Source organism: Salmo salar, chromosome 22 (genome assembly GCF_965601325.2).
Source record: "Salmo salar chromosome 22, fSalSal1, whole genome shotgun sequence".
In the NCBI taxonomy this organism is placed as follows: domain Eukaryota; kingdom Metazoa; phylum Chordata; class Actinopteri; order Salmoniformes; family Salmonidae; genus Salmo; species Salmo salar.
This window is the reverse complement of record NC_138312.1, coordinates 27,254,933-27,327,021: the sequence shown is the minus strand read 5'-3', so window position 1 is coordinate 27,327,021 and position 72,089 is coordinate 27,254,933. Positions and strand designations below refer to the sequence as shown.

At 43.7% G+C, this 72,089-nt stretch overlaps 1 protein-coding gene across 2 annotated transcripts; it reads right to left on the bottom strand.

The window, feature by feature from the left end:
* Window positions 1-15,378: 15,378 nt before the first annotated feature.
* On the bottom strand, window positions 15,379-55,957 carry mdfi (MyoD family inhibitor). 2 transcript variants are annotated; one of them, XM_014166829.3, is made up of 4 exons: window positions 55,341-55,957; window positions 53,822-53,999; window positions 20,465-20,845; window positions 15,379-20,320 (listed from the first exon to the last, which is right to left on the bottom strand). In XM_014166829.3, the coding sequence occupies exons 2-4, from the start codon at window positions 53,964-53,966 to the stop codon at window positions 20,064-20,066; spliced, it is 783 nt and encodes a 260-aa protein (XP_014022304.1). In that variant the 5' UTR covers window positions 53,967-53,999; window positions 55,341-55,957; the 3' UTR covers window positions 15,379-20,063. The 2 variants fall into 2 exon arrangements, with proteins under 2 accessions (XP_014022304.1, XP_014022305.1); XM_014166830.3 differs by having other exon boundaries at window positions 55,407-55,957.
* Between the last annotated feature and the right edge of the window lie 16,132 nt (window positions 55,958-72,089).

The following is a 72,089-nucleotide window of genomic DNA, read 5'->3' as shown; positions in this document are numbered from 1 at the left end:
ATAGCTAAGGAGATAGAGAAAACACCTGTCTCCGGATTACATCTTCAAATTAAAGTCAACCTTAGCATCCGTGACAGGGAGAAATGTCCAAACATGCTGTACACAGGTAAGATAGTCTAGCTAGCTACAGTTTCAGATATTACACGTTTCTAATTTTGACAGAAAGTAATTTTCATCTCAAGTTAAAGTGTACTGTTAGCAAGCTAGCTAACGTTAGCTGGCTGGCTTACTAGCTAACATTATGTGTATGATCTTATTATTCGTTTCTCATAGCCATCTGCTTGGCTAGATGTAACCTAATGTTGGCTAGCTAACATTGAACCTGGTTGGTTAGCTACCTGCAGATTCATGCAGGGTAGTAATGTCATGAGTTGGGATTATGGTTAATTGTTTACCTAGCTAGCTAGCTTCATGTCTTAACAAAAGACTCCACTATGCAAGTAACCATTTCGGGTGCGTTTGTAAATTCAGTCTGGCCATCTACTCCGATTTCAGAGCATTCTCGTCTGAGTGTGCCAGAGTGCAGTCTAACTGATGAATTTATGAACGCTCAACATCCGTTTGAATATGGCCGGTGTCAGTAAACTTCAGCAAAAAAGCCAGCATCACAGTTATAGTCACCAATGCTCTGGATAACATGAAAACAGCCTAACCAGCTCTGCTAGGGTGAGTAAAATAGTCAGGGGTTGTAGAGTGAGCTAGGACTGAGATGTAAGCAGTGAGTATGGGGTGAGTTGGTTGGAGTTTGGGGGTATGGTGTGAGACTTGTTGGAAGGCGTTGGAGGTGTGAGCATCCCCCTCTCCCCTCGGAACCACATTGTCAAGGTTACGAGTGGCCGGAGGGGCCTGGCAGAGATCCAGATGTTCTGTAAAGACGCCTATAAACCAGTGGGTGCAGTGTATCTGTTTCCCCCCCTCTCTCTGTCTCCCTGTTTCTCTCTCTCCCCTCTCAATTCAATTCAATTCAAGGGCTTTATTGGCATGGGAAACATGTTTACATTGACAAAGCAAGTGAAATAGATGATAAACAAAAGGGAAATAAACAATCAAAAATGAACAGTAAACATTACACTCACAAGTTTCAAAGGAAAATACACATTTCAAATGTCTGTCTCTCTCTCTCTCTCTCTCTCTCTCTCTATGAGCCTTAATGACAGAGTCACATCAGTAGCTAAACAGGAGGAAAGACGTTGAGACAACATCCCAAAAACGTTTAGCGAACGTTAGTCTTCCGGGGTCTCCCACCCAGCTAGATCAAAGTTTAGCCCTCTGCTCCTCCCCTGTTTGCAACAGGATTTCTGAGCAAGAGAGGGAGGCCTGAGTACCAACCATTTTTAATTTAACTAGGCAAGTCAGTTAAGAACAAATTATTATTTACAATGACGGCCTACACCGGTCAAACCCAGACGACACTGGGCCAATTGTGCGCCGCCCTATGGGACTTCCAATCACAACCGGTTGTGATACAAACTGGATTTGAACCAGAATGTCTGTAGTGACACCTCTAACACTGAGATACAGTGCCTTAGACCGCTGTGCCACTCGGGAGCCCATTTGTCACATGCCTCGAATACCGTGAAATGCTTACTTACTAAATGGTGTGTGTGTGCGTGTGAGCGTACGCGTGCGCGTGCTGAATGTAAGCATGGCAATTTCATTACCATAAATAAGGACTGGGTTATCTCTTCCATCCAATTTTTCATCTTTTAATTATTTTCTCTCCATCATGTTTGATGAAGTAAAAGCAGATGGGATGGATAGGGCATTTAATTACCCTGCACTGATACTGCCTCACAACCAACAGACAGGCGAGGACCCCCCTTCTCACACTCACAGACACACGCACACACAAACAATATAGAGTAAGAGTTGAGGTTCGGTTGTGTGGTAGAATTGTCTAATATGGTGATGGCTCATGCAGCGCCTCTTCTCCCTCGCGAGACTGAAACGATTTGACATGGCTCCTCAGATCCTCAGGAACTTTTACAGCTACACCATCAAGAGCATTCTGACTGGTTGCAGCACCGTCTGTTATGACAACTGTCCCGCCCTCGTCCAGAAGGCAGTATATATACAGTATATAGGGTGGTACGGACGGCCAAGCGCATCACTAGGGTTGAACTCCCAGCCATCCAGGAAGTACATGCCAGGCGATGTCTGAGAAAGGCCCGAATAATTGCCAAAGACTCCAACCTCGCGAGACATGGACTGTTCTCCATGCTCCCATCCGGCAGACGTAACCGGTACGTCAATGCTCAGACCAACATGCTCATAAACATCTTCAAATTAAATCAAATCAAATGTATTTGTCACACCGTGAAATGCTTACTTACTAAATGGCTAACAACCCATGCTTTCCTTCTCCCACAGACTATCCACACTGACTCTATGCCCATCCATAGGGCTCACATAGACACACACACACCTTCACTGTCACTCTTACTCACACGCACACACACATACTTACATACGCACACTCACATGCACCCTCACACACACTCATTACTGATGCCACACATTTACACCCACACTCACACACCCCCTCACACCTACTGATTAGATGTATTACTCCATTACGCTGCTGTTCATTGATTATTGATTACCATTAGTATCTATTTATGCATCCTGCTACTGGTCATGATTACTCCTGTTTACATGTACACTGAATGTACAAAACATTAGGAAACACATTAGGAACACCTGCTATTCCCATGACAGGTGAATCCAGGTGAATCCAGGTGAATCCAGGTGAATCCAGGTGAATCCAGGTGAATCTAGGTGAATCCAGGTGAATCCAGGTGAATCCAGGTGAATCTAGGTGAATCCAGGTGAATCCAGGTGAACGTGTGTGTCAAGAATGGTCCACCACCCAAAGGACATCTAGCCAACTTGACACAAATGTGAGAAGCATTAGAGTCAACATTGGCCAGCATCCCTGTGGAACGCTTTCGACAACCTTGTAGAGTCTATGCCCCGACGAATTGAGGCTGTTCTGAGGGCAAAAGGGGTGCAATTTAATAGTAGGAAGGTGTTCCTAATGTTTTGTACACTCAGTATATATATATTACCATTAGTAATGTTTATATAGTCCTGCTACCAGTCACTTTTCAGCCCTGTTTACATGTATAGCCATCCTTGCGCACACACACACACACACAAACACACTCACAGTAACACCCACACACATACACACACTAACCACCAGTGGAAGAAATACCCAATTGTCATAATTGAGTAAAAGTAAAGATACCTTAATAGAAAATGACTCAAGTACAAGTGAAAGTCACCCAGTAAAATACTACTTGAGTAAAAGTCTAAAAGTATTTGGTTTTAAATATACTTAAGCATCAAAAGTAAATGTAATTGCTCAAATATACTTAAGTACAAAACTTAAAGGATAAAACATTTAAAATTCCTTATGTTAAGCAAACCAGCAAACCATTTTTTTGTTTGTTTTATAGATAGCTAGGGGCACGCTCCAACACTCAGACATTATTTAGATACGAAGCGTGTGTTTAGTGAGTCCTCCAGATCAGAGGCACTAGGGATGACCAGGGATGTACTCTTGATGAGTGCGTAAATTGGACCATTTTCCTGTCCTGCTAAGCATTCAAAATGTAAGGAGTACTTTTGGGTGTCAGGGAAAATGTATGGAGTAAAAAGTACATCATTTTCTTTAGGAATGTTGTAAAGTAAAAGTAAAAGTTGTCAAAAATATAAATTGTAAAGTACAGATACCTCAAAAAACTTTTTATCATATTCCTCTGCAGATACATGTTTGTTGCAGCTGTCTGACTGATATTATGTTTTCATTCATTCATTCATTCATTCATTCATTAAACAGTGATACCCTACTCTAACATACCATCTCCCCCTCTTTTACACTGCTGCTACTCTCTGTTGTTATCATCTACGCATAGTCACTTTAATAACTCTACCTACATTACCTCAACTTTACTTCTTATTTTTATCCGTATCTTTTTAAACTGCATTGTTGGTTATGGGCTCGTAAGTAAGCATTTCACTGTAAGGTGTATTAGTCAAATGCTCCGACGACCTGTTGTCGTCGGAGCATTTGACTAATACAATTTGATTTGATAACACTAGCTTCATGTCCACACCCCCCGCTCCACCCTAACCCTAGCTGCATGTCCACAACCTTAATCTTGGCTCGTTGATCTCAAAGCCCTAATTCAACCCCTGGGGATATCCCATATTCAAGTGCAAGATGGCAGTGATTTGAGGTTTGAGTTTTTTGATGCCATTTGTTTATTTGTTTAATTTCCAAGTCATTGAAAATGCCACCAACAGAGAAGTTTGTATCCTGTTTCCAGAAAATCTAAATATGGTTTAACCTTCTAGTGTGTCGGGCCTATTAAAATCTCTCAGATATTTTCCTTAAAGTTGCAGATATATTCTCTGTAACATTCTCATTTACCACTCACAGAATTGTAAATAATAATGTTGAAATTAATTAATAATGATGACACCTAATAAAAATGTTAAATATGTGTTTTGGTTGTTTGCCTTTGACTTGTGTACAGAATCCATTCAACTTAAACCTATTATTTCGAATTGGGCAAACTTATTTATTTTGTTAAACTTATTATTTTACATTGGTTTAACCTGTTTGGTAAACAATTTTTTTTTCAGTCAGGCAAAATTTGGTAAAAAGCTGAGGCATGGGCCTAGAGAAATGCAACTAAGTTGAGTAAACTTTTTTTTTAAAGGTACAGTATGTAACAATTGTTATTTGAAATAGCTCTAAAAAGCCATAATAAAGTGGCAAGGATCACAGAATATAACGCGTGACAGTGAAGGTGCGTGTGTCTATGTGGGTAGAGCTCTGTGGATGGGCATAGAGTCAGTGTGGATAGTCTGTGGGAGAGCGAGAGCAGTAGTTGTTAGCCACTTAGTAAGTAAGAATTTTTATGGTAAAGTCAACACCTGTTGTATTTGGCGCATGTCATTGAAGTGGATTTAACAAGTGACATCAATAAGGGATCACCTGGATTCACGAGTCCATGTCTTGGAAAGAGCGGGTGTTCCTAATGTTTTGTATACTCAGTGTACAGTTGAAGTCGGAAGTTTACAACACCTTCGTTTTTCACATTTAATCCTAGTAAAAGTTCCCGGTCTTAGGTCAGTTAGGATCACCACTTTATCTTAAGAATGTGAAATATCAGAATAATAGTAGAGAGAATGATTTATTTCAGCTTTTATTTCTTTCATCACACTCCCAGTGGGTCAGAAGTTTACATACACTCAATTAGTATTTGGTAGCATTGCCTTTAAATTGTTTAACTTGGGTCAAATGTTTCAGGTATCCTTCCACAAGCTTCCCACAATAAGTTGGGTGAATTTTGGCCCATTCCTCCTGACAGAGCTGGTGTAACTGAGTCAGGTTTATAGGCCTCCCCGATCGCACACACTTTTTCAGTTCTGCCCACACATTTTCTATGGGATTGAGGTCAGGGCTTTGTGATGGCCACACCAATACCTTGACTTTGTTGTCCTTAAGCCATTTTGCCATTTTGCCATATGCTTGGGGTCATTGTCCATTTGGAAGACCCATTTGCGACCAAGCTTTAACTTCCTGACTGATGTCTTGAGATGTTGCTTCAATATATCCACATAATTTTACTACCTCATGATGCCATCTATTTTGTGAAGTGCACCAGTCCCTCCTGCAGCAAAGCACCCCCACAACATGATGCTGCCACCCCCACGCTTCACAGTTGGGATGGTGTTCTTTGGCTTGCAAGCCTCCCCCTTTTTCCTCATAACATAACGATGGTCATTATGGCCAAACAGTTCTATTTTTGTTTCATCAGACCAGAGGACATTTCTCCAAAAAGTACGATCTTTGTCCCCATGTGCAGTTGCAAACCGTAGTCTGGCTTTTTTATGGCGGTTTTGGAGCAGTGGCTTCAACCTTGCTGAGCGGCCTTTCAGGTTATGTTGATATAGGACTCCTTTTACTGTGGATATAGATACTTTTGTACCTGTTTCCTCCAGCATCTTCACAAGGTCCTTTGCTGTTGTTCTGGGATGGATTTGCACTTTTCGCACCAAAGTACATTCTTCCTAAGAGACAACACGTCTCCTTCATGAGCGGTATGATGGCTGCGTGGTCCCATGGTGTTTATACTTGCGTACTATTGTTTGTACAGATGAACGTGGTACCTTCAGGCGTTTGGAAATTGTTTCCAAGGATAAACCAGACTTGTCGAGGTCTACAACTTTTTTTCTGAAGTTTTGGTTGATTTCTTTTGATTTTCCCATGATGTCAAGCAAAGAGGCACTGAGTTTGAAGGTAGGCCTTGAAATACATCCACAGGTACACCTCCAATTGACTCAAATGATGTCAATTAGCCTATCAGAAGCTTCTAAAGCCATGACATAATTTTCTGGAATTTTCCAAGCTGTATAAAGGCACAGTCAACTTAGTGTATGTAAACTTCTGACCCACTGGAATTGTGGTACACTGAATTATAAGTGAAATAATCTGTCTGGTAACAATTGTTGGAAAAATGACCTGTGTCATGCACAAAGTAGATGTCCTAACAAACTATAGTTTGTTAACAAGAAATTTGTGGAGTGGTTGAAAAACAAGTTTTAATGACTCCAACCTAAGTGTATGTAAACTTCTGACTTCAACTGTATATGGCAAGGTAAGCATTCCCAGATAAAAATAACAAAATTACAACGAGGGAAAGACGTAGAAGGACTATCCATACTAAACTTTAAATTGTATTTCCAGGCACTAGCGCTGCGTCCCATCCTAAACTGGTTTACTTATGATTCTTCCGTCCCCTGGCTGAGTATAGAGATACATTATTTGTCTCCTATTGACCTGGAAGAGGTGGTCTTCAATGATATAACCCTTAAACAATGTAAACTAATTTACTTGAAAAGAAAGTCTACTGAAGTGAGACGTTGTCCTTATGTTTCTTGGCTATTTACATTGTTTTCTTCAAAAGCTAGTTTGTTTTCCAATATATGAGTTTCAACTGCTAGGGAAGAGAAGACAACGCTTCTACTAGTCAGACTCAATATCACAGGCACAAACATGACTCGAGTCGCGTTATGACGGTAACGTCCCGCACTTAAAGGGGCAGGTGACATTTTTTGTCTCATCTGGGATATTTTGGTTAAAAAAATGAAATTAAACAATATACCACATTACTTCATACTAGTAATACATTTATAGTTTTATAAACATTACAAAGCATGCTCATCTCTTTTTTTGTGTCTTGTTGGTGTAATTGTAGCAACAAAATGAAATAATTAGCTGCTTAAAAATCTGAGAGGGTGGTAGATTTTTAAATGTACCTGCCACAGTCGCTGGGGGACCAAAAAGCACATTTTAGGCCCTGGTCCCCTAAATCAGGTAGGCACATTCCTTTTATATGATGTGGGAGTTCCCTTCAGTCTAATGCTTCTGGGACAAAGTTACAAAATTCATTTTGAAGTGCATTAATGTAAATATTCAATGTGTTGCATCTACTATGTTACTTAACGATGATAGCTCCCTGAATATCTCAATCAATCAGAGATGATTACTGCTGGCAAGCAGCACTGCCACAAAATAATATGTTGGCTCTTTGATGGCAATCACCCCACTCTATCCCAATATGCCAGTGGATACAGTTACTTTTTAAGCAATAATACGAGAGGCCATGTGTTGTTAAAACTGTCGTAACACATGGACACGAGTGTATTATTGCTTTTATACAATGGGTTACCAGCATTAAAAATAAAGATTCTTTCCCAAACCATAAATGTTTCAACAAAACGTGATGCTGCACTCACTAACACTGGTTGTCAAGTGCAATTTTAGGCATTCTGTGGTCGTTAGTTCTATTCGTATTGACTGCCATATAAAGCAAAACTACCCACGCTTTGGTTGATAGTTCCAGAACTTTGCCAGTTGCAATGGAAAACAGAAATGGTTGCTATGGAGGCTCTTCCCCCTTGCTAGCTAGTCAACTACACATCTAACACAATCACTTCAGACTGAAGCTGGAAAGACTAGCTGCATTTCGTTTAGTTTACCTGTTTTTCTATAGATTTGTTTTTGTTGTGCATATATCCATAAAAATGACGCTGATTCATGATTTCGACTGACTGAGAAAAGCTGCCTGTCTGTCTCGTCCCGACACGTTCATTATTATGGGACACAGTGGAGATCGAATTTCAATGTTGCAAATGTTGAAGATAATGTCTAGATACTTTTTACAGTCCAGATCAAGTTTACAAGTTGCATGGCTGGGCATTGTTGTTGTTGTTGTTGTTGTTGTAGTAGTAGTAGTAGTAGTAGTAGTAGTAGTAGTAGTAGTAGGTGTAGGTGTAGTATTAGGTGTAGGTTAAGTGGTAACGGTTGGACGGCGGGTACGCAGATAGAGATATGGGGGGTATACTGACAACCAACCTTTGTTGCTAGGCGGAGTGGAAAAGGGTGGAAAACATGGTTTCTGGGTGGAAGGGCTGGGGGGATGCGGGGTTTGGACAGAGACATGTTGGGCTGGGGGGAATGGGATGGGGAGTTGGTGGTGTAGGCCCACCTCTTTCTGTTTCTTTACATACCAATTTTACTATTACAAAATAATTTTTGATCAATATGATAATTTCTCTGATATTGTATCTGTAAACCTCCCAACCCAAAAATGACAAAACAAATAAAAATGTGGTAAAAACCCCCAGAAATAAAGACATGGTTTTACAGCAAACATGATTCTACAGTAGACATGTTTCCACAGTAGACATGTTTCCACAGTAGACATGTTTCCACAGTAGACATGTTTCCACATCAGACATATTTCCACATCAGACATGTTTCCACAGTAGACATGTTTCCACATCAGACATGTTTCTACAGTAGACATGTTTCCACAGTAGACATGTTTCCACAGTAGACATGTTTCCACATCAGACATGTTTCCACAGTAGACATGTTTCCACATCAGACATGTTTCTACAGTAGACATGTTTCCACAGTAGACATGTTTCCACATCAGACATGTTTCCACATCAGACATGTTTCTACAGTAGACATGTTTCTACAGTAGACATGTTTCCACAGTAGACATGTTTCTACAGTAGACATGTTTCCACATCAGACATGTTTCCACATCAGACATGTTTCTACAGTAGACATGTTTCTAGAGTAGACATGTTTCCACAGTAGACATGTTTCCACATCAGACATGTTTCTACAGTAGACATGTTTCTAGAGTAGACATGTTTCCACAGTAGACATGTTTCCACATCAGACATGTTTCCACATCAGACATGTTTCCACATCAGACATGGCTGCTCCTCCCTTCCTATAAGCATAAACTTAAACAGGAATTACCCGTGCTAAGGACTATCGAATGCTGGTCTGACCAAATCGGAATCCACGCTTCAAGATTGTTTTGATCATGCGGACTGGGATATGTTCCGGGTAGCTTCAGAGAATAACACGTATTTACTGACACGGTGACTGAGTTCATCAAGAAGTGTATTGGAGATGTTGTACCCACTGTGACTATTAAAACTTACCCTAACCAGAAACTGTGGATAGATGGCAGCATTTGCGCGAAACTGAAAGTGCGAACCACCGCATTTAACCATGGCAAGATGACTGGGAATATGTCCGAATATAAACAGTGTAGTTATTCCCTCCGCAAGGCAATCAAACAAGCAAAACATCAGTATACAGAAAAGTAGAGTCGCAATTCAACGGCTCAGACACGAGACGTGTTTAGCAGGGTCTACAGACAATCTCAGACTACAAAAGGAAAATCTACCATGTCATGGTTACCAACGTCTTGCTTCCGGATAAGCTAAACACCTTCTTCACCCGCTTTGAGGATAACACAGTGCCACCAACTCGGCCTGCTACCGAGGACTGTGGGCTCTCCTTCTCCGTGGCCAATGTGAGTAAGATATTTAAGCGTGTTAACCCTCACAAGGCTGCCGGCCCAGACGGCATCCCTAGCCGCGTCCTTAGAGCATGCACAGACCAGCTAGCTGATGTGTTTACAGACATATTCAATCTCTCCCTATCCCAGTTTACTGTCCCACATGCTTTAGGATGGCCACCATTGTTCCTGTCCCCAAGAAAGCTAAGGTAACTGAACACAATGACTATAGCCCCGTAGCACTCACTTCTGTTATTATGAAGTGCTTTGAGAGACTAGTCAAGGATCATATCACCTCTACCTTACCTGTCACCCTAGACCCACTTCAGTTTGCTTACCGCCTCAATAGATCCACAGATGATGCAATCGCCAGCGCACTGCACACTGCCCTATCCCATCTGGATTAGAGGAATACCTATGTAAGAATGCTGTTCATTGACTACAGCTCAGCATTCAACACCATAGTACTCTCCAAGCTCATCATCAAGCTCGAGGCCCTGGGTCTGAATCCCGCCCTGTGCAACTGGGTCCTGAACTTCCTGACGGGCCGCCCCAGGTGGTGAAGGTAGGAAACAACACCTCCACTTCGCTGATCCTCAACACAGGGGCCCCGTCAGGGTGGACTTCAGGAAACAGCAGAGGGAGCACCCCCCTATTGACATCAACGGGACCGCAGTGAAGAAAGTGGAAAGCTTCAAGTTCCTCGGCGTACACATCACTGACAAACTGAAATGGTCCGCCCACACAGACAGTGTGGTGAAGAAGGCACAACAGCGCCTCTTCAACCACACGAGGCTGAAGAAATGTGGCTTATCACCTAAAACCCTCACAAACTTTTACAGATGCACAACTGAGAGCATCCTGTCGGGCTGTATCACCGCCTGGTACGGCAACTGCACCGCCCGCAACCGCAGGGCTCTCCAGAGGGTGGTGCGGTCTGCCCAACGCATCACCGGGGGCAAACTACCTGCCCTCCAGGACACCTACAGCACCCGATGTCACAGGAAGGCCAAAAAGATAATCAAGGACAACAACTACCCAAGTCACTGCTTGTTCACCCCGCTATCATCCAGAAGGCGAGGTCAGTACAGGTGCCTCAAAGCTGGGACCGAGAGACTGAAAAACAGCTTCTATCTCAAGGCCATCAGACTGTTAAATAGCCATCACTAGCACATAGAGGCTGCTGCCTATATACATAGACTTGAAATATCTGGCCACTTTAATTAACAGAACACTTTAATAATGTTTACATATCTTGCATTACTCATTTCATATGCATATACTGTATTCTATACAATTCTACTGTATCTTAGTCACTTTAATAATGTTTACACATCTTGCATTACTCATCTCATATGTATATACTGTATTCTATACTATCTACTGTATCTTAGGCTACGCCGCTCTGACATTGCTCGTCAATATATTTATAGATTCTTAAGTACATTCCTTTAGTTAGATTTGTGTGTATTGGGTATATGTTATGAAATTGTTAGATATTACTTGTTAGATATTACTGCACTGTCGGAGCTAGAAACACAACCATTTCACTACACCCGCAATAACATCTGCTAAACACGTGTATGTGACCAATAAAATGTATTTGATTTGGAGCAAACATGGTTCCACAGCAAACATGGTTCCACAGCAAACATGGTTCCACAGCAGACATTGTTCCACAGCAGACATGGTTCCACAGCAGACATGGTTCCACAGCAGACATGGTTCCACAGCAGACATTGTTCCACAGCAGACATGGTTCCACAGCAGACATGGTTCCACAGCGGACATGGTTCCACAGCAGACATGGTTCCACAGCAGACATGGTTCCACAGCAGACATGTTTCCTGTTGTTTGCATCAAACTTTCAACAACCATCTGTGCTCAGTCCACATATATACGCCAACATATACTGTACCATCTGGAATGCATTGAAGCACATAACTCTCTTTCTTGCGCTCTCCATTTCTTTCTTGCTTTGTGTGCATGTGTGAGTGTTTGTGTACATGTGCATGTGTGAGTGTTTGTGTGCGTGTGCATGTGTGAATGTTTGTGTGCATGTGAGAGTGTTTGTGTGCGTGTGCATGTTTGTGTGCGTGAGCATGTGTGTGTTCTATAATACTGGTGTGGTTTGGATACAAGGTTTAGTGGGAGAGCAGCAAGGCAACATCTCGCTGGCTCTCTCTCTCTCTCGCTTTCTCTCATGTGGCTACAAAAAAAAAATCTTTGTGGAGACAGTCTGGCACAAGTCCCACAACTCACTGACTCACCCAGCCACAGATCTGCCTGCATCGCAACAATCAGCCTGTGTGTGTGCGTGCGTGCGTGCGTGTGCGCGCGCGCGTGTGTGTGTGTGTCTTCTGCCCACAATCAATTAGTTCCACATAGTGGGGATTTTAAAGTCTCTGTGCCTCAGATAGAGAGCCAATAGTTCTAAAGAATATTTAGTTCCATATGAAAAGAACAGCAACATCTGAAAACAAATGTAAAAACAGAAAAGCACTTTAATAGATAAAATGTCAAGGCATTTCTAGAAAGGGAAATAAATAGTTTAATATTCTACCATCAGCTTTAGACAGTGTTTGAAGTGGAATGAAAAAGATACAGGGTCTACTTAGAAAAGGTGCTGACTCAAGCCGTCTCTTCCCTCTAAATTTTCGACAACTCTTCACTGTGAAGAATACAGTATGATTCGCACACACACGGATAAATCTAATCTGCTGGCTCCTATGCTCTCCACTTTCTAAGTATATACAGCAGTCAGAGAAATGCTCTTAAAAAGAGCTTTGTCAGATGAAAAGCATAGATTTCAATACATCAATCCATTCCACGACTGATGTGAACCGGATTACAATGCCTCTGTACTGAGAGCACTTCATGCTAAGCCCTCTACATGCACACGAAGCTGAAGATTATATGATGTGTTGTTTTTCAAAGCACAGCGTCACTACAGTGTTTAACCGTATTGTATGTAGAGGGCTTAGCTTGAAGTGCTCTCTGGCCATTGTTGCATTCCATTGACCTGCACATTAATAAAACACAGAGTATATCCTTTGCTCTGCATCTCCCTGACTCCTGGAGAAAAAGGTAAAGCTGAATTTACAGAAGCCAAAAAATGAGTCACTCTTCATGTCAGGAGTATTCATTTCTGATTTTCATCACAGCCTGTGACCCTGTCACCTTTGTTAGAATGCAGCCTTTGTAATTTCATGGTTAATATTCAATAGCCACTTGTCCCCTGCGCTTGCTGTGTGCATGGAAAATCTCTAGAGGGGGTGTATGTAATGTGTGTGTATGTGCGTGTCTTTGTGTGTGCGTGTGCGTGCCTGTGTACTAGGAAAGGGAAATGGGGGTCGTCACCAGAAAGGCTTCCTTCAAAACAGTTGCAGATGTCCAGAGATGTTCTCGCTCTCTCTCTCGCTCTCTCTCCTCCTCCTCACTGAGTGTCTGAGGCCGAGTTCTGAAGGGTCTCTCTGTGTGACCTGTAGGGGTGGCCTCCAGTGCTGCCTGTGGCCGGAGGCCACCTCTACATACTGTGGGATGGACAGGCTGGGGAACTGACCTCTCAGCCACACACACTGCACACTGTACACACACAGCACACTTACACACTGGCCCCGTTATCTCTGACCTCTTTTTTATTTAATTTTTATTTCACCTTTATTTAAACAGGTAGGCCAGTTGAGAACAAGTTCTCATTTACAACTGCGACCTGGCCAAGATAAAGCAAAGCAGTGTGACACAAACAACACAGAGTTACACATGGGATAAACAAACGTACAGTCAATAACGCAATAGAAAAATCTATATACAGTGTGTGCAAATGTAGTAAGATTAGGGAGGTAAGGCAATATATAGGCCATAGTAGCGAAATAATTACAATTTACCATTACACACTGTAGGATGAACAGGCTGGGGAACTGACCTCTCAGACACACATACTGTATACTGTACACACACAACACACTGGACCCGTTATCTCTGACCTCTACACACTGGCCCCGTTATCTCTGACCTCTACACACTGGCCCCGTTATCTCTGACCTCTCTACACACTGGACCCATTATCTCTGACCTCTACACACTGGCCCCGTTATCTCTGACCTCTACACACTGGCCCCGTTATCTCTGACCTCTCTACACACTGGCCCGGTTATCTCTGACCTCTACACACTGGCCCCGTTATCTCTGACCTCTACACACTGGCCCCGTTATCTCTGACCTCTACACACTGGCCCCATTATCTCTGACCTCTACACACTGGCCCCGTTATCTCTGACCTCTACACACTGGCCCCGTTATCTCTGACCTCTACACACTGGCTCCGTTATCTCTGACCTCTACACACTGGCCCCGTTATCTCTGACCTCTCTACACACTGGCCCCGTTATCTCTGACCTCTACACACTGGCCCTGTTATCTCTGACCTCTACACACTGGCCCCGTTATCTCTGACCTCTACACACTGGCCCCGTTATCTCTGACCTCTCTACACACTGGCCCCGTTATCTCTGACCTCTACACACTGGCCCTGTTATCTCTGACCTCTACACACTGGCCCCGTTATCTCTGACCTCTCTACACACTGGCCCTGTTATCTCTGACCTCTACACACTGGCCCCGTTATCTCTGACCTCTACACACTGTGGGACGGACAGGCTGGGGAACTGTGCACTGTACACACACACCACTCTTAACATCTATTCACATCTGTGATTATCTATGTGGGTATAGTATACAGAGGGGGAGAGAGTAGGTAGGAGAGAAGTATGAGAGGGGGATAGAACGAGTGGAGAAACAGAGAGAAAGCGAGGGGGGAGATCTCAAACAGAAAAAAGTCCCAGTGTTTCTACACACATTGATGCATTGGCCCAAACAGGCATTCCTGCTCAACGACTTTGGCAGACCTTTAAAAAGCATATTAAAGTGCTCTGTTCTGCATGAGGCCAGTTGTTGCTCTGTTTTCTCTACCAAGACAAGGAATGGAGGAGGTGTACAGAACTGTGCTAAGACATGGTTATGGGGAAAACAGGGAGAATGGATACGATATGAGGACATACTGTATCTGGACCATCAAAGTGCTACCCAATATTGTAGTGCATGTACAGCTATAGATACTCAACAAACTGGTACAAATCTGAAGATTTACTTGCCTATTAAAATTACTCAATACCTTTTGTCATATACAGTATATTCCTGATTGGTTTCATTATTCCTGTGTCTGTTTTAAGGAGACTTCAGTCTGTTCAGAGCAGAGCCATTTAAGCACTGAGAGCCTTCACTGCATATCAACAACATCAAAGAGTCCATCTTGGCCGTCTGCTCTGTGTACAGGAGGCACCACCTCACAATGTCAATCTGAGAAAAACAGATAAAAGTAGTCTTTGTTACTTTGGATGAGCACTTCTTGGACATAACAGTAGCTACATAGAGGGCATCCATACCTGATAAAAGGAATAGGCACCACGGGTCACTTCTTACACAGTCATTTTATTACACACAGCACTGGGTAAACACTACACACATGTATTGGACATAATGCTTGAATTGACTGCTTTCACCAGAGCAGGCTAACATTACAGTTTATATCCATGAGATGTTTGAAGGCACATTTGATAAAATGTTGTTTTTTTTTAAATAAAAAAATGAGAGATTGCACTGGAAAGGTACCTTGCACTGTTAGGGAATGCAGAAAGTAATTGTTCATCTGGACATTATCAAGTTGATTTATTTTTCAGTTGTCTCTGTACTATTTTGAGTATAAACACCACAACTTGTGTTCCTGTTTGATTCTGTCACGTCCTGACCAGTAATAGGGGTTATTTGTTATTGTAGTTTGGTCAGGACGTGGCAGGGGGTATTTGTTTTATGTGGTTCGGGGTGGTTGTGTGTTTAGTGGTGTGTTTGATTTATTATTACGGGTTTTGGGCACTGGTCTATGTTAATGTATTTCTATGTTTAGTCTAGTTCTTTGTATTTCTATGTTTAGTTAATTTGGGGACTCTCAATTGGAGGCAGGTGTTTTCTAGTTGCCTCTGATTGAGGGTCCTATATATAGGTATGTGTTGGTTTTAGTGTTTTGTGGGAGATTGTGCTGGGCATAGCTTTGTTGCCTTACTGGCCTGTTATTAGTCGTTGTGTTTTTTTTGTTGTGTTTGTTTTGGTTCACCTTCTTTGTCTGATTAATAAAAGAAGAGTGCACATTTCCCCGCTGCGTCTTGGTCCACTTTACCCTACGACAGATTCAGCATCCAAGACAACAAATATCATTATGGCTTCATCTATCTCTCAAATTCACACTTCTGATTTACATTTTTTTCCATGAAAAACCCCTACATAGTTAGGACTAGGCATATTTCCAGGACTTTACCAAACATTGATTGGATGTACAATATCACAACGCCTCTCTCTCTACATAATTCATAATCAGGGATAAAATCTTAATGCAACTATTCAATTTTACCTCAGGCACCGTGTAGAGGTACAGATAGATAGCCCTCTTATGAGAGATTGCTAGTATTCCAAGTAAGGCATATCTTTCATTAGCAGGTGCACCCAGTAAAACAAGTCTGCAAGCCCTTGGAATCAATAAAAGCAAGAGGCTAGTTTGATAAGCCAAATGATACCCTAAAACCAAGCTGAAAACCATCTACAGAATATAGGATCCATAGATAAAGATGTATCTACAACAAACCTGACGTAGCAGGAGTAAAATAAACGTCTGAAACTAGATCCCCTACATACTGGTCTTGACGAGAAGAAAAAAAGTTTATCTTCTGCACTGTTCAACCAATCCAGTAAATGTGGAGGAGGAGTTAAGATGGAAAGTCACCTTGTTAACGTCCAAAAGTGGAATAGCATCACAGGCTCTATTTCCATTTTCCCTGAAAACCAGAACATCCAGATGTTGGAGACTCGGCACAGGCTAAGCTACAAAACTATTTTCTTTGGTATGAGAGAACTCACACAGTCATGCGAGGATCCACACCGTGCCAGATCAGAGCAATCAGGATCCACACCGTGCCAGATCAGAGCAATCAGGATCCACACCGTGCCAGATCAGAGCAATCAGGATCCACACCGTGCCAGATCAGAGCAATCAGGATCCACACCGTGCCAGATCAGAGCAATCAGGATCCACAGGATGTTCAATATAAACACATGATTTAGTACAATTTGCATATGAGTTGCTGGGCAGAAAGGGGTATGTGTTGTAGTGTTTGAGTTTGCAGGACCTATTCTATTATCATAAAACTAATCTACGTACCATTTAAATTACTTAGCATAATATCCCCAGATATTTTAAGTCTGGGAATAAAATAACATTTTGAAGAACTACTGCTTTACAGGGAGCGAGGTTGGAACGGATAACATAGAAATGTAATTTTCATATTGGAAGAGAAATGCAAATATTTTTTTTTAAAAATCAACATAAAATAAGATGGATTAATATCATTTTTGTAGTGAGGAGAGACAATCCAGGCCTGGAGTAAAGTGGAGGCCTTCCGTTCAAATACAGTACAGTACAAGAGAATGACAGATATCAGGTAAAGGCATTGAGAGTTTGAATGATCTCTTCCAGTCTATCTGTTAGATCTGAAATCTGTTTACAGCACAACATGGAAATCATTCAAAATATCCAGACAATATGGTTAAGATTCAAAATAAAATCACAGAAAGAGGAAAGCCCTAAGAGAAAGAGCTCTCCTTTCACATGTTTGAGTAAGATGGAGGATGTGTCCTTTGCTAGGTCTGTCTACAACGCACCTACGGGTCATGGACAAACACTGGACTCTACTGTAGTGATCAGTGTTCTTCACTCCTGATCTTCGAGAGTCAAAGGGTGTGCAGACTTTCATTCAGCCCAGCACTAACCCACCTGATTCAAATCATCAACTAAAAATCAATATCTTGATTAGCTGAATTAGATGTGCTAATGCTGGGCTATGGAACAAAATGTCTGTAGCATTGTTGACCCATTTCCATTGGTTTGTTGCTGAGCCCTCTACTCCCAGTCCCAGCAACTCTGACAGGACAACCGCAGTAGACAGACCCTCCACATGGACTGTGCACGTTGAGAAAGAAATGGTTAGCACTAAAACTGGAAGACTTTAACCTTGCCAAGGACAAACTAGAGTGCTGCTCAGATCTGAGCGACCATTTTCCCATTACTCTGCAGTCTTATCTACAGAAACACAAAAATCCTGTTAAATGGAGCCATTTTCTCATTTGCCTTTGAGGTCATTCTCATGCATGGAGAGAGCCAGTCATTGTGCTGCTGAGCCTCTGGAGACACAGGGTGTTCTGCTGTAATAAGAGATGGCTCACTGAGGGTCCAAAGGAACAGTCCAGAGAGAGAAGCCGTCCAGAACCATCGCTGGAGCACAGCGACCATACAGTAGAAAAACTAGAGCCCAACTGATAAATCAGTTGACCGATATTAGCCTTTAACAGAAAGATTTGTATCGGTCTTTATTACACAGATAAAGCGCAGATATTATATACATAGAATAAACAAATACGTCTGCTCGTTTGTGATCATTTTTTTAATGGTTAATGTTTGCCTGAAGAGGGCGCTCTATGAGCTGCTCATTGAACATCATTCAGGCCTAGGTCACAACGTGAGAGAATAGGCATGGTGGTTAGACGGTGAGTAGCTTGCCACAGCCAGCGTATTTGAATAAGTATATAATCAAAAGTACACTTCACCAAGCAAGCCCTGTCCTCATCACATTCTCACTTAGTTAACGTAAGCTCAGCTATCTAGCCAGCAAGGTAGTTAGCTTTGCTAGCTAGCAATCTATGCTACTTATGTGCAACACTGGACTAGCGCCAAAGTGAACAATCATTCTTGATACAAAAAGAACACTGTTACTGTCTGGGCCTATTCTATTAGCTAGTGGGCTTATTTAGTTTGTTTTCCGAAATATGCAATCTGCAAAAAGCAGGCCATGTGCTTGCATTCATGATGAGATAACTCTAGCTAGCTAGCTAAATGAGAACGTGTGACTAAAACAAGTGCGGCAAGCATTTGCCTGCATAAATGTTTTTAGTCATCAGCGCATGCCATTTGCAGTTGAAATTTACAGCCAACATATTTTGTATTAAATAACAGTGATGTAGATATGGTTTCTGTAATGAACAGCTAGCTTGTGCTTGTCATATTCTACTCTCATTGCAAGGTTGCCATAAAGTGTTTGTTTACATGACCTTTGACTGTTGTAGACACTGTGGTAAATCTACTCAAGACAAACGCTGACACCTAGTGGTGACATTACGAACGGCATGTTACTGCATTTCAATGCTTATTTGTGAACAGTGCAGTTTCAGATATACTTTGAGACTAAGTTTAATTCATTCAACCTTGTGGTGGTTTAACACAAGCACTTTTGCATACTTCTTATCCACTGCCATAGATGGGTACAACTTAAAGATTTGTCTAAGAAGGGACACTAAACAAGTTTTACTGTTGTATTTATAGAGGATACAGTTACTTTTTTTGTGGATATCTTAAATAATGTTTATTTTAATATTTTGTTAAGAAATTATCATTTAGAGTATCCGTTAATCCTTTGGAGCACAATTTGTGTAAAAAAAGTATTTTTCATTCCACCTCTAAAAAAAGTGTTTTTCATTCCACCTCTAAAAACAATATATTGGCTGATATATCAGTAAATCAGTGACTTTGCCTCCCTCCTATCGTTATCAGACCCAAAAATCCCATATCGGTCGGGCTCTAAGCAAAACATCTGCATAACAATGAGAGATATCCATAGTCCTCCTTAGTAAACCGACAAGCAACACAGAGGTGAGCAGGAGAAGCCAAAGAGTCGTCCCTGTCCTTTGATTGGTCAATTCCAATGGATTGTCCATAACATTGAACAATGTCAGCCCTCTACCTTGGTCAAAGTCAATGATATGTCCTTACATTGACCAATGATCATGCCCCTTCACTGTCCTCTCTACTGAGCCAGAGAGGAAGAGGTGAAGCGATAAGCAGACCGCCTGCCTTTGGGACAATGACTCCCATTGTTAGGGTGGAGACAAGACCATCTTGTCATTATATACAGTATCCCTGACTGAGCCTGAGCTGTGTCAGTGTGTGAGAGATATATATATATATATATATTTATCGCCCTGTGCAGTTTGAAAGGCTCAGGAGGAGAAACAGAGGCCGCAGCACTCCATACAGATCTCCAGGCAGTCTGCAGACTCGCAGCACGCGTCGATGATCCCACAGTCCATGTCACACGGCAGTTCACAGTCGCCACACTCCTCAGAGGCACAGCAGCAGCAGAAACACGCCGAGTCGTCCCCCGCACACGAACCACAGGTGGCACAGTCCAACACGATGTTACACAGAGTCAGGAACTCACAGAACAGACAGGCCAGGATACAGTGAACACAACAGTCTGAGGGAGAGAAGGAGAGTTATTCATATTTATTTGACCTGGTAGTTGATTACAATGCATAGTGTTTTGAGAAGAGGGAGAGATGGAAGAGAGAGGAGAGGTGGGGTACTACAGTGAGATGGACAGAAGTAGGTAGCTCCTCACCATCCTGTGCCTCTGTAGGTATCTGGGAGCTGTTGCTCTTGGAGGAGCTCTTGCTCCTCTTGCTGCTCTGAGAGGTGATGGAGGGGTTGGACTGGAGCTTCTTAGGGTTCTTCGTCCCCGATGAGGAAGACGAGGAGGAGGAAGAGGTCGCCCTGGGTAGGGAGCCGGGGGCCAGCCGATCATGGAGCCCTCCATTCCTCACTCCATTGGGGTGAGAGGCATGTGTGTGCGGGGCATGTGTGTTGGTGGCGTGTGTGCAGTGCGGGCCTTGTGTGTGCGGGGTGTGTGTGTGGGGCTTGGCTCCGTTGCGTAGCTGGCTGGTGGGCTGAGTTAGGCAAGGCTGGGTGGGATGTATGGGGGGGGATCGAGTCTGGGGTTGACCTGAGGACAGGAACAAAGAAAAAAAAGAAAAAAAATGTAAATAGTTGCTTTCATTGTAACTGTGGGACACATGGGAAACGTAGTCATTGATACAGCATGCCCCAACGGTTCCTGGGAAGGGCCATGTGTACTGTGCTGTCTTCTGACCCTGCTCATCTAGACGCTTACACAACAACCTCCAGACACTCTACGCTCCTCCTCGCCTCTTTTTCTCCTCTCTTCTTCTCCCCTCCTCTCTCCTCCTGTCCTGTCCTCACCTCTCACTGCCAGGGCTGAAACACAAGTTGGTGGGAGAAACTTGTCTTGGACAACACATCATTTCAGATAATCCCCTTAAGAAATAGGCCTAAACTTGGGCCAACTCAATCCAGTTTGACAAACTCAAGAATCTATTAAAATAATTTACCAAGGACAATTGGTGCTTCATGGTCTACTAACGCCAGCTGCACATTGCTAGGTGCACCATACATTAATATGTAACTCGTGACTATGATGCATATCTGGTTGCTAGTTTTAAGTCTTTGATTTATGTGGACAGAGAGGCTGAAATGGCCTGGTTCTCTCTCTTCACAGTATGAAATGTAGGCTACACACATTTACGCATATATATATAGTTGGCCCAAGTTTAGGCCTATTTCTTAAGGGGATTATCTGAAATGATGTGTTGTCCAAGACAAGTTTCTCCCACCAACTTATATATATTACACACACACACACACACACACACACACACACACACACACACACACACACACACACACACACACACACACACACACACACACACACACACACACACACACACACACACACACAGACACACACAGACACACACAGACACACAGACAGCCTCAGCCCAGGCCCAGGGTGTTTACAGCCTACAAACCCTGTACTGTTCCTCCTCTAAGTCAGACCAGGGTTGATCTTGGCTGGCCAACATATTTTACTCTGAGCACCACCAAATACTAATTACACTGAGAGAAAGAACAACGTGGTGAAAAGCAGACCTCCTCTGCCAAACCAAACAGAGGCCCTAAAAAAGAGGGAGGGCTAAAATGGAACCCTGGTTTTTATATATTATGATAATATTTAATACCATCCTATCGAGGCCCTAAATATTTTCTAGACCTGAACACACAGATGGAGAGAGGTGTAACATCACAGGGTAGAATACCACTACAGGATGTCCTGAGAGAAACACTCACACACACACACACATACCGGGGGCTGAGATGCAGTGAAACAACATTAGATAATCGTTCAGAGACAGATAACCATGCTAGGACGGTTGTGATTGGCCTGGCCGGGTTCACACCACCAATCAAGTATGATTCAGCATTTTCTAACCTCACTCCAGATGTCTGGCAGTGGGGGGGGGTCAGCAGTCACAGGAAAACATATCTTTCTCTTATGAAGAATGTCAAAAGTCAATACCTGCTCGGCTGCATTGTCTCCTTTCTTACACCTTTCCCTCTCTGTTTGTCTCACCCTCTCTGTTTCCCCCGGTCTCTCACTTTAACCACTCATATTTCCACAATTACAGTACAATACAGTATAAGGGTTTGGTTTTGTCGAGAGAAGAGAGAGAACGCACACGCACAATTACAGAGCCACAATTGCAGCCACCAACCCTAATCATAGTCAGTTTTAGTGAAACCACACAGAGCGATGCCAGGCCTTTACCCCACATCTCTCTGCTACTGTAGTCATTCTCTATGTGGTACATGTCTGGTTAACAGAGCATTCCTTTGGTTGGTAAAGACAACATCAGCAGGAGCACAATATTGTTTGTTTACTGAATTCCATTGGATTTAAAAAAATATATATTGCTGGAAATGGAGAGAGGAGTAACATCAAACTGAACAGAGAGAGTGAAATGTCTTGATATTATTTAGAGTGGTATGAGAGTTCATTCACCCTTCTCCCTTTGCATGTGTGTGTCAGTCGGTTTGGAGGGTGTGTGTGTGTGTGTGTGTGTGTGTGTGTGTGTGTGTGTGTGTGTGTGTGTGTGTGTGTGTGTGTGTGTGTGTGTGTGTGTGTGTGTGTGTGTGTGTGTGTGTGTGTGTGTGTGTGTGCACAGAGAGAGAGACAGAGAGAGAGTGGGGTGTGTGTTCATGAGATAGAGATGCAGAGGAGAGTGTGTGTGAGGGAGGGTGAGAGAGATCTGCTCTACGGATATACACCCCTTAGCTTTGGCTCTTGTCTATTTTGGTTCAGGAGTGATGTAAGGGCGTGCCACATAGAAACACAATGATTCAGCAGTTCATAGTTAAAAATAAGAACAAATAAACAGCTAAATGACTGTGGGCTTAACATGATGAGACTGGCACACCACAGACTGAAGGAAAGGAGAGGGGGAGGAAGAACAGAGAGAGGGAGAAGGGGGGTGAGAGTGAGGAGAGGAGATATTTTACTGTGCAAAAGGGTTGGACCAGCCTAGGCCTGAAAGTGTAGGACCAGCCTAGGCCTGAAAGTGTAGGACCAGCCTAGGCCTGAAAGTGTAGGACCAGCCTAGGCCTGAAAGTGCAAGAATGTGTGCAAGAGAGAAAATTGGTGTGAGAGAGAGAATGACAGACAAAGAGAGTTGAGATAGAGAACTGAGAGACAGCTGAGAGCGAGAGCTGAGAGAGAGCTGAGAGACAGCTGAGAGAGAGACAGCTGAGAGTGAGCTGAGAGAGAGAGCTGAGAGAGAGCTGAGAGAGAGACAGCTGAGAGACAGCTGAGAGAGAGAGACAGCTGAGAGTGAGCTGAGAGAGAGAGCTGAGAGACAGCTGAGAGAGAGAGACAGCTGAGAGAGAGAGAGCTGAGAGACAGCTGAGAGAGAGAGAGACAGCTGAGAGAGAGAGAGAGCTGAGAGAGAGCTGAGAGAGAGAGAGCTGAGAGAGAGAGAGATGGCTGAGAGAGAGAGAGCTGAGAGACAGCTGAGAGAGAGCTGAGAGACAGCTGAGAGAGAGAGAGAACTGAGAGACAGCTGAGAGAGAGAGACAGCTGAGAGAGAGCTGAGAGAGAGAGCTGAGAGACAGCTGAGAGTGAGAGAGAGCTGAGAGACAGCTGAGAGAGAGAGCTGAGAGACAGCTGAGAGAGAGCTGAGAGACAGCTGAGAGTGAGAGAGAGCTGAGAGACAGCTGAGAGACAGCTGAGAGAGAGAGAGCTGAGAGACAGCTGAGAGTGAGAGAGAGCTGAGAGACAGCTGAGTGAGAGAGAGCTGAGAGACAGCTGAGAGTGAGAGAGAGCTGAGAGACAGCTGAGTGAGAGAGAGCTGAGAGACAGCTGAGTGAGAGAGAGCTGAGAGACAGCTGAGAGACAGCTGAGAGAGAGAGAGAGAGAGAGCTGACAGAGAGCTGAGAGAAAGAGAGAGCTGAGAGAGAGAGAGAGCTGAGAGACAGCTGAGAGAAAGAGAGAGCTGAGAGAGAGAGAGAGAGAGAGCTGAGAGACAGCTGAGAGAGAGAGAGAGCTGAGAGAGTGAAAGGCCCAGTGTAGGCCCAGCCTGTTGCCTGTAGCGATGGGAGTGTGGTATGTCTGGCTTGAGAGAGTGTGACTCACAGTCTGCTGACAGCTCACCCCCCCCACCTCTCTCCCTAAATTCCTCCATCCGCTCACCTCCCATTACCCTACAGACAGCCAACCTCTCTTCTCATCTCCTCCCCCTCTCTCTAAATCGCTCTCCTCCCACTACCTCCCTACCTCCCCTTCACCTCTCCTTCTGTCAGCCTCCTCCCAAGACACTGGCCTCTAGCGAAAGGCTATGATTACTGCTGATCACTGCACCCCTCTATCTTTCCAACCTCCCTCCTCCCCTCTTCCTCTCCTACCTCTCTCTTTCCTCCCTTCTCCTCTCCTTCCCCTCGCCCTCCCTCCCTCCCTTTGTCAGTGACTCAGCAGTCTGAGCAGTAGACAGTGAACAGAGTGCTGTTTGTGCCAGCTTAGCTGCTCAGACCAGGCCATCTGAACTAGATCAGAGCTGTGAGGGTCCTGGACCATTGTGCTTCCTTCCTACATTTAGAACAGGAACACCTGAGTGATACCTAGCACCTTGACCAGGGATCACAGCTAATAACAATGTAGGGCTTTACCTTGTCCTTCCACTGTCACCTCATTCACCTCTTTCATCACCAATGGGACTTGGGGGCTGGACGGTAACCCACCAAAAACAATGTGACCCCATAGTCCAATGTCTGATTCAGCTCATTTCAATCACAATCCATAGGGATGGGGAATCTAATCTCGGAATAGCAAAGTGTGGTATTCCTAAAGGGTGGAATTCTGAAGGAAGTGCAGCCTATTTCCCTAAGTAGAGTGTTGTGAGTGGGAAATGAAGGCTGAGGGAGGTAGGATGAACAGTGATTTAGGATAAAAGCTCTACTTAACTAGGAGATTGGGGTAAACACAGGGAATTAAGGAAGTGGGGGAGAGGAGAGAAGGAAAGGGAAACCATGAAAGTTAACACAGAGGAGAGTGGGAAGGGGAAACATGAAAGTTAACACAGAGGAGAGTGGGAAGGGGAAACATGAAAGTTAACACAGTAGGGAGTGGGAAGGGGAAACATGAAAGTTGACACAGAGGAGAGTGGGAAGGGGAAACATAACATTTAACACAGAGGAGAGTGGGAAGGGGAAACATGAACGTTAACACAGAGGAGAGTGGGAAGGGGAAACATGAAAGTTAACACAGAGGAGAGTGGGAAGGGGAAACATGAAATTTAACACAGAGGAGAGTGGGAAGGGGAAACATAACATTTAACACAGAGGAGAGTGGGAAGGGGAAACATGAACGTTAACACAGAGGAGAGTGGGAAGGGGAAACATGAAAGTTAACACAGAGGAGAGTGGGAAGGGGAAACATGAAATTTAACACAGAGGAGAGTGGGAAGGGGAAACATGAAATTTAACACAGAGGAGAGTGGGAAGGGGAAACATGAAAGTTAACACAGAGGAGAGTGGGAAGGGGAAACATGAAATTTAACACAGAGGAGAGTGGGAAGGGGAAACATTAAATTTAACACAGAGGAGAGTGGGAAGGGGAAACATGAAAGTTAACACAGAGGAGAGTGGGAAGGGGAAACATAAAATTTAACACAGAGGAGAGTGGGAAGGGGAAACATGAACGTTAACACAGAGGAGAGTGGGAAGGGGAAACATGAAATTTAACACAGAGGAGAGTGGGAAGGGGAAACATGAAAGTTAACACAGAGGAGAGTGGGAAGGGGAAACATGAAATTTAACACAGAGGAGAGTGGGAAGGGGAAACATGAAATTTAACACAGAGGAGAGTGGGAAGGGGAAACATGAAATTTAACACAGAGGAGAGTGGGAAGGGGAAACATGAAATTTAACACAGAGGAGAGTGGGAAGGGGAAACATGAAATTTAACACAGAGGAGAGTGGGAAGGGGAAAGAATGGGTCAGAGGTTAAGTTGGGGTTCACTGTCGGTGACAAATGGTATCGTGCAACAGAGATGATGTACTCTTTCCAGGCCCTTTGTGTGTGTGTGCGTGTGTGTCACCTTCAGGTCCGAGGCCTCCAGGAGAAAGAGGAGGATGAGGAAGAGGAGAGATTCATCACAGACTGGTGTGTAATTAAAGGCATTGTGTCACGATCCTGTTACATTTCACACCGGCAACACGCTAACCCAGTTCACATCCCCTTTAATGATCCCAGCATCATACGTATCTCACCAAGCTGCCTACTCAGCCTTTCCACGGCAGTGTTGTCTTTGCGTGATTGTACGCCTTACAAAGCTAAAAACAAAATAGTTCACTAAATATTGCTATTGACTGTATGGAGTTGGCAGAAGTTGTACAAATGAGTCATGAATCCCAGTGGGTCCTTAACTCTCTGTGTTTCATTGTGGTGCCAGAGAAAGTGAGTGAGAGAGTGTGACTGAGGGGTTTGACAGAGCACTGGACTCTGACTAACAGTGAGAGTGGTGGTGATGGTGATCAGTGTGACAGGGTTGTCACTAGTTACCACAGCCACAAAGTCAAAATTGTCTATATCGTAAATATTCATGAAAAAATTGTTGCTTTTAAAAAAAAAAATGTATTAGAGTTAGTCATATGGTTAGCAGTGTGGTTAAGGTTAGGGTTAAGGTTAAAATAAGATTTTAAGAAGAGAAACTGTAGAAATAGGCAGGGTTTAATACTTTGTGGCTGTGATTACTAGTGACGACCACCTGTAGGAGCAGGAGAAGAACTGAGGTTTGGATGGAAACAGAAGGCCCTCCAAGTAAAGATCAGTCAAGAGTCAGACAGCCTTTCACCCAGTTACCAACCCCCAAACACACACCCTTCCTCCATCTCTCTCTAGCATCCTTCTCTTACTCAGAACTGACAAATGACTAACAGAGCTTATTTTAAGACTCCCAGAAAAACAGGAGAGCCCAAAGGAGGATGTATCATGAGTTAGAATTGTGTAACCAACACTCACTTATTCAGAGCTTCTTACTGCCAGTCTGTATAGGACTGTGATGTCGGCTTAAGCCACTGACAGTGTCAATGACGTGTATCAACTATGAGGCCGCTTTATTGAATCAATGTGCTAGAGAAACAGAAACACACGACCCAACTACCAAACACATGTTGCACAGCACACACAACAGCACACACACACACTCTAACAGCTCTCTCTGCACATTGTTCTCAGACAGCTTGTCAGAGGCCCAGCGCCAGACACATGCTACAACCATGATGTCATCACTGCGAGACAGAGCATCTGGGCTGCAGAATGCAATCACGCTTCTGTTTTCATCTACACATGTCCTTTACATCATGACATCACCGCGCACACACAAACCATAGTCATCTAGTAGCAGCAAGAGCCACTATTTCCTATTTCATAATCAGTGTACAGGCCATATTGATGTGGTTGTAGCAGAGTGAGGGGGTCTATAAAGTTAGTCACAGTGTTCCTGTAGGGTGCTGATGATACAACTGTACGACTTCCAAATGTATGCACACACTCACACACAAACATGCACACGCAGTACGAGCCCCAGTCACACACACAAGCCATCTGCATCAACAAAGAAAACCAGACGTAACAGCGGGAGGATGGGAGGAAAGGAGGATGGGAGTGGGGAGGAAAGGAGTTAGGAAAGGAGGGAGGGAAGGATGAAGGGAGGAAAGGAGGATGAGAGGGAGGGAGGAAGGTCGAGTTGGATGAAGTTGCTTGCAGATGCTGATCTTAGGTCAGTTTTACATTGTCTCTAATGATTAAGGTTGGGATTGGGGGAGGGAACGCTATACCTACGGGCAACATTTAACTGGAGCGGGAGGAGGGTTGGAAGGAGGGAGGTATCGGGGGATGAGGGAGGTATGGGGTGGAGGGAGGTATAGGGGAATGGAAGGAGGGAGGTAGAGGGGGATGAGGGAGGTATGGGGAATGAGGGAGGTATAGGGGGATGGAGGGAGTTATAGGACGGATGGAGAGAGGTATAGGGGGATGGAGAGAGAGAGGTATAAGGTAATGGAAGGAGGGCAGTATAGGGGATGGAGGGAGGTATAGGGGGATGGAGGGAGGTATAGGGGAATGGAAGGAGGGAGGTAGAGGGGGATGAGGGAGGTATGGGGAATGAGGGAGGTATAGGGGGATGGAGGGAGTTATAGGACGGATGGAGAGAGGTATAGGGGGATGGAGAGAGAGAGGTATAAGGTAATGGAAGGAGGGCAGTATAGGGGATGGAGGGAGGTATAGGGGGATGGAGGGAGGTATAGGGGAATGGAAGGAGGGAGGTATAGGGGGATGGAGGTATAGTGGGAGGTATATGGGATGGAAGGAGAAAATATAGGGGAATGGAAGGAAGGAGGTATAGGGGAATGGAAGGAAGGAGGAATAGAGGATGGAGGGATGGAGGTATATGGGATTGAAGGAGGGAGGTATAGGGGTATGGAGGTATAGGGGATTGAAGGAGGGAGGTATAAGGGATGTAAGGAGGGCGGTATAGGGAATGGTGGGACGTATAGGGGTATGGAGGGAGGGAGGTATAGGGGAATAGAGGGAGAGAGGTATAGGGGAATAGAGGGAGGGAGGTATAGAAGAATAGAGGGAGGGAGGTATAGAGGAATGGAAGGAGGGAGTTATAGGGGATGGAGGGAGGTGCAGGGGGATGGAAGGAGGAAGGTATAGGGAGAAGGAGGGAGGTATAGGGGATTAATGGAGGGAGGTATAGAGGGATGGAGGGAGGTATAGGGAGATGGTGGGAGGTATAGGGGTATGGAGGGAGGGAGGTATAAGGGAATAGAGGGAGGGAGGTATAGAGGAATAGAGGGAGGGAGGTATAGAGGAATGGAAGGAGGGAGTTATAGGGGATGGAGGGAGGTGCAGGGGGATGGAAGGAGGGAGGTATAGGGGAAGGAGGGAGGTATAGGGGATTAATGGAGGGAGGTATAGAGGGATGGAGGGAGGTATAGAGGGATGGAGGGAGGTATAGGGGTATGGAGGGAGGTATAGGGAGATGGAGGGAGGTATAGAGGGATGGAGGGAGGTATAGGGGTATGGAGGGAGGTATAGGGAGATGGAGGGAGGTATCGGGGGAAGGAGGGAGGTATAGAGGGATGGAGGGAGGTATAGGGGGAAGGAGGGAGGTATAGAGGGATGGAGGGAGGTATAGGGAGATGGAGGGAGGTATAGAGGGATGGAGGGAGGTATAGGGAGATGGAGGGAGGTATAGAGGGATGGAGGGAGGTATAGGGAGATGGAGGGAGGTATAGAGGGATGGAGGGAGGTATAGGGAGATGGAGGGAGGTATAGAGGGATGGAGGGAGGTATAGGGAGATGGAGGGAGGTATAGGGGAAGGAGGGAGGTATAGGGGAAGGAGGGAGGTATAGGGAGATGGAGGGAGGTATAGGGGGAAGGAGGGAGGTATAGAGGGATGGAGGGAGGTATAGGGGGAAGGAGGGAGGGATGGAGGGAGGTATAGGGAGATGGAGGGAGGTATAGAGGGATGGAGGGAGGTATAGGGAGATGGAGGGAGGTATAGAGGGATGGAGGGAGGTTAGGAGGGATGGAGGGAGGTATAGGGAGATGGAGGGAGGTATAGGGGGAAGGAGGGAGGTATAGAGGGATGGAGGGAGGTATAGGGAGATGGAGGGAGGTTAGGAGGGATGGAGGGAGGTATAGGGAGATATAGGGAGATGGAGGGAGGTATAGAGGGATGGAGGGAGGTATAGGGAGATGGAGGGAGGTATAGAGGGATGGAGGGAGGTATAGGGGGAAGGAGGGAGGTATAGGGGTATGGAGGGAGGTTAGGAGGGATGGAGGGGGATATAGGGAGATGGAGGGAGGTATAGGGGTATGGAGGTATAGGGGATTGAAGGAGGGAGGTATAAGGGATGGAAGGAGGGCGTTATAGGGAAGGTATAGAGGGATGGAGGGAGGTATAGGGAGTTGGAGGGAGGTATAGGGAGATGGAGGGAGGTATAGGGGTATGGAGGGAGGTATAGGGAGATGGAGGGAGGTATAGAGGGATGGAGGGAGGTATAGAGGGATGAGGGAGGTATCAGGGAGATGGAGGGAGGTATAGGGAGATGGAGGGAGGTATAGAGGGATGGAGGGAGGTATAGAGGGATGGAGGGAGGTATAGGGAGATGGAGGGAGTTATCAGGGGATGGAGGTAGTTATAGGGAATGGAGGGAGGTATAAAGGGGATGGAGGTATAGGGATGATGGAGGGAGGTATCAGGGGATGGAGGTAGTTATAGGGAATGGAGGGAGGTATAAAGGGGATGGAGGTATAGGGATGATGGAGGGAGATGGAGGGAGGTATCAGGGGATGGAGGTAGTTATAGGGAATGGAGGGAGGTATAAAGGGGATGGAGGTATAGGGGGAAGGAGGAAGGTATAAAGGGGATGGAGGTATAGGGATGATGGAGGGAGGTGAAAGAGGGGGTCTGGAGGAGATGGGGCTTGTACATTTTGTCCGTAGTTGCATAACTCTTGTGGCAGCAGCACAGGGTATGGAGCTGGGCAGAAGCACAGGGTATGAGGCTGGGCAGCAGCACATGGTATGGAGCTGGGCAGCAGCACAGGGTATGGAGCTGGGCAGCAGCACAGGGTATGGAGCTGGGCAGCAGCACAGGGTATGGAGCTGGGCAGTATCACAGGGTATGGAACTGGGCAGCATCACAGGGTATGGAGCTGGGCAGCAGAACAGGGTATGGGGCTGGGCCGCAGCACAGGGTATGGAGCTGGGCAGCAGCACAGGGTATGGAGCTGGGCAGCAGCACAGGGTATGGAGCTGGGCAGCAGCACAGGGTATGGAGCTGGGCAGCAGCACAGGGTATGGAGCTGGGCAGCAGCACAGGGTATGGAGATGGTTTTATGGAGGACATAAAATAAAAGAGAGAATAATGTCGGATCCAGACCTACACACACACACAGAAACCTGTTTCATTAGGATTTCAATACTACCCGCCCCAACTCCCCATAACCCTAAATCCAGTCCCTCTCTTAGCATTACCCAATCTCTCTCTGACACAGCCTCTCAAACACACTATCATTACAGATTCTGTGGTTATTTTGCGGTAACTCAGAAACCAAGAGTTATTGTCAGGAAGTAGCTCAGGTTGCTTTCCCGTATGCACCTAGGTGGAGAGAGGAGAGGCCCCCCGGCCTGACTGCAGTGACCCCCAGAATCCAACACTTCTGACTATTAACTGTTAACCCAGGTAAAGGTTTAACACTATTTGTACATCAACTATGATGATAACTCAAACATCACTCATACGTGGTTCATACATCACACAGATGCCCAAGAGAGACTGCCAAAAACTATACTGCCAGACTCACCTCCCTACAGTAGTCATAGCGACTCCCGAACAATCACAGTTACCACCAAACAGACCAAAAATACTCAAATGTAGGAGAGTAGAGAGAGGTGTTTCATTTGGTTGTAGCATGTGGTGTGTTGCATGTAGACACCTGTTCTGCAGCAATTCGGAACCTAGCCCACTTAACTCCCTCTGTTGACAATTCAATTCAGAGGCGTGTGTATGTCAGTGTGTGTGCGTGTGTATGTATGTGAGTGTGTATCTGACCTATTTCTTGGGGCTGTGTGTGTTCATTCAGGGTCGAGACAGTGTGACTCACAACACCAGTGGAACCCAAACATTTAGTGTGCGTGTGCGGCGTGATGGGGTGGTTGTGTGTGTGTGTGTGTGTGTGTGTACAGATGTGCATACAATATGTGCGGACATGTGTCCCTCCCAGATAATGGTCTTGCTAGGTGTTGTCAGAGAGAGAGAGAGAGAGAGGAAGGAGACACACATTCACAAAACCCTTACGAAGATGAGGAAAAAAAAGATAGAAACTGTTATACTTGAATTCTTCTGAAGTTAATGAGTGTTTCCTCAAGTTGCTGAGAACAACTGAAACAGCAATATTTTGTCACTGACTGAAGCTGCTTTATTTGGCCTTTGGTAGAGTTGCCAATGTACAGTGCTCTTAAGCCTGGTTCATACTGGAGGCCTTAATGCTCAAATCCCTTTTGGAATATTGACTGTCCTAACAGCAAGTTACAAATGACCAAATGGGATTTGTGCATGTTTAGACATCAGTCATTAGCTGACAGGGCTACTCTAGTTGTCATAGTAACAACAGGTGTGTGCACAGTGGTGTAGTCTGATTGGTGGTGTAGCAGGCTAAGGTGACAACAATACCTGCCATGGATGAATTTACAAAATCATAGTGTGAGAACACTTTTAAAGCCTCAAAGGATAAGATGATCCAACTTTAAAAATAAGTCCTTTTTGGCTAACCACAGCAGACAACTAGATAGTTTGGTAGCCATTTTGCTTTCTAGCACATTCACTCATTTGTTTTTAAACAATTAACAAGTTATCACATGTTCTTGTCAAACTGTCAGAGTAGCTAGCAAGCAACAAGATATGCCAAATGTACATTTAAGTAATTTAGCAGAGGCTCTTACCCAGAACGACTTACAGGAGCAATTAGAGTTAAGTGCCTTGCTCAAGGGCACATTGACAGATTTTTCACCTAGTTGGCTCTGGGATTCGAACTAGTGACCTTTCGGTTACTGGCCCAACACTTTTAACTGCTAAGCCCTAACAGTCTAAAAACCACTTGAAGGCAAATAAATCAGATTTGACCGTTCAGACACAAGTCACATAACCAGGAATCAGATTGGTATCTGACTTCAAACCAGCTACGAAGATGTTTTGAAATGTTGCTTGAAATATCTGATTCCATGTGCTTTTTGGCTGTTCAGACTCCAGGATAAAGAACAGATTCGAATCAGCATTTTTGGGGGGATTTGAGTCGCTTCAAATTGCCAATGTGAACACGGCTTAAGACGACCACATATAACAAACAAACACATGGCCAACTAGGCTCCACAGCTAATTGATCGGTTCAGTGAATGCCTAAATTCAACACACCTGGTTTTCCAGGTGGGTTTAATCAAGAACATGAAGTGCCTGCGGCCCTCCAGGACCAGCGTTGCCTACGCCTGGTCTACTGATGTCTCCAAGCTATTCACAGACTGTAGAATTACTCATCTGGCTCAAACAGACTGTGAGTGAGAGCATCATTGTGTGTGTGTGTGTGTGTGTGTGTGTGTGTGTGTGTGTGTGTGCATCTGGAGACAGTAAAATCCAACCCGGTGGGACTGTTTAGGGGTCTATGCGCATGCCTGTGAAACCTGCAGTGTTTGTGTATGTGAGGACACACACACTGCATTAAATGTATGTGAGTTTACGTGTTTTATATGTCCTTACTGGAGCCAGGCGGTCTATGATGAAGCTGTAATTATGCAGGACTACATACACACACGCCTCTGAGAGGTGCAGACTCATTCCTAGGCAAATGGGAGACAGCTGGGTTTGATCTGCCATCCGAGAGACACACACACACACACACACACACACACACACACACACACACACACACACACACACACACACACACACACACACACACACACACACACACACACACACACACACACACACACACACACACGCACACACAGTGAAAGGCCTCAACCACCCCTTCCCTGCTTATTTACTCTAATCGCTGTCCTATTCTCTACCCGTCCTCTCTTTCCTTTCCTGTCTGGTCCTCACCCCTCAGTTCGGTTTCTCATTGTCTCACTCTTCTCTCCCAACTCCCTCTTCCCCCTCCTCTCTCTCCCTCAGTGCCATATCGTGGGAGGGTCAGATATATACTTTTCCTAACCAGTCAGACTCTGCCTGCTAAGTGTGACCACAGCACAGCAGCAGTTCTGACCTACTGTAGCTCTATTCATTATCCCATTCACTGCTCTAGTTCTCACATGAGCCACACAATCCACACACCCAAACTTCCATGGACCAGGTCTTGTTGCCCTCTCTCTCATCTGGACCCTAACACTCCTATTCTGATCAGAAACACACAGGAAAGGTGAATGACATTGGACTACATTAGAGTTAGACAGATGCTGTTAAAATAGCTACTTAGAGTATGTGTCTGTGGGTAGAGCGAACAGAGGGCTGTATCTTTAAACAACCTGATTCTGATTAGACTACAGTTGTTTCTCTGTGGTTTGTAAAAAAAACAAGGTGTCTTGCTAGCTGTTATTTTCAACTTTTTTAACAACATATTTAAAATCCCTCAAACTGCCGTTGAGAGTGCTTTATAAGCCATCTTTAACACTACTGTAAAGTTCCGCTTTTACAGAAAAGATGGGTGCCTTTGTCCGTAACCACAGGTTTCAGTATATATATCAAAGAAAATATCAAAGCCATCCAAACAACATACTAGGGTAAATAGGAAAAGTGGTCTTGCTCTGATGAAGAGGCTCTGTGTGTGTGTGTGTGTGTGTGTGTGTGTGTGTGTGTGTGTGTGTGTGTGTGTGTGTGTGTGTGTGTGTGTGTGTGTGTGTGTGTCAAATAAAAACATGCGCTGGTGTAGACTTTACCATGAAATACTTACTTTACGAACCCATTCCCAACAATGCAGAGTTAAAAAGTAAAATTTCCACCCAAAAAATGTGAAAATAGTAACACAATAAAATAACAATAATGAGGCTATATACAAGGAGTACCGGTACCAAGTCAATGTGCTGGGGTACGAGGTAGTGTAGTTCACATAGTTGAGGTAATATGTATATGTAGGTAGGGGTAAAGTGACAATCAGGATATATAATAAGCACAGTAGCAGAAGCATGTGTGAAAATGTGTATGTGCGTGAGTGTGTGTGTAGAGTCAATATGCATGTGTGTGTGTTTTGTGTGTGTGAGTGTATGTAGTGTGTGTGTGTATGTGTTGGAGTGTCAGTGCAGTATGTGTGAGTGTGTGGCTAGAGTCCAGTCAGTGTGCATAGAGTCAGTGTGAGTAAAAATGTAATGCAATAGTCCAGGTGGCCATTTGATGAACTGTTCAGGTGTCTTATGGCCTGGGGGTAGAAGCTGTTCAGGTGTCTTATGGCCTGGGGGTAGAAGCTGTTCAGGTGTCTTATGGCCTGGGGGTAGAAGCTGTTCAGGTGTCTTATGGCCTGGGGGTAGAAGCTGTTCAGGTGTCTTATGGCCTGGGGGTAGAAGCTGTTCAGGTGTCTTATGGCCTGGGGGTAGAAGCTGTTCAGGTGTCTTATGGCCTGGGGGTAGAAGCTGTTCAGGTGTCTTATGGCCTGGGGGTAGAAGCTGTTCAGGTGTCTTATGGCCTGGGGGTAGAAGCTGTTCAGGTGTCGATAAGAAAGGCCTGCTCGCAGAAGTGTTTTAGGGAGCGTTTGACAGTGATGAGGGGTGGTCGTTTGACCGCAGACCCATAGCGGATACAGGTGTGCCATGACCAGCCTTTCAAAGCATTTCATGGTTATAGATGTGGGTGCTATGGGACGATAGTATTTTGACAGTGATATGTGGTTGTCTCACCTAGTTATTTTAAGATTAATGCACAAAATGTAAGTTGTTCTGGATAAGAGCATCTGCTAAATGACTAAAATGTAAAAAGTAAATGTTTTACACGTGTATGATTTGTACACGTGTATGATTGTTACATTTGACTGTGTAAAACCTAGCAGTACTACTTATTTCTCTGAGAGTGAGGTGGATAAAGTGCCTTCAGAAAGTATTCACACCCCTTGATTTTTCCACATTTTGTTGTGTTACAGCCTGAATTTAAAATGGATGAAATTGAGATTTTGTGTCACTGGCATACACACAATACCACATAATGTCAAATTGGAATTATACTGTTAGATCATCAGGCTCCTCAGCCGAGTTCTGAATGGGCAGTTTTGTAGTTGTATCGACGTCTCATCAAACTTAGCACATAGGAAACGCTACAGTACTTCATCAAGGACAAAACCAGCAGCAGAGATAAATGAGGTATCTGCATTTACCCCATTGGACACAACATCCTGATTGCTGTTATTATAAATAATATGTCATTGCCCTTTTTAAGAAGATGCCATTGGCCCTTTAAGAGCTCTGTTGCGCAGCTTCGCCAAAACCATGCCTGAAACTCTTGTTGTAACTGCATTTTTAAAGTGATGCCACACACACACACAATCTACAGGAGTAGAGAAATAAGCGTGGTAACAATGGAAAGCTGGTATTCCCCTCCCTATGGCTTTATTAACTTGAATGCGCCTTGAGATGAATATTTATCTCGCACAGAACACACCACAACAAGCAGACTAGGTAAATAGGTTAACTATTCTACTATGGGGTTGTCTGATTCAGTTTTAATAACAACATTACACGGCAAAAATAGCAGCACTGAAAAGTTACATCTTGAGTGATAAAGTACAGGCTTTGAATGACTTTGCCAGTAGGCTACAGACCGTTGTTTGAGTTGAGCGCCACAGTGGTGTACATTATAGACTGTTTCCTTTCTTTAATGTGAACATCAGAGCCGTCAGCAACAATCATCCATGTCAGTTCAGTTCACACAGCGTAACAATGAAAATAGTAATTTACTTGGGAATATATTTCGTAGAACAGACATGCTTCTGTTTTAGGTTATGACCGTTTATGTGGCCACTATGCTCAGAACAGGTGTGTCGACCAAAATGTAATAGAATTCCAGAATTGTGAAGCTGGTCTGCACCCAAAAAGGAAATTCCAGGTTTCTTTATGGTATTAATTTCATTCAGGGGTAGGTAGACAGACAAACGTTTCGCCCTTCGTCAGTATTGTTAGCGTCTCCTCTGAAGGTAAGCTTCTTTATTGTGAACTCGTTAAGGGTAACGACATACAGGTGTGTTCATGTGTGCGCTCCTGGAACAGACACACATGTCAATAATGCATCCTCCAAATATACAATACATAATGTAATACCTAACAAGTCACTTTTTATAGTAATGCATTGGAAAAACATTAGGCTTTGGGACGCTCATACACCAATGTCTATAAATAGTTACAGGAAAATACTAATTAACAGTAGTAGCTAGATTCAGGCTGGTCTCAAAAACGAACTCTCCAGTATCCATATGATGGAAATCCGTCGCAGTGACAGAGAAGTTTAACCCCTGGTCAGTCTATCATTGTATCGTTCTCTCCATCTGTCTGTCTGTCTATTTTTCTATCAATTGTTTTATCTATCATTCTTTCTATTGTTCTTTCTATCTGTCCTGTAACTTGCAAACGTCTTATGGTTTCTCATAAATCTCAGACATCAGAAGGTTAAAAGTCAAACCAAAAGGATTGTGCCTCCAAGCCCTTGTCTGCCCTTAGTAAACCACCATCATTGGACCAAACAAATCTGAACCGAATATCAAACGTGGCTAAAGCCAATCCTATGCTGGCACTCATGCCAAACTCCTCAACCACCAAACTGTGGAGCGATTTTTGAGATCTGAGAATGATGAGCCTCTAATTCAAATCTGAACATAGTAATAAAGCAATGCTTGAGCAGGCTGTGTGTACACATGTGTTGGTGAGTTTGTTGGTGATGTATGTGTCCATGTATGCATGCACGCTTGTGTGTGTGTGTGTGTGTGTGTGTGTGTGTGTGTGTGTGTGTGTGTGTGTGTGTGTGTGTGTGTGTGTGTGTGTGTGTGTGTGTGTGTGTGTGGTGTGTGTGTGTGTGTGTGTGCGGCTATACTGTATCTATGTGCACTCTCCCCTAGATTGGGTAAATAAAGGAATGTCACCTTGTCAACACAGCGCTAGTGTTGGCTAATAATGATAGTAGTATAGAAACTTACATAACAGCATACAAGCTGTTTGGCCGACTATGAGAGAACCGCGATTACTCTGACAATATGAGAGATCTAGACTGATTAGGGCTGGATAGAGAGAGACTACTGTTTAGTTGTAGTTTGCATTAGCAGGGAGAGACAGGAGGGTAAAAAGGAACCTTCAGAGGCAGAAATATGGCACCCAGTTCTAAAGTCTACAGTTGGGCAAACTCTTTCACCTTGGCTGCCATCTTAGCCCTAGCCTTCCTCTCCTCACAACTCTCTCCTGTGATCTGCTGAGTGTTCTTTATTTACTGGAAGACTGTGAGAGAGCACGGCATGAAAGAGGCTGGGCCTGGAGCCTGGTATTAGTACTGGAGAGGAGGGTATGGTAGGAGAAAGAGAAAAGAGTCACGGAGGCTTTACCTGGAGTCTTTGAAACTCCCTAAACCCGCTCCGTCTCGGTCTCTGTCTATACAGCCTTCACTAATGCCCTCTCTGAAGTCACTCTACACAGAGGATATCACTGCTGTCTGCATGTGTATGTGTCTGACTGACAGTAGACAGGGGATGTGTTCCACCCCAACAGTGTCTAGAGAAGTAGAGATGTGTAAAGACACAAAGTAGTTTGTGTAAAGACAAACTTTCATCAGAGGGGCAAAACTTTCCAGCCCACTGACTGTGTAGGGCTCTACCTCAATGTCTTTGATCAGGTCTCACCTATAGACAGAAACTTAAACAGGAAGCAGCCGTAGTAAGGACTTTTCAACAATGGTTGGACCAATCGGAATCAATGCTCCAAGATTGTTTTGATCACGCGGAGTGGAAAATGTTCCAGGTCGCCTCTGAGAATAGTATCGGCGTCTACACTGACTTGGTGACGGAGTTCATCAGGAAGTGCATAGAGGATGTTGTTCACACTGTGACGATTAGAACTTATCCAAACCAAAAACCGTGGATAGACGGCAGCATTCGCTCAAAACTGAAAGCGCGAACCACCGCATTTAGCCATGGCAAGGTGACTGAGAACATGTACAAACAGACCAGCTATGACCTCTAAGGCAATCAAAGAGGCACAATCACATTGCAGAGACAATTTAATGGCTCAGACACGAGACGTACAGTGGGAAGAAAAAGTATGTGAACCCTTCAGAATTACCTGGATTTCTGCATAAATTAGTCATAAAATGTCATCTGATCTTCATCTAAATCACAACAATAGACAAACACAGTCTGTTTAAACTAATAACAGAGTCCAGGCTTTGTCGCAGCCGACCGTGACCGGGAGACCCATGGGGCGGCGCACAATTGGCCCAGCGTTGTCTGGGTTATCCCACCTGGACAAGAGACATGCCTACAATATGTAAGAATACTGTTCATTGACTACAGCTCAGACTTCAACACCATAGTGCCCTCCAAGATCATCATTAAGCTCAGGGCCCTGGGTCTGAACTCTTCCCTGTGCAACTGGGTCCTGGACTTCCTGAAGGGCCAAACCTAAGTGGTGAAGGTAGGCAACTCCTCTATTACCCTGATCCTCAACACGGGGCCCCCACAGGGGTGCTTGCTCAGCTCCCTCCTGTACTCCCTGTTCATCCATGGCTGTGTGGCCACGCACGCCTCAAAATCATCAAGTTTGCTGATGATACAACAGTGGTAGGCCTGATTACCAACAACGACAAGACAACCTACAGGCAGAAAATAACCTCTCCCTCAACTTCAACAAATCACCCCCATCGATGGAGTCGCAGTGGAGAGGGTCAAAAGCTTCAAGTTCATTGATTACAGCTCAGCCTTCACTGACGACCTGAAATGGTCCTATCACACAGACAGTGTGGTGAAGGCGGCGAAACAACCTCAGGGGGCTGAATAAATGTGGCTTGGCCCCTAAGACTCTCATGAATTTCTACAGATGCACCATTGAGAGCATCCTGTCAGGCTGTATCACCGCCTGGAAAGGCATTTCCACCGTCCGCAACTGCAGGGCTCTCCAGATGGCGGTGCGGTCGGCCCAACGCATCACCGGCTGAATACTGCCTTCCCTGCAGGACATCTACAGCATCCACTGTCACAGGAAGGCCAAGATGAGCCTCAAGGACAGCCGCCACGGCCTGTTCACCCCGCTAACATCTAGAAGGCGGAGACAGTACAGGTGCATCAAAACTGGGAAAGAGAGACTGATTAACAGCTTCTATCTCCAGGCCATCAGATTGTTAAACAGTCACCACTAGCCGGCCTTCACCTGTACCCTGCCCTGAACCTTAGTCACTGTTACTAGCCGGCTACTCTACCCTACACCTTAGAGACTGCTGCCCTATGTACATAGAGTTATTGAACACTGGGCACTTTAATAATGTTTACATACTGTTTTATCCACTGTATATGTATATACTGTATTCTAGTCATGGCTAATCCTATACACAGTCCCTCATTTGAGTTGGATCCTGCCGGAACAGGATCTGGCACCTCTCAGTTTTGGACTGTTTTGTTCCGGAACCCATTTGCCCACATCTGGTACCTCTAGTGGAATGAAAAATCCTTTTCACTGTTCGCAATGTAAAAGTTCAAATAAAAGCAATCAGAGTTAATTGAAGTTGACTCATCGTTAATTCTCCTGGCTGCCCCCTAAAAAACGTAATGTGAAAATGTGCATGATATTCTAAGAATGTATTTGTTTTGGTCCAGCCCGGATTTATAGTTTGCGCAACATTGTAGCCTATATAGACCAAAGCGTGGCCATTGCTGTGGCGTGAGAGAGAAGTACATCTGTATCTCTCACAGAACAAGAATGAGATTCACTTTCCCACTCTCTGCTCTGATAGACATGAGCCTGCAACTCTCATCTCTGCAGCATTGCACTTCATCATTTATTTCCTTATAGAATCGTAGCCCCGGAAGGGTGCTGGGGGGTGCCGCAGCACACCTGATAAATAAGTAATAGAATTACTGCTATCTGTTCAGAAAGAAATGAAATAATGCTGAATACTGCACCAGGAGTAGGCCTATCATTTTGCCACAGAGGATCTATAGGTTTTACAAGAACTGTTCGTCGGGAGCTTCATGAAATGGGTTTCCATGGCCGAGCAGCTGCACACAAGTTAAGATCACCATGCACAATGCCAAGCGTTGGCTGGAGTGGTGTAAAGCTCTCCGCCATTGGACTCTGGAACAGTGGAAATGCGTTCTCTGGAGTGATTAACCACACTTCACCATCTGGCAGTCCGACGGACGAATCCGGGTTTGGCGGACACCAGGAGAACGCTACTTGCCCCAATGCATAGTGCCAACTGTAAAGTTTGGTGGAGGAGGGATAATGGTCTGGGGCTGTTTTTCATGGTTCAGGCTAGGCCCCTTAGTTCCAGTAAAGGGAAATCTCAACACCACAGCATAAATTACATTCTAGATGATTCTGTGCTTCCAACTCAGTTTGGGAAAGGCCCTTTCCTGTTTCAGCATGATAGTACCCCCGTGCACAAAGCGATGTCTATACAGACATTGTTTGTCGAGATCAGTGTGGGAGAACTTGACTGGCCTGCACAGAGTCCTGACCTCAACCCCATCGACCACCTTTGGGGTTAATTGGAATATTGACTGCGAGCCAGGCTTAATTGCCCAATATCAGTGCCCGACCTCAGTAAAGTTCTTGTGGCTGAATGGAAGCAAGTTCCCGCAGCAATGTTCCAACATCTAGTGGAAAGCCTTCCCAGAAAAGTGGAGGCTGTTATAACAGCAAAGGTGGGACCACCTCCATATTAATGCCCATGATTTTGGAATGAGATGTTAGATACAATGTCAAATACAATCTTGGGAAAACATTGGTTGTAAAGCAAATGGATCCTGTTGAAAAGAGAAGACTAATCTGTCTATAGGCTACTAAGTTATCAACTTCCAAATAGGCCTATTGAGCGAACAGCATTGTTTACAAAGCTTTTGGCACGAGTGCATCGGCCATCGTCGGTGAGTGAGCTGAGCATCATTTGGTGAGTCAGTAAAACTGGAAATCTTTTTTAGGACTATAATTTCCTCCTCGTATTGTACATTATGTGTGTCTCCACACACCTACGCCTAGGCTATTGATGGATTCAAGACAAGATAGGTTTGCTAACTTGCTAGCTAAGTGGCTAGATGTCAAGATCAAGCTTCTTGGTTACAGCAGAGATATTCAATCTCCTCATGGATAAAGATCCCTGTTTAAAAAATAATAATAATTATTGCACCCCTTGTGTGCATTTCCAATAATACCGTATACACCGGTATGGTACAGAAACGGTATGATGGTATGAAAATCTGAATACCAACCCTACTGTAAATATTGATATTCCGGACTCTGACAATGCTTGTTCTGATATTTCTTGATTTTTTTCTTTAAATGTTTTTGATTATGTGTGTATTGTTTTGCATATCTTGGTATTACTGGGCTAGAAACACAAGAATTTCACTGCACCTGCGACAACATCTGCAAATCTGTGTACATGACCAATAAACTTTGATTTGATTTGACAGAAACATAACATCACACTGGCTAGATCTCAAAAGACACCTTGTTCTGTATACACAGTAGTGCACTAGTTTTGATCAGATCCAGAGTGGAGCCCTATCTGGTCAAAAGTAGTGCACTCGCTGGCTGTCATTTGACATATGTCCATCCATTCACTCTACAAATTCACTCTCTGAGAGTATTCTCCTGCCATCCATACCATAGACACGCAGAGATCCTTCACCCAAAAACATTTCAACTCAGTTTTTCACAATTCCTGACATTCAATCCTAGTAAAAATTCCCTGTCTTAGGTCAGTTAGGATCACCACTTTACTTTAAGAATGTGAAATGTCAGAATAATAGCAGAGAGAATGATTTACTTCAGTTTTTATTTCTTTCATCACATTCCCAGTGGGTCAGAAGTTTACATACACTCAATTAGTATTTGGTAGCATTGCCTTTAAATTGTTTAACTTGGGTCAAATGTTTCGGGTAGCCTTCCACAAGCTTCCCACAATAAGTTGGGTGAATTTTGGCCCATTCCTCCTGACAGAGCTGGTGTAACTGGTTTGTAGGCCTCCTTGCTCGCACACACTTTTTCAGTTCTGCCCACAAATGTTCTATAGGATTGAGGTCAGGGCTTTGTGATGGCCACTCCAATACCTTGACTTTGTTGTCCTTAAGCCATTTTGCCACAACTTTGGAAGTATGCTTGGGGTCATTGTCCAATTGGAAGACCCATTTGCAACCAAGCTTTAACTTCCTGACTGATGTCTTGAGATGTTGCTTCAATATTTCCACATCATTTTCCTACCTCATGATGCCATCTCTTTTGTGAAGTGCACCAGTCCGTCCTGCAGCAAAGCACCCCCACAACATGATGCTGCCACCTCCGTGCTTCACGGTTGGGATGGTGTTCTTCGACTTGTAAGCCTCCCCCTTTTTCCTCCAAACATAACAATGGATATTATGGCCAAATAGTTCTATTTTTGTTTCATCAGACCAGAGGACATTTCTCCAAAAAGTACGATCTTTGTCCCCATGTGCAGTTGCAAAATGTAGTCTGGCTTTTTATGGCGGTTTTGGAGCAGTGGCCTCTACCTTGCTGAGCGGCCTTTCAGGTTATGTCGATATATGACTCGTTTTACTGTGGATATAGATACTTTTGTACCTGTTTCCTCCAGCATCTTCACAAGGTCCTTTGCTGTTGTTCTGGGATTGATTTACACTTTTCGCACCAAAGTACGTTCATCTCCAGGAGAAAGAACGCGTCACCTTCCTGAGCGGTATGACGGCTGTGTGGTCCCATGGTGTTTATACTTGCGTACTATTGTTTGTACAGATGCACGTGATACCTTCAGGCATTTGGAAATTGCTCCCAAGGATGAACCAGACTTGTCGAGGTCTACAATTTTATTTCTGAGGTTTTGGCAGATTTCTTTTGATTTTCCCATGATGTCAAGCGAAGAGGCACTGAGTTTGAAGGTAGGCCTTGAAATATATCCAAAGGTACACCTCCAATTGACTCAAATGATGTCAATAAGCCTATCAGAAGCTTCTAAAGCCATGACATAATTTCCCGGAATTTTCCAACCTGTTTAAAGGCACAGTCAACTTAGTGTATGTAAACTTCTGACCCACTGGAATTGTGATACAGTGAATTATAAGTGAAATAATCTGTCCGTAAACAATTGTTAGAAAAATGACTTGTGTCATGCACAAAGTAGATGTCCTAACCGACTTGCCAAAACTATAGTTTTTTAACAAGAAATTTGAGGAGTGGTAGAAAAACAAGTTTTAATGACTCCAACCTAAGTGTATGTAAACTTCTGACTTCAACTGTATGGCCTCTCATCCCATCCTTATGTTCAATGATCACCCCAAATACCTCCAGTTAATTAACCTTTGTTATACAGCGTTACATCCATTTCCCCCCTCTGACAAATGTGAGTGTGTGATGGTTGGTTCGGGGGTAATTAAGACATTAATAAGACAAAAGGAAAACAATTAGTCATGGAGATATGCTCCTGTCCTCTGTGGCATATCCTCAATGACCCCCCCCCCCCCCCCCCCCACACACACACACACACACACACACACACACACACACACACACACACACACACACGGGCACACACAGAGAGAGAGAGAAACAGCGCAGCCTAATCTGCCCTGAAACCCAGCCAGGAGTCAAACACACACTTGAGAGAAAAGCGCATTCTAAGAGGAATGCTGGAATGAGTCCAGAAAGCCACATTATTGTTGCTTAGAGAGAATGAAGCAGAAGTGTAAGCTAATTAAAGACTGAAACTGTCTGCTGTTAAACAGGCCTAAGAGGAATTTAATTGTGCTACTTGTCTCAGACTTCTTCTGGGAAATAACGTTAGAAACACACACACACACGTTTGTGAGACCATGCATCTCTGTTTGCCACACAGAATCAACAGGAATTTTATGCTAACGAGGTTTCAAAGGTCATCATTGCGAAGACATTGAGTGTCTGTCTGTGTGTTAGGCCTCCTGGCTTTCATGCAATTTGAATTTGCTGTCCAGATATTGGACTATTGCCAGGAGACGTTGTCAACAGCCAAGTGTTTGTCTGCGTTAAAAAGAAACAAAGACAACATCAGAGAAGCATCAAGACCATTAGAAAAGCATCTAACATAGACACTATCCCCACTACCACATTCAACATCAACACAGCTCTAAATGGTTAAGATGGTGCTGACAAATATGGCAGCTCTGCTTCTAGTTCCTAAGCAACTTTGCAGTATTTAGTTTTTTTGTGTGTCATTTCTTACATTATTAGGCCAGAATGTTTTTTGTCTTATTACATACAGCCGGAAATAACTTTTGGATATCAGAGCGGCGGTAACTCACCAGCATCACGACCAGGACTACGACTTTCCCGAATTGGATCCTTTGTTCGTACCCCCCAGGGCAATTAAACTTATTCCAGAGGCTGCTCCAAAACACCGCCCGCGGTGAATAGGTATTCGGAGTGGACTTCTAGTCCGAGTCAGGAGGTGTGCACACGATCCACCGCTTCCGAGTATATTACTCACTAATGTTCAATCTCTGTATAATAAAGTAGACGAACTCAGGACGAGGATCTCCTTCCAGAGAGACATCAGGGATTGTAACATACTCTGTTTCACGGAAACATGGCTTTCTCGGGATATACTGTCCCCGTCCATACAGCCAGCTGGATTCTCAGTACATTGCGCAGACAGGAACAAAGAACTTTCTGGGAAGAAGAAAGGCGGGAGTGTATGCTTCATGATTAACTACTCATGGTGTGATTGTGATAACATACAAAATCTCAAGTCCTTTTGTTCACCCGACCTAAAATACCTCACAATCAAATGCCGACCGTATTACCTCCCAAGAGATTTCTCTTCGGTTATAGTCACAGCCATGTATATTCCCCCTCAAGCCGATACTATGACGGCCCTCAAAGAACTACACTGGACTTTATGTTAAATGGAAACCGCATATCCTGAGGTTGCATTTATTGTAGCTGGAGATTTTAACAAAGAAAATTTGAGGAAAACACTACTGAAGTTCTACCAACACATTGACTGTAGTACTCGCGCTGGTAAAACATTGTACCACTGCTACTCAACTTTTCAAAATGCCTACAAGGCCCTCCCCTACCCTCCCTTTGGCAAATCTGATCACTTCCTATAGGCTGAAACTCAAACAGGAGGTACCCGTGCTAAGGTCTATTCAACGCTGGTCTGACCAATCGGAATCCACGCTTCAAGATCGTTTTGATCACACGGACTGGGATATGTTCCCGGTAGCCTCTGAGAATGACATTGACGAATACACGGATACGGTGACTGAGTTCATCAGGAAGTGTATAGGAGATGTTGTACCCACTGTGACTATTAAAACCTACCCTAACCAGAAACGGTGGATAGATGGCAGCATTCGCGCAAAACTGAAAGCAGGAACCACCACATTTAACCATGGCAAGGTGACTGGGAATATGGCCGAATACAAACAGTGTAGTTATTCCCTCATTAAGGCAATCAAACAGGCAAAACGTCAGGACAGAGACAAAGTGGAGTCACAATTCAACGGCTCAGACACGAGACATATGTGGCAGGGTCTAGAGTCAATTACAGACTACAAAGGGAAAACCAGCCACATCGCAGACACCGACATCTTACTTCCAGACAAGCTAAACACCTTCTTCGCCCGCTTTGAGGATAAAACAGTGCCACTGACGCGGCCCGCTACCAAGAACTGTGGGCTCTCCTTTTCCGTGGCTGACGTGAGTAAGACATTTAAGCATGTTAACCCTCGCAAGGCTGCCGCCCCAGACGGCATCCCTAACCTGGTCCTCAAATGTAATCTCTCCCTATCCCAGTCTGCTGTCCCCACTTGCTTCAAGATGTCCACCATTGTTCCTGCACCAAAGAAAGCAAAGGTACCTAAACTAAATTACTATCGCCCCGTAGCACTAACTTCTGTCATCATGAAGTGCTTTGAGAGACTAGTTAAGGATCATATCACCTGTACCTTACCTGACACCATAGACCCACATCAATTTGCTTACCGCCCCAATAGATCCACAGACGATGCAATTGCCATCGCACTGCACACTGCCCTATCACATCTGGACAAGAGGAATACCTATGTAAGAATGCTGTTCATTGTCTATAGCTCAGCATTCAACACCATAGTACACTCCAAGCTCATCATTAAGCTCAGGGCCCTGGGTCTGAACCCCGCCCTGTGCAACTGGGTCCTGGACTTCCTGACGGGCCGCCCCAGGTGGTGAAGGTAGGAAACAACACCTCCACTTCGCTGATCCTCAACACACGGCGGCCCCGTGCTCAGCCCCCTCCTGTACTCTCTGTTCACCCATGACTGGGTGCCAGGAAAATAACCTCTCACTCAACGTCAACAAAACAAAGGAGCTGATTGTGGACTTCAGGAAACAGCAGAGGGAGCACGCCCCTATCCACATCGACAGGACCGCAGTGGAGAAGGTGGAAAGCTTCAAGTTCCTCGGCGTACACATCACGGACAATCTGAAATGGTCCACCCACACAGACAGTGTGGTGAAGAAGGCGCAACAGAGCCTCTTCAACCTCAGGAGGCTGAAGAAATTTGGCTTGGCCCCTAAAACCCTCACAAACTTTTACAGATGAGAGCATCCTGTCGGACTGTATCACCGCCTGGTATGGCAACCACCCTCTGGAGAGCCCTGCGGTTGCAGGCGGTGCGGTCTGCCCAACGCATCTCCGGAGGCAAACTACCTGCCCACCAGGACACCTACAGCACCCGATGTCACAGGAAGGCCAAAAAGATCATCAAGGACATCAACCACCCGAGCCACGGCCTGTTCACCCCTCTATCATCCAGAAGGCAAGGTCAGTTCAGGTGCATCAAAGCTGGGACCAAGAGACTGAAAAACAGCTTCTATCTCAAGGCCATCAGACTGTTAAATAGCCATCACTAGGCGGCTTCCACCCGGTTACGCAACCCTGTACCTTAGAGTCTGCTGCCCTATATACATAGACATGGAATCACTGGCCACTTTAATAATGGAACACTAGTCACTTTAATGATGTTTACACACTGCTTTACTCATCTCGTATGTACATTATATACTGTACTCTATTCTACTGTATTTTAGTCAATGCCACTACGACATTGCTCAATGTAATATTTATATATTTCTTAATTCCATTCTTTTACTTTTAGATGTGTGTGTGTATTGTTGTGAATAGATACTACTGCACTGCTAGGAACACAAACATTTTACTACAACCGCAATAACATTTACTAAACATGTGCATGTGACCAATAACATTTGATTTGATTTGAAATAGGCAGGGCAAAACCGTTTTGGGGATTTCTGGTATATCATCTAAATAAATTAATCACAGCAGTTTTTACCTGATTAAGTACATTTGTAGAAAACAGCTAGATACATTTTGAAGTGTTGCATTTTGATTCATGTGGTAAGTGTAATATGGTAAGTTAATCACTTCCATGGATATCACGCTGAAATCAATAGAACAGGGGGCAAATGTTTGGGGTGTAACTCTGTTTAAAACTATTCAAAGGCCTCACGGAAACTTGGAATAACCTGATTTTGGGAGGCTGACAACACGGAAAAGGGAACAAACCACTTTTTCTGTTAGTTAACTTCAGTGAATCACGATGTGGCATAGGATATTGACAGTGACAACAGTTGGCTGCTATTTACTTTAAGTGATAGTTTGACTGTCAAATCCATGTATTGGTATGTGGCCAACAACTTTTTTATAGAAGGACCGCCCAAAAATGTTTGTGCCATTTAAGTTAGAAAAGTCCTGTGCACCCCAGAGCGTGTTACAAAATCAACAGTACAAAACCAAAGATATTGATCTGTTTCAACCAATCGATCTTATGTCATCGTGATGACTATACACATATACTAACATCACAAATCTGAAGTCAAAAGGATGTGCAAGCTTGCGTAAGGTAGTAACACAAACTGTCCACATTAGGGAAATTATCCCAACATAAAGGGTTTAAAAATGCTCTCAAACTGCATTTAACTGCACGTTCTACACCAGAGCCTCCATAGCCTGTGTGGCATCCTGAACGTGCGGCATCCTGAACGTCCCTACTCTAAACACACTGCAGACACCCTCAGCAAAGCACTGAACATTAAGACCACCATCTGCAAAGCATCAAACCATACAAATGGAAGTAAAGAGACAACCAGCTCAGGAAAAAACATCCCTAGAGCCCCAGTACGGGAGAACAATGTCTAGATTATCTTCACTCCAAGGACCAGCCATGGTTAAGGAGCAGTACAGCCTCTGCATCCGTGCTTTCCTGCATTCTCTAGGCCAGCAGCTACAGTAGGCCAGTTCAGTGAGGGCCAAATGTGTATCAGAGTTGGAGAGGTAGGGAAAACAAATTCCCATGCTTTTTCATAGTTCAATTTTGTCATAAAAATGCCTCAAACTGCACCAAAATGTTTTCCATCAGTGAAAGACAGCAAATTACACAGACACGCGCACACGCACACGCACACACACACACACACACACACACACACACACACACACACACACACACACACACACACACACACGCGGTATTTATAATATTTTAAAAAAAAATCACATTTATTTAACCAGGTAGGCTAGTTGAGAACAAGTTCTCATTTACAACTGCGACCTGGCCAAGATAAAGCAAAGCAGTTTGACACATATAACAACACAGAGTTACACATGGAATAAACAAACATACAGTCAATAATACAGTAGAAAAATCTATATACAGTGTGTGCAAATGAGGTAGGATAAGGGAGGTAAGGCAATAAATAGGCCATGGTGGCGAAGTAATTACAATATAGCAATTAAACAATGGAATGGTAGATATGCAGAAGATGAGTGTGCAAGTAGAGATACTGGGGTGCAAAGGAACAAGATAAATAAATAAATACAGTATGGGGATGAGGTAGTTGGATGGGCTATTTACAGATGGGCTATGTACAGGTGCAGTGATCTGTGAGCTGCTCTGACAGCTGGTGTTTAAAGTTAGTGAGGGTGATATGTGTCTCCAGCTTCAGTGATTTTTGCAGTTCGTTCCAGTCATTGGCAGCAGAGAACTGGAAGGAAAGACGACCAAAGGAGGAATTGGCTTTGGGGGTGACCAGTGAGATATACCTGCAGGAGCGCGTGCTACGAGTGGGTGCTACTATGGTGACCAGTGAGCCGAGATAATGCTGGGCTTTACCTAGCAGAGACTTGTAGATAACCTGAGCCAGTGGGTTTGGCGACGAGTATGAAGCGAGGGCCAACCAACGAGAGCGTACAGGTCACAGTGGTGGGTAGTATATGAGGCTTTGGTGACAAAACGGATGGCACTGTGATAGACTGCATCCAATTTGTTGAGTAGAGTGTTGGAGGCTATTTTGTAAATGACATCGCCGAAGTCAAGGATCGGTAGGATGGTCAGTTTTACGAGGGTATGTTTGGCAGCATGAGTGAAGGAGGCTTTGTTGCGAAATAGGAAGCCGATTCTAGATTTAATTTTGGATTGGAGATGCTTAATGTGAGTCTGTAAGGAGAGTTTACAGTCTAACCAGACACCTAGGTATTTGTAGTTGTACACATATTCTAATGAGAGAGAGAGAGAGAGAGAGAGAGAGAGAGAGAGAGAGAGAGAGAGAGAGAGAGAGAGAGAGAGAGAGAGAGAGAGAGATACAATTGGTGGTATTTAGAATGGGAGAGAGAGAGAGAGAGTTCTATCAACATTCGCATACATTTGCAGGTATGTAGTGATAGAGGGGGATAAGCTGGGGAATAGCAGGATAGCAGGTCTTGAACCAGAAATCATGCAGTTACCTGTACAGGGCAAACACATTACCTCCTGCACCATAAGACCTCTGGGTAGATGCACAGAGAGAAAAAATACATGTTGGGCAGAGCACAGCACTGCTGCTGATGAAGCTAGACCAAATAAGAAGTCAGAACCACTCTCAACACACAAACACACATCCCTGTGGTACCAACTCAGGTAGCAGAACTCAATGGGCCCTGTGTGTGTGTGTGTGTGTGTGTGTGTGTGTGTGTGTGTGTGTGTGTGTGTGTGTGTGTGTGTGTGTGTGTGTGTGTGTGTGTGTGTGTGTGTGTGTGTGTGTGTGTGTGTGTGTGTGTGTGTGTGTGTGTGTGTTCTCCTCTTCTGATACGGGTCCAGTGCTGGTCTGGTATTCTGGGAGGGTGTAGGGGGCAGGTAAGTGATGAAAGCAGGTCCTTGTTACCCTCTGTGGCAGTGAAGCCAGTCCTCATTCCCCACTCTCATCCCCACCTCTTCCTCACCCACCTAAACTCATACCCATCCTCCCAAATCAACCCACCCCCTTCGTGCCCCTTTCTAGGTGGTTAAGGGCAACCTGGAGCTGGTGGTTAGGGAGAACCGCATGTTGAGGACAACACACTCGGTGAAGACTGAAACTAAACACAAAACAACTTAATTACCTTAAATAATATGACTCACTATCATATTATGGCCTACTTTAGGAGTTCCACATTTTTGGGGCCCGCGACCCGTTTCTGATGTCAAAACATTTTGTAATCAAAGTGATGTAAATAAAGGCCAATGTTTACTTTTTTAATTGGGACTATGACAGTATTTTACAAATCAGTCTGAAAGTACTTTTGACAGTATTTCACTCTGGACTGAAATGCATCCGAAAAGGTATTTGGAAGTACAGAAGATCGTCAGGCAATCATTTTGTATGATATTCGGTGTAGAAAAGAACATCATCATTGATGATGTTCTTTTAGCCCCAGTCTGATTTAGTGTCTGGTCCTGTCCTCTCTGTTCCAATGAGTCCGACGCAGCGTGAGGAAAACAGAACACACATGAGTCTTTTTCTTCGTGACCAACTTTTTATTTCGTTATTTTTTTCTCAGTTCCTACGAGTCTTATCTTTCAGTGATGGGGTCATAATATTGTGTAGCTTAACCGTTCAAAAGATAGAGCCACATTTGTAGGAAGAAAACAGAAACCGCTCTGTTTATTCCAACCACATCTAGCAGCTACCTGAGGTTACTGATGTAATCCCGGTTCTATGAACCAAGCACAACTTGTATTCGATTTTTGATTCTCACTCGTGACCCCATTTTCAAATCAGGCGACCCCACATAGGGTCGTGACCCCATTTTCAAATCAGGCGACCCCACATAGGGTCGTGACCCATAGTTTGGGTCTACTTACATTTCTGATGATTAGTCAGAAAGCTTCGGAGGTGTGTGGTGTGGTGTGGTGTGTGTGTGTGTGCTTGTGCATGTGTGTGGTAGACAGACACACATGCATCCACATGTTCGTATGTAATTGTGTTCTTCTAAAATCTAGATCCTAATGTTCTGGGTCGAGACTTGCCCTGTAGAAGTCTCCTCCCACCACAGAGGATTTTTGTGGCGGGTTCCCATGGCAACAAACCACTTGACATCCCATTTCACTTCCCTAACTCCTAACCACACCTCCCTCTATCTTAAACAGCTCTGTACTCTTACCAGGACTTCCTGGAGACTTTGGATGCAAATAGAGATGAAACAAATAAAGACAATTCTAGCCAATGAAAACATAGAATCTTTCACACACAGACACCCACCCACCTCCTCCCTCACGCCTGTCAATCAATCTCACCATGACCAATCAGGCTCTTTGTCACGCTGCAGAAGACAACGAGAACCGCCATTCCCAAAATTCCCAGGTGACCTATTCCTGGGTTTGGAATTCCAGGCTCTCAGGCCTGTCCCTTATATCACCCATAATGCAGCAGCTCACAACTCGTGTGCACAGTATTCTTACTGTTGGTTTGACAGTGAGCTTAGTTAGGTGTCCTGGAAGGAAGAGAGAATCTTCAATATCACCTAGTGTACAGACTGTCTCTATGTCTACTCCACTGGGAGCATAAACACATTGCTTAGGGCAACACACACACACACACACACACACACACACACACACACCCAACCATCCCCCTTTCAGGCTTAATGAGGATCACATGAGTGAAGAAGCATGGACAAGCCTTCTCTCTCACTACTAAACACACACACGTAATTTAGCAGTCACTAAAATCTCTTATCCAGAGCGATTTACAGTAGGGAGTACATACATTTTCATACTGGTCCCCCATGGGAATCGAATCCACAACCCTGGCATTGCAAGTGCCATGCTCTACCAAGTGAGCCACACAGGACTGTGTAATACAAACCTACACACATACAGTATACACACACCAGTCCCTTTCAACACAACCACCAGACCCTCACTCTGACAGGGATTATTCTCTCTGTCTTCTTGTGATTGTATGCATCTCTTTCTCGCTTCTCTTTTTCTCTCTCGCTCTCCCTCTCTCTCTTTCTCTCTCTCACATCAATGAATGCATGCCATATACACACACATGCACATGCATACACGCACACAACCACACTCTCACATGCCGCTCATCTCCCTGCCTTAGTTAAGCTCACACACAACCACACTCCAAACCATAGCAGAGGCCTTTCAACATCCAGACAATCACTGTTGATGGTAATCACGTCCCCCATCCACTTAGACTGGCATGTTCCAACTCATCACACACACACAATCACAAACACACAGGCAAACATTGCACGTGCATGTACTAATACACAAATTGACAATGCATCTCAGTTATCTGATGTGGCGTCCTCTTCTCTTTCAGACTCCAAGGAAGGATACATGTTTATAGTATTTGAATAGAGCCTCCTTATTTCCTGCTCTGTCCTTATGTACAGGATGGCACTTTTCAAAGAAGCTTAGCATCGTGCAGTGACATTACCTTCCCTTAGACATGGAGTACTGTCAATGACACTACAGTTCACTCACCTGTGGTGGGTGTGGGGGTTGGACTGGTGGTGGGAACTGGGATGTCCGTGGGGGGGTTGGGGTGCAGAGTGGGGGGACGTGGGTCCCCATCATCAGGGGGCTCAGGTGAGCTGACAGGAGGGCTCCTCTCCACATCCATGGGCATGGCTCACTGGGGCTGGGGGAACAGGAGTCAAGCCTGAGACAGAGAAATGGAGATATAGTCAGAAAACCTACATCCACTCTCAGATGGCACGTTTTCTCTCTAGTGTTACAAGACAAAAACACTAGATCATGCTCAGTACACCAATCATAGATCATACTCAGTACACCAATCATAGATCATGCTCAGTACACCAATCATAGATCATGCTCAGTACACCAATCATAGATCATGCTCAGTACACCAATCATAGATCATGCTCAGTACACCAATCATAGATCATGCTCAGTACACCAATCATAGATCATACTCAGTACACCAATCATAGATCATGCTCAGTACACCAATCATAGATCATGCTCAGTACACCAATCATAGATCATACTCAGTACAGCAATCATAGATCATGCTCAGTACACCAATCATAGATCATGCTCAGTACACCAATCATAGATCATGCTCAGTACACCAATCATAGATCATGCTCAGTACACCAATCATAGATCATGCTCAGTACACCAATCATAGATCATGCTCAGTACACCAATCAGCAGAGCACCCTCAGCATGGAAACAGAAAAAGGAGAGAAAATCTACCAAACAAACAAAAAATCTAACTATCATACAGTGTTTGTACTGAGTATTTACATCTCATAAATTACCCTTTCTTCAGAATGTTGAAAATGTTTCAGAATCCTAACAGTGTATAAAGTTCAGAAGTTGGCCAACTTCGAGGGATTCGAGAGTGCCAGCTCAGCTGCATGTTCGTGACCACCTCTGTGGGACAGCTGTGCCTCCACACCCTCACACTCCTCATGCAACACACGCAAGGCCTCTGTCACAGCTCAATATATAGCACAGCCAGTCAGTCATTCACATTTCATGTATTGTACTCATGTGACACGAATCTCCACTTCTCCTTTCTCATGAGTCACGACTATCTGGACTCATTCTAGAACTTTCTTGGCCATAATTGATTTCGCCATGGTCAACAAAATTCTATCTATTCAATGGGCTTCTGCACTTTTAGTAATCTGAAATGGCTTTACAGTTACAATAGCATATTATCTCAATTGCATCTGAAATATGTGCATCCTACAAAGGTGATATGATAATAACATCGAAATGTTATCAAACTTTTAATGACTTGAGCTATTTTAAAACATTGAAATATGTTAGAAAACTTTATGAAGTTGACAAAGTCCTCAAGTTTATACAGCTGTGTTAAGCTGAAGGCATCTTCACATTATGTTTACCTAACGAGTCCATGCATGCTCACCCTAAGCCAGCCCGACTCAACCCTGTGGGTCCTGTTCAAACTCGATTTATAATAAAGAAAAAGGCAAGGAGTTGGACAACAACTCCCAAATCCACTTACTTAGTGTTGGCTGGGAGTGGGACACAGGTCGCTCGGTGTTCGCTAATTCATTATCTGACCCCTTACCCAGGTAGACTCTCTCCTCTCACTCCAGTGATCTTCACTCCACTTCTGCTCTCCTCTTATCTAACTTTCGCGTCTCGAAGACACCACAACTCTTCTTCTCGTCTCCATAAAGTCCTTCATGGAATAGTTTTAGCGCATTTCTCGATGCAAAAGTGGATTTAGGACTTTGTCCGATAAGTTCTTCTCTCCTTTCAAAGCGAACCCCTTCGGCGACACTAGTTCAGTCTGTGCCGTTTCTCCGCCTGTCAGTGCAGCGCAGATGTAAATTCGAGCTCTAAGGGCAGTCCCCAGAACAGTCTTTGTCTCGGGTGCAACTTTCCGAGCGCTTACAGAGGTTTGACAGTTACAGCTCGGCTCTTTACGAAGTCCCCAAAGACGTTTTTAAACTTTCCAAACTCCCGATTTATCATCTGTTGCAGAAAATTCAGCTTTGAAACTTTGGATATCATCAGCCATGTCCATACTTCACTCAACACTCTCTTTCTCACCTTCCCTCTCTCTCTCCTCTCAAACGCTTGTCTGGAGACAGCTCCAGTCTGTTAGACAGGAAACTTCAGTCGGCACTGATTACTGCGCTTCCTCCAGGCACAAACTCCTAACCTAGAACCAGAGACGGGATCCCAGATTATTTCAGATGCGCTACATATTATTATGCATGCCTCAGTATGACAATTAAGATTACGATATCAATGTTTATTACCGTAGTAGAATAATATGGGCCTACCAGCCCAATAAACAATAATCAGATATTGTAACTGTGAAATTGCTGGACAATGTAATACATGATGATGATGTATCACCACATTTTTTACAATAATCATAATTCATCTTAATAATTGTAAATAATTTATCCGAATTGGCTAGCCTAGGCCTACTTTGTGCATGTCTGGTCCTCTCACTTTAACAAATGGTTCATGTTAAAAGTGCGTTTAGGTAGGCTACACAAACAATTAATTGTGTATAGCCTCCGCAACTCGTGTCGTTATCGTGTATCAAACCGTTGAAACGCCCCGTTCAGGCCAGTCGCGCTGCCTCATCCCAGCGCAAGGCGCACCTGGCCTGGTAGCGAAACTGATGAGAGTCGTTGGTGTGATTGACGTGTGAAGGACTGGCGGGGGCGCGAAGTAAATTGCCGCGGTAAATCATCTTTAAGCGCTTTCAAACAAAATAGTGTGCATTTTTCAGAGCGAGAGGCTTGAAGTTCAACAACACACGCATGCCAAATCATATTCAATTTGTTTCCCAAATAAATCACCCGGTTACTGGATCCTGACACGAGGTCAACTGTAGCCCATTTCTCTTATAAAGATGTTTAGGGTGCACAGGTGTCATTTAATCAATACATCAGTCAGATTATATTCTTAACACATTTTACCCATTTGAAGCAGCTGAAAACAAAGCAAGCTCTGTAGGGAAAAAACACTGAGAACACTAAATATAAATGCTTTGGGGTGGCTCTTTTAAAAACAAACTCCCATGATCCTACTAGGTTTTGTAGGCCATACTCTGAAAGACCATGACTAACGTAATGACAGGGTCTGCACAGTGCACACTTAACTGCTCTGGCACAAACCATTATTATAGTAACACTGTTTGAGACCTGACAAATGTATGTCCAGGTCCACACTGCTTTATTAGCCTACAATAAGGTGTGTAGTGGAGAGCTGCAGTTAGCAGTTCACCAAGTCTCGAATAAGACTGCTAAACAAGATTGCTAAATAGCTAACCCAGACTACCCGCCTTGACCCTTTTTTTCACGAACTCTCTTGCAGTGACTCTATGCTCACACACTCGACACACATACACTAAGTGTATTAGGAAAACCTTCCTAATAATGAGTTGCACCTATATTACCCTCAGAACAGCCTCATTTTGTTGGGGGCATGGACTACAAGGTGTTGAAAGCATTCCATAGGAATGCTGGCCCATGTTGAATCCAATGCTTCCCACAGTTGTGTCAAGTTGGCTGGATGTCCTCTGGGTGGTGGACCATTCTTGATACACACAGGAAACTGTTGAGTGTGAAAAACACAGCAGCATTGCAGTTCTTGACACACTCAAACCGGTGCGCCTGGCACCTACTACCATACCCCATTCAAAGGCACTTCAATCTTTTGTCTTGCCCATTCACCCTCTGAATGGCACACATACACAATCCATGTCTCAATTGTCTCAAGGCTTAAAAATCATTTTTTAACCTGTCTCCTCCCCTTCATCTACACTGATTGGAGTGGATTTAACAGGTGACATCAATAACAGATCATAGCTTTCACCTGGATTATCCTGGTCAGTCTATGTCATAGAAAAAACGGATGTTTCTTATGGTTTGTACTCTCAGTGTATATATAAACTCAGCGAAAAAAGAAACGTCCTCTCACTGTCAACTGCGTTTACTTTCAGCAAACTTAACATGTGTAAATATTTGTATGAACATAACAAGATTCAACAACTGAGACATAAACTGAACAAATTCCACAGACATGTGACTTACAGAAATGGAATAATGTGTCCCTGAACAAAGGGGTGGTCAAAATCAAAAGTAACAGTCAGTATTTGGTGTGGCCACCAGCTGCATTAAGTACTGCAGTGCATCTCCTCCTCATGGACTGCACCAGATTTGCCAGTTCTTGCTGTGAGATGTTACCCCACTCTTCCACCAAGGCACCTGCAAGTTCGCAGATATTTTTGGGGGGAATGGCCCTAGCCCTCACCCTCCGATCCAACAGGTCCCAGACGTGCTCAATGGGATTGAGATCCGGGCTCTTCGCTGGCCGTGGCAGAACACTTACATTCCTGTCTTGCAGGAAATCGCGCACAGAACGAGCAGTATGGCTGGTGGCATTGTCATGCTGGAGGGTCATGTCAGGATGAGCCTGCAGGAAGAGTACCACATGAGGGAGGATGATGTCTTCCCTGTAATGCACAGCGTTGAGATTGCCTGCAATGACAACAAGCTCAGTCCGATGATGCTGTGACACACCGCCCCAGACCATGATGGACCCTCCACCTCCAAATCGATTCCGCTCCAGAGTACAGGCCTCGGTGTAACGCTCATTCCTTCGACGATAAACGCGAATCCGACCATCACCCCTGGTGAGGCAAAACCGCGACTCGTCAGTGAAGAGCACTTTTTACCAGTCCTGTCTGGTCCAGCAACGGTGGGTTTGTGCCCATAGGCGACGTTGTTGCCGGTGATGTCTGGTGAGGACCTGCCTTACAACAGGCCTACAAGCCATCAATCCAGCCTCTCAGCCTATTGCGGACAGTCTGAGCACTGCTGGAGGGATTGTGCATTCCTGGTGTAACTCGGGCAGTTGTTGTTGCCATCCTGTACCTGTCCCGCAGGTGTGATGTTCGGATGTACCGATCCTGGGCAGGTGTTGTTACACGTGGTCTGCTACTGCGAGGACGATCAGCTGTCCGTCCTGTCTCCCTGTAGTGCTGTCTTAAGCATCTCGCAGTAAGGACATTGCAATTTATTGCCCTGGCCACATCTGCAGTCCTCATGCCTCCTTGCAGCATGCCTAAGGCACGTTCATGCAGATGAGCAGGGACCCTGGGCATCTTTCTTTTGGTGTTTTTCTGAGTCAGTAGAAAGGCCTCTTTAGTGTCCTAAGTTTTCATAACTGTGACCTTAATTGCCTACTGTCTATAAGCTGTTAGTGTCTAAACGACCGTTACACAGGTGCATGTTCATCAATTGTTTATGGTTCATTGAACCAGCATGGGAAACAGTGTTTAAAACCTTTACAATGAAGATCTGTGAAGTTATTTGAATTTTTACGAATTATCTTTGAAAGACAGGGTCCTGAAAAAGGGACGTTTCTTTTTTTGCTGAGTTTATATACATGTACACTCTGACACCCCAACACACACACACACACACACACACACACACACACACACACACACACACACACACACACACACACACACACACACACACACACACACACACATACAAATGTAACACGCACACACATGCATACTGATGCAACAGACATTCATACTCACACACACTCACTTTCACACTCACCACATACACTGCTGCTACTGTCTATTATCTATCCTGTTTCCTATTCACTTTACCCCTACCTATATGTACATACTGTAGCCACCTTAATTACCTCGTACCCCTGAATATCGATTCGGTACTGTTACTCCCTATATATAGCCATGTTATTTTTACTCATTATTCTTGTTCGTTATTCACTGTGTATTTATTCCTCATGCATTGTTGGAAAAGGATCCGTAATTAAGCATTTCACTGTTAGTCTACACCTGCCATTTATGAAGCATGTGACAAATAACATTTGATTTGATTCTACTATATTATTACACTTCTCTCTGCTCTGCACCTCATGAGTGGGAACAGGAGTTTTTCCTTAAAGCATGACCTGACCAGGTTAAACTCCTGCCCCTACATATAACTCCCTCCCAGAATTTTCCCTGGTCAAGTCACATGGTCAGGAAATTCTCTTGCCCTACTCCTGATGTGTTGTCATCGGCAGCTCAATATGCCAGCTCATCATCTGACAGCCAGCCAAATATGGCACTGGCCCTAAACATTCCACACCTCTGTCTGCCCGCTCCTCTCAAATCACCTTCCAATGGATGAAACATGAAACACAGCCCAGAAAGCTGCTATACTGGGTCAAACAGGCACAGCATGCAAAACAGGATACAAATATTTTGTACAAATATTGTACAAATTGTACAATACAATACTACTTGTACAAATATTTTAACCCCGTATGTTCAAATTCTGGGCTGGCCCCATGTCCAGGCAACCAATAAACTGTTGTCTACTGTACTGTACTACCCTTGGGAACTCTTTCCCATACATTGAAGAGTGCAGATTTATCCTAATGCGTATACAGGTAACTGCCAAAATAAAGGAAACCCTTGAAGTAAATAAGGGATACAAAGTGTATTGAAAGCAGGTGCTTCCACACAGGTGTGGTTCCTGAGTTAATTAAGCAATTGACATCTCACCATGCTTATGATCATGTATAAATACGCCCAGTTGCCTATTATTATTGCTAACATGGCTAGAAGAGATCTCAATGTCTTTGAAAGAGGGGTCTTAAAGGAGCATAGGGGGTTTAAAGGATGTGTGTCTCAGTCATCAGATTCCAGCCCAGTTGAACACTTATGGGAGATTCTGGAGCGATGTCTGAGACAGCGTTTTCCACCACCATCAACAAAACACCAAATGATGGAATTTCTTGTGGAAGAATGGTGTTCCATCCCTCCAATAAAGTTCTAGACACTTGTAGAATCAATGCCAAGGCGCATTGAAGCTGTTCTGGCAGCTCGTGGTGGCCTAAATCCTTATTAAGACACTTTATGTTGGTGTTTCCTTTATTTTGGCAGTTACCTCTAGTTGGGTCTACACAACATATGGTGGGTACTGTTTACTCAGCTCTACTTTAGACAACATAAGGTATGTAAAGGTCTGGCAAACATATGTTTTAGGGTGAGGTATTGCTCTAAAGACTGAGGATTTCCACCGTGAAAGCCAGTTTGTCTCATCTAGTGGCTGACGCCTGGAGTGGGTCTTATTTATTTAGTACCACAGACAATACAGGAAAATACAACACAACATACACAGAACAACACAACACAGTACAACACACTGACTCTAGCAAGAAGAGAAAGAATAGAGAGAGAGGGAAAGAGGGGAATGGAGAATGGGGAATTATAGGAGGAGAGGGAGGGAAGGAAGGGAAAGGGACAAGGGAGGGAGAGAGAAAGAGAAAGAAAGAGAGTGGTCAGGTTGAAAGTGGGAATTTGGGAGAGCTAGAAGCGTTGGCAATGACTGTGTGTGTGTATGTAAGACGTAGACCACCGCTATGTGCTTTAGATATCTGCAGGGAGGTTTTTCTGGGTATTATTTTAAACTTTTGACGTTGATTGTTTTCAGTGGGTTCGAACGGTCTGGCGTAGCTGGGAAGAGGGAGGAGAGGAGAGGGAGGAGAAAATGTGGTTTCAATCACCCACAAAGATGCTTTTGTTCTGCAGCTGGGGCCCTCTCTCTCAATGAGCCCTCAGGAGCCTGCAGACTGGAGTGCTGCTCTCATCACAGGCCTTATTACACTGAAGATGACTGCACTTACAGTTACAGTATGGCTCTGGACGGGGACAGTTACAGTATGGGTGGCTGCTACAGTATGGCTCTGGACGGGGACAGTTACAGTATGGGTGGCTGCTACAGTATGGCTCTGGACGGGGACAGTTACAGTATGGGTGGCTGCTACAGTATGGCTCTGGACGGGGGCAGTTACAGTATGGGTGGCTGCTACAGTATGGCTCTGGACGGGGACAGTTACAACTATTGGCAAACTGTGTGACATTTGGGTGACATAGAGTGACATTTTGATAGCACAAAAAGGCTTCTTAAATTATCTTAATACCAATTGTACGTGGATGGAACACAGACCTGTGTGTGTATTAGTATGCACATAAATGTAAACACTGTATATATGAGTATTTAAATCATTGTGTCATTTGTATATTTTATTGGTTCGCATGCACACACAGGCAGAGAGAGGTCTCTGTACAGGATGAGCGTGACTCAGAGGGTCTGTCTGAACCTGTGTTTCAGCGTTCCTCTCAGAGCTACAGCTAAGAGCTAGGCTAGGCTCAGAGCTGCCTGGGAGGCTTTAGCCTCTTCCTCAAACACGCACGCCTGCACACACTCACATATATGCCTACCACACACACCACACACAAGCCAATACGATTGCATAAATACATGCACGAATGTGTATGATCATATACACATGCACACCAGTGACACACATACGCACAAATTCACAAACGTAGAGTATGCACACAGACACACAAACCTCTCTCACACAAAAGAACCCAGGTTGAGCTTGTACAGTATTTCTCTCCAGATGAGGAAGACATACAGTAGTTTAATATAAATGAGTAACACGTATACGCCAAACTCTAGTGTAGCAAGCCAAGAATAATGTCTCTGTGTGTTGCACCTGGGTCGTTCCATATCATTTCAGCAAGCCATGACACCCACCATCTCAGATTGTTCTGAAATGGTTTCTGCAGTTAGAAACATATAAGATTAGCATTGCTGCAACATTATTTTGTTGAAATATAATTTGATCTCCGAGATATGAATTGATTGCACCCAAATTGGGCATTTTACTTTACAGGATTCATATAATATTCAATAAATATAGTACCCAACATCTGATTTGGACTAAACTTGTTTGTACCAATGGGAAAGACATGAGGAATCCCCTGAAAATAGTCAAAAGCCACCCACAGACCCATGTTCTCAATGTTCTATTTAAAAAATATATTTTTTACTAAATCTTTATTTAACTAGGCAAGAACAAATTAAGAACAAATTCTTGTTTACAATGATGGCCTACCCCGGCCAAACCCGGACGATGCTGGGCCAATTGTGCGCCTTGATATAGCCTGGATTCGAACCAGGGACTGTAGTGACGCCTCTTGCACTTAGATGCAGTGCCTTTGACCGCTGCATAACTCGGGAGCATGTTATGTATGTACAGTATGTAATGTATGTACAGTATGTAATGTATGTAGAGTATGTAATGTATATACAGTATGTAATGTATGTAGAGTATGTAATGTATGTACAGTATGTAATGTATGTAGAGTATGTAATGTATATACAGTATGTAATGTATGTACAGTATGTAATGTATGTAGAGTATGTAATGTATGTAGAGTATGTAATGTATATACAGTATGTAATGTATGTAGAGTATGTAATGTATATACAGTATGTAATGTATGTACAGTATGTAATGTATGTAGAGTATGTAATGTATATACAGTATGTAATGTATGTAGAGTATGTAATGTATGTAGAGTATGTAATGTATGTACAGTATGTAATGTATGTAGAGTATGTAATGTATATACAGTATGTAATGTATGTAGAGTATGTAATGTATGTAGAGTATGTAATGTATGTACAGTATGTAATGTATGTAGAGTATGTAATGTATGTAGAGTATGTAATGTATGTAGAGTATGTAATGTATGTACAGTATGTAATGTATGTAGAGTATGTAATGTATGTAGAGTATGTAATGTATGTACAGTATGTAATGTATTTCCAGTGAATCTGGTGATGGTTATTTTCCCCTCTTCAGAGAAATTAATAATTGAAGTTGTTAGGTTTATGTCCCATTATTCATCCTGATATTACCAAGCTCTGACCACTAGATGGTGCTGTTCCTGCTATTTGGTGTCTTACTCATTGGTGGAAAACATTTGATGCAAATCAGATGTTGGGTACTATATACAGTTCCTTCGGAAAGTATTCCACATTTGTTACATTACAGCCTTATTCTTAAATGGATTAAATAGTTTTGTTCCACATCAATCTACACACAATAGGCCATAATGACAAAGCAAAAACAGGTTTTCAGAAATGTTTGCTAATTTATATTTAAAAAATAAACTGAAATATGACATTTACTTAAGTATTCAGACCCTTTACTCAGTACTTTGTTGAAGCACTGAGTAAACATTTCAGAACAATCAGAGATTGTTGTGCTTTTTAAGGTGGAACGACCCACCTGCACCTTGGCTCACATTGTGTACTGTACAGAGGTTCTGTTTAGTATGCACATGGTGGTAAAGTGTGTGTGTGTTTGTATGTGTGTGTAAGTGTGCGTTTTTAGTATGCGTATGGCGGGGTCTCTTCCAAACCAAATGTCATAGGGATTTAAGCGTCAAGAACAAATTTCCTCCCTTGTGACTAACAGAGCAGTTCACAAAAAGCACCAGATTAAATAAAGTTTAAACTTTCCAAAAACACTCAACGGTTTTAAATCTTTTCCCTGTGGCAACAGATCCACAGTGGAATGCTGAGGTTTAAAGATACGCTTTAGGGCATGTTTCAAACCCTGTGGAGAGGGAGAGGGGGAGAGAGATGGAGAAACTGAAAGAGGGGGAAGGCAGTGGAAGAAGGATGGAGAGAGGTAGGGAAGAAGAGAGGAAGAAAAGAGTAGGAAGAGAAGAGGAGAGAGAGATTGAGAAAGAGAAAAGGGAATGGAACCTGATCTCTCTCAGCTGGGCTGGAATAACACACCTCCACCCAGTGGCAATCTGAGTCTGACAGGGGTGAGGGAGTCCTGACACACACGCACACCCACGCAGACACACACAGATGCGCACACACACACGCGCACACACACGCATGCAAGCACGCACACAGTATTTTGTCAGTGTATCTGGGGTGCGAGGAGCTTTTGACTAACACAGCATCTTTGGATCCACAATGAAACATTGTGACTAAAAGGAACCAGCTACTATGTTTTAAAGTTCGTCCTTGGACTTATGAGACCACATTTCATTGTTAAAATGTCCAGTGGGTTGTCAAATTGAAATGTTATGTTTTTTTATATGGATTTGATGTGATCTTTAAAATACAGTAGTATTATGTGTTCATGACAATTTTCCAACACGGACAATAAAGTTAATTTGAGTTTATCTCTCAACATTATATTCGCAGCGAAAATTCCAAAAATGAATGGTAGACTTTAATCCTCGTTTGGGGGAAAGTGTTCCACAGGAATAACTTTGTAAAATGTAATTATAAAGATTATTTATTCACCAAATTATGTAAGAAATTTCAACATATTACTTTCATATGAATGTTTTATTCAAACGTTGAGTTACTGCTGGCCAAGCTATGTTAGCTCATCGGATGTGATGGCTAGCCAGCAGGCAATCTCGTCTTCGTTTTCAGCTGTTTAGGGATGAACAACCAAACAAAGTAATCATAAAATCAACAGTGTCAATTGTGAATACCCAGACAGTTATTTAATCCTGAATTGGTGAACTTGCTAGCCAGCTAATGACAAATGTAGCAAAATTGCACATTAACAAAGGTAGTTGTGGTTCTCAGTAACTTGAACCAGCACTGAAATTTGAACGGTGAGGTTCATTTCTCCGCCCCTTGGCTTTTTGTTTCTGCTCTGTTCTCCTCAGGTGGAAGTACATCCCATCCCATCACCCAAACAGATGTAAAAAACATGGGAACCTCCCATCCACTAGGAAAATCCCCCTATCCCAGGAGTTTAGTCAGTTTATTCAGCAGTGTGCAACATCACTATGTGAGAAGTAGATTCACATACAGTGCATTCAGAAAGTATTCAGACCACTTGACTTTTGACATTTTGTTACGTTACAGCCTTATTCTAAAATGGATTAAATTGTTTTTCCCTTCAACAATCTATACACAATACCCCATAATGACAAAGCAAAAAAACTTTTAGAAACCCCCCCAGAAATACAGCATTTACATAAGTATTCAGACCCTTTACTCAGTACTTTGTTGAAGCACCTTTGGCAGCATTTACAGCCTCGCGTCTTCTTGGGTATGACGCTCAAGCTTTAGCACACCTCTATTCTTCTCTGCAGATCCTCTCCTGCTCTGATGGGGAGTGTCGATGCACAGCTATTTTCAGGTCTCTCCAGAGATGTTCAATTGGGTTCAAGTCCGGGCTCTGCCTCAAGGACATTCAGAGACTTGTCCCGTATCCACTCCTGCGTTGTCTTGGCTGTGTGCTTAGGGTCATTGTCCTGTTGGAAGGAGAACTTTTGTCCCAGTCTGAGGTCCTGAGCTCTCTGGAGCAGATTTTCATCAAGAATCTCTGTGTACTTTGCTGCTTTCATCATTCCCTCAATCCTGACTAGTCTCCTAGTCCCTGCCGCTGAAAAACAACCCCACAGCATGATGCTGCCACCACCATGCTTCACCGTAGGGATGGTGCCAGGTGTCCTCCAAATATGATGCTTGGCATTCAGGCCAAAGTGTTAAATCTTGGTTTCATCAGACCAGAGAATTTTGTTTCTCATGGTCTGAGTCCTTTAGGTGCCTTTTGGCAAACACCAAGTGGGCTGTCATGTGGCTTTTAGTGAGGAGTGGCTTCCATCTGGCCACTCTACCGCAAAGGCCTGATTGGTGGAGTGCTGCAGAGATGGTTGTCCTTCTGGAAGGTTCTCCCATCTCCACAGAGGAACTCTGGAGCTCTGTCAAAGTGACCATCAGGTTCTTGGTCACATCCCTGATCAAGGCCCTTCTTCCCCGATTGCTCAGTGTGGCCGGGTGGCCAGCTCTAGGAGGAGTCTTGATTGTTCCAAACTTCTTCAATTTAAGAATGATGGAGGCCACTATGTTCTTGAGAACCTTCAACGCTGCAGAAATGTTTTGCTACCCTTCCGCAGATCTGTGCCTCGACACAACCCTGTCTCGGAGCTCTACAAACAATTAGTTCGGCCTGACATGCTCTGACATGCACTGCCAACTGTGGGACCTTATATATTCAGGTGTGTGCCTTTCCAAATCATGTCCAATCAATAGAATTTATCACAGGTGGACCCCAATCAAGTTGTAGAAACATCTCAAGGATAATCAATAGAAAAAAAGATGCACCTGAGCTCAATTGAGTCTCATAGCAAAGGGTGTGAATACTTATGTAAATAAGGTATCTGTTTTTTATTTTTAATACATTTGCAAACATTTCTCAGAACCTGTTTTCGCTTTGTCATTATGGGGTATTGTTTATAGATTGATGAATATTTGTATTTATTTAATCCATTTTAGAATAAGGTTGTAACATTACAAAATGTGGAAAAGGTCAACGGGTCTGAATACTTTCCAAATGCACTGTATGTTATTGTCTATCATGCAGAATTGACTGCTCATTGTAACATATGAAACTCATTCTAAAATACAGACATGAGGGATTTCTGCCCTAGTGTACTGCACTGTGTGCACGTTTTTATTCCTGCCCAGCACTATTGTTCAACTATTCAAGGTCTACAATTTAGACCACAATTAGTTGAATGAGGTGTTAGTGAAGGGCTGGAACAAAAACCTGTAAACTCCTGTCCTGTGTATAAAAAGCCTGTGGCTGTCATGACAATTTCCCTCATGTACTGAACAAGCTTTTGTATGTTAGTTTCTTTGATGGCCCTCACTTGGGGATGCTGAAATGTTTATTCTATTCTACTGCGCCATTTACTTGTTCGTAGTCTTTTCTTTTATTATTTCTTATTATTGTTGCATTGTTGAGAAGGACCATGTGTATCCTGTACATACGACTAATAAAACGTGACTTATTTTGTACAATGGACTGTGTTCTAAGCATTCATGCACAGATAAAGGAAAACCAATATTTATAAAAACTGGCAAGTGTTTGTCTCCCCACGGTACTGGGTTTGAGGCTAGGGCATCTGGGGTCTGCAGTTCAACAGTAATCCCCTGCAAGGAGAGAGAAAGGCAATAATATTACAATGGCGTATTCATCTATTTTCAAATATTCCTGTTTGATATTGCTGCATATAATTAAATTGCACATGTTCTTGTTTATAATATGCAAGTGTTTTGTATCCAGTGCATTTAGTTTACATTCGGATGAAGTAGTCTAGGCCTTCTAATATAGTTATATTGCATCTCACCTATCAATATTAGTTATGAATGCATAAGGTGAATAAAAACCAAGCGGTGTCATTTAATAATATGCATGGGCGTGTTATAGTTTATGAATTCATCACAACAAAATAACAGAAGTCCCAATGCAATGCAGTATTAGTTTCACAGTGAAACATCACTCTTCTGGCTATTTAGTATACAAAATAGCTTATTTCGCTGTTTCAAAATGTTTTAGCTTTTGCCTCTGTACAATGCATGAAAGATTATCTGTCATACGTCCACAACGATGTAGCAGCACACCAAGCATTTCTGAGAGAACGGAAACCACGAACAATTATTCTGAACGGTGTCAGCTTAATTCATCAATGGGTACTGAGGAAATCGATTCTGTTACGTGTTCACTTGTTATTTGTGTTAAATTTCCATTCTGGGATAGTTGTTCACTGAATTGCTAGCACGTTGCTCACTCTGCTACATTGGCTGTAAACAGAAGTAGCTAGCTAGGAAAAAAGCTAGCTTTGTTGACGCAGGCTGTGTGATGATGCACTTTACTGTTTAGGAAAGTGCATCATCACAGAATCAAAATTAGCGATGGGCATTCCGGCTCTTTTAAGTGAGCAGGCTCGTTCGGATCAGCTCATCAAAAAGAGCCGGCTCTTTTGGCTCCCAAACGGCTATTTAAAAAAATATGTTTTACATTTTTTCAAGTCAAACAGTTTGCGATAGTTTGACTATGATTGGTGTTAAAACAATTCTAATTAAATTATTAAATGAAATCATACTTTACCTAACCACAATGTACTTAAAAATGCATAGTTTTTTATGAAAAAGAATGCTATTAAACATTTGCATTTAAAGTATAACTTTTTAATGTACAGTTGAAGTCGGAAGTTTACATACACTTAGGTTGGAGTTATTAAAACTCGTTTTTCAACCACTCCACAAATTTCTTGTTAACAAGCGATAGTTTTGGCAAGTCGGTTAGGACATCTACTTTGTGCATGACACAAGTCATTTTTCCAACAATTGTTGACAGACAGATTATTTCACTTATAATTCACTGTATCACAATTCCAGTGGGTCAGAAGTTTACATACACTAAGTTGACTGTGCCTTTAAACAGCTTGGAAAATTCCAGAAAATGATGTCATGGCTTTAGAAGCTTCTGATAGGCTAATTGACATCATTTGAGTCAAGTGGAGGTGTACCTGTGGATGTATTTCAAGGCATACCTTCAAACTCAGTGCCTCATCATGGGAAAATCAAAAGAAATCAGACAAAACCTCAGACAAAAAATTGTGGACCTCCACAAGTCTGGTTCATCCTTGGGAGCAATGTCCAAACGCCTGAAGGTACCACGTTCATCTGTACAAACAATAGTACGCAAGTATAAACACCATGGGACCACGCAGCCGTCATACCGCTCATGAAGGACACACATTCTTTCTCCTAAAGATGAACATACTTTGGTGTGAAAAGTGCAAATCAATCCCAGAACAACAGCAAAGGACCTTGTGAAGATGCTGGAGGAAACATGTACAAAAGTATCTATATCCACAGTAAAACGAGTCCTACAGTGGGGGAAAAAAGCATTTGATCCCCTGCTGATTTTGTCCGTTTGCCCACTGACAAAGAAAGGATCAGTCTATAATTTTAATGGTAGGTTTATTTGAACAGTGAGAGACAGAATAAAAACAAAAATATCCAGAAAAACGCATGTCAAAAATGTTATAAATTGATTTGCATTGTAATGAGGGAAATAAGTATTGCAAGCCGAAGAACACCATCCCAACCGTGAAGCACCCTGGGTGGCAGCATCATGTTGTGGGGGTGCTTTGCTGCAGGAGGGACTGGTGCACTTCACAAAATAGATGGCATCATGAGGTAGGGAAGCAAAATGGCTTAAGGACAACAAAGTCAAGGTATTGGAGTGGCCATCACAAAGCCCTGACCTCAATCCTATAGAAAATTTGTGGGCAGAACTGAAAAAGTGTGTGTGAGCAAGGAGGCCTACAAACCTGACTCAGTTACAGCAGCTCTGTCAGGAGGAATTGGCCAAAATTCACCCAACTTATTGTGGGAAGCTTGTGGAAGGCTACCCAAAACGTTTGATCCAAGTTAATCAATTTATAGGCAATTCTACCAAATACTAATTGAGTATATGTAAACTTCTGACCCATTGGGAATGTGATGAAAGAAGTAAAATCTGAAAAAAATCATTCTCTCAACTATCATTCTGACATTTCACATTCTTAAAATAAAGTGGTGATCCTAACTGACCTAAAACAGGGAATTTGTACTAGGATTAAATGTCAGGAATTGTGAAAAACTGAGTTGAAATGTATTTGGCTAAGGTGTATGTAAACTTCTGACTGCAACTGTATATAAACAAAGTGCATATAAATCTAACCATTCAAAACGAATACAATCTGAACAGCGTAATAGAATAATGCACCATATCAAAGAAAAATAAATAACATTTAGCAAAACTGCAGCATCCCACAAATTGAAATAAATGTAAAAAAGAAGGATGCTATTACACATGTGCATTTAAAGTATAACTTTTTTAATGTATATAAACAAAGTGCATATAAATATAACAATTCAAAACAAATACAATCTGAACAACATAATAATAGAATATTGCACCATATCAAAGATAAATAAATAACAATGTGCAAAACTGCAGCATCCCACATAAAACATTCAACTGGTCCCTCTCTTCTCTCTTCTTTATTGCCATGTTATAACCAGCAGCACACAGCAATGCTGACCATATTTTGCTTTTATGAGAGATTTGTATTCAGAAATACAAGCTGCCTCACTTTCGAGGGGCTGATGCGGTTTCTTCTCTCAGTAATTATTTGTCCTGTTTTCGAGAAGACCCTCTCAGAGGATACGGATGTGGCCACTATGCAGTCTCCCTGTCATGACTTTAGTAAGCCCTGGGTAGACAGAGGCCTTGTTCTTCCACCAGCTCAGAGGGCTCCTCCAAATAGGATCGGACCTCCGTTATGGCATCTGCTGAGGGATTTCTTCGTGCTGCATCCCCAGTTGCTCTCTCGTCAAACAGCATCCAAACAGCAGACATTTGTGGCGCTACTGCTGGTGCTTCTGCTCCATCTGATCCCTCTTCTTCCTGTTGCCCTGGTGCCTGAGCCAGCTGACTGCTGGGGATGTCCCTCCCTGCTGCTGAGGTTATTCTTTGAAGAGGCTCATCAATCGCTCGGGCATCACTGAAGGCTAACTTCTTAAACTTGGGGTTCAAGTGCAGCGGTTTCTGATAGCACGCGATTATATTCCATTCTGTGGAACTTTCTGTCCATTGATGAACATAGGGTGTCCATCAACTCTGTCACATGTCCTGTGGTTACATTTGCTTTTCTCTGGCAGCTGGCTGTGATTCGCTGCAGACCCTTACACAGGAGTATCATTTTTGAGGCTGTCATGTCACTGAAAAGAGAGAACAGTAACTTATTAGTTCAGGTTCATGTTTTGTCTACTGATACTACATTCTCATCTACTGCTCACATACATATATAATACTGGATTAAATAACGATGTAGTAATAACTGCTTACTATACCTCTCTCCACTGATCTCCACAGTGACCTGCTCAAAGGGTTTCAGGACTCTGCAGACCTCCTCCACCACCTCCCATTCCTCTTGGGTCAGAGCATCAACAGGTGCATTGACAATGGCCAGGGTAGAGATGATAGCATCCTTTGACTCAAGAAACCGCTTCAACATATAAAATGTTGAATTCCACCTTGTAGTGGAGTCTTGTTTAGGCCTCAGCTCAGGTATTCCCATCTGGCATTGTGTAGACTTTAGTTTTTCAGCACCTACTGTGCTCCTGTGGAAGTATTCCACAGCTGCTTTCACTTTGTCCACAGTGGGCTTCATCACCTTCAGAGCATCTCTAACAATCAGGTTGATTGTGTGGGCAAGAAATGGATGATGGGTCCATTTAAAAATGTTAATGGCTTTGGTTATGTTAGCTGCATTGTCGCTAACACAACAGACCACTTTTCCATCTACTTGCCATTCTCTGGCCACTCTCAACAGTTCCTCTGCCAAGTTCTCTGAGGTGTGTCTGTCGCTGAACTCAAAGCAGTTCAGAAGACAGCTAGACATCGAAAAATATTCAATGAAGCAGTCAGTGGTAAGGCAAACTGCAGTAGCTTTTTGGACTCTTTCCCGCACTGAAGCCTGTGTCCTCTCGTACAGTTGTGG

Coding starts and splice junctions, on each gene's coding strand:
- mdfi (XM_014166829.3), bottom strand. CDS start 53,966: ATGCCCATGGATGTGGAGAGGAGCCCTCCTGTCAGCTCACCTGAGCCC. Junction 20,846..53,821: donor AACCCCCACACCCACCACAG/GTGAGTGAACTG, acceptor TCCTGTCCTCAG/GTCAACCCCAGACTCGATCC. Junction 20,321..20,464: donor ACCTACAGAGGCACAGGATG/GTGAGGAGCTAC, acceptor TCTCTCCCTCAG/ACTGTTGTGTTCACTGTATC.